Genomic DNA, 72,089 nt, shown 5'->3' on the forward strand with positions numbered 1-72,089 from the left:
AAGCTAAGCTAATTGTCACCGACAGTTAGAATCAGAATTGTATTAATAGGGAATTGATGACCAATTTATTAATCAAATGGTGTTTTGGGATACACGCTATACATATATCTAAATTACGTTGATACATTTAATAGAATTACTCTGTTCTAAATGCTAAGCCTAATGGACTAATAAAAATACTATTAGTTTTTTACAGAAAAAGACAAAATAATGAAAGTAGTTCTAAATGCTATTTCTAATCTTTACATTTTTACACACATAGAATATGTTGTCCCATTTTCAAAATTTAAAACCTGTTTTTTAAAATCTTTGGTGAGTTTCTGAATGTGCTGATAATTCTGTAAATTCATACTATGCAAATTCATGGTTCATTCATCATAATAACTTTTCTAAGTTGTTTTCATTTCATTATCATTCTAAATTTTATTCATGTATTTAATAACCATAAGTTATAGAGAAGTGGAAAGACACATAAATTGCATTTGTCTAATTTAGCTTGATTTACTCATACTGTAAAGGCAGGTTAACTCCAACGACTCATTAATTAAAGTAATGACAACATTTAAAGATTATTTAAAGAAAGAAGATAAAGCTTACCCTGCTTGCTGATCACACTGAAAACTTACTAGTCTTGCATTTTCACTTTAAAATGCAGGCCTTGTTCATATCTGAATTATTACAGTATGCATATTTCTAGATATATTACTTTGACTATTAGGTTTTATACTGTTAGTATTTTATATTGGAATTTGTATTGCTTCCTGGAATTTTAAAAACAATTCTAATAGTGTAACATAGTACTAGGGTGTTGTACTGTGTTAGCCATTTTTAATGTAGAGAAAAGTCAAGCAAAATGACACGTTTTATTGGCTAACTAAAAAGATTACAATGTGCAAGCTTTTGAGGAAACTGAGGCCCCTTCTTACATCTTGCCTGAAGAAGGGGCCTGAGTTGCTTCGAAAGTTTGCATATTGTAATCTTTTTAGTTAGCCAATAAAACGTGTCATTTTGCTTGACTTTTCTCTAATAGTGTAACATGAAATGTATTCTGGACAGAGAATTCAGTCAGTCTTACCCAGTCTGATAGTCAGTTTTGTGTTGTTAATTTGCCAAAACAATGCAATACTTGCTTGCACATCGCTGTATTGTTTAGGAGAAAATGTAATTCTAATTGTGTTTATGCCTATTCCTATTACAGGTAGATACTGTCACATAGTAGAAATGTCCTAATTTAGGAGTATTCTTTGAAAGATTACATTTTTACTAATTAGAACGAAATTGTTGATTTGTTTCCCTAAAAATAGAATGGAAGATGCACACAGTTGCTCATGCAAGGCTGAAAACCATTCAAATAGTAAAATAAATCTGCATTTCCGTACTGGTTGTTGTAATATTTCAATTGTGAGCTTTGTTTACTGATAATCTATAATTCATGGTTTCATGTGTTCTCAATCTGCATGGCCCACAGTCAAAACATAATTGCAACTTTCAAGGATCTGCTTGATGCTGTACTATATATTATTCAAAGTATATTGAGCTCAAGATGGTTACTCCAAAACATGTCCTGTACTTATTTTCAAAGCACTCAAGACCTTAGTTGATAATGTTTTTCTAGTATTGAGTAACATATAAAATTTGAATTAACATATTTCTTCATTATTCACAATTTAAAATAAGCTTCCATGAAGTTTATGCTGCTAGGCAGGATTGCAGAATTAGTCCCTGTAATAAAAAGATCCCAGATGAAAGCTGAAAGGTGGGGAGCAGTGCAGGATAAAGTGGTGATTTTATACAGCTGGGGCTTTCCTTTGAATAAGTGCAGATTAATCTCCCCTCGTTATATTTTTTATTTTTATGCATTTCCCTGTTTGGCTTTCTGCTTGTGATTTGTCCAATCTCTTGTCTAGTTTTCTGCTTATGTTCCCTGAAATACTTGCTAAGCTAATTTACAACTGCAAGTACATTTTCCCTTTCACTCTGTTTTCTTTAAGTAACCCCTAATAAACTGTTCTTATCATTTTTTGGTTGTTTTTATCAAAAATAATCAGGCTCACTTGTGTAATTCATGGTAGCACAGATGCAAACTCCCTCAGTTTTTTGTTGAAAATAACTTACCAGAAATGTGGTAAATGAATGTACTGTATGTGCCTTTAAAATAATGAGCATAACACACATGCGTACATGAAATATAAGAGCATGCAGAGTCCACATTAAATCAAAAGGAATAACCACAACATGTATATCTGACTTAATGGGATACATAGCTCCTTTAAGTGATATGAGTGAAAAATAATTAGATGGAAAAATTTGATTGGAAATTACTGCATATTATTTCAGCATGTTGGTGAAGGGAACAGAGGGGATAAGGAGGCATTGGGCAGATATGGTGTCAAGGAGAGAGATGATAGTGGATTTTGTGAAAAGGATTTTAAGGAGAGGGAGGAACACAGGGCCATACAAGATTGGAGGAAGATGCACACAGGTAGATTATATTCTATGCAGGGGAGTCAGTGTAAAAGGAGATTAGAGATTACAAAGTGATGTCAGGGAAAAGCATAGTTAGGCAGCATAGGATGGTGGTCTGTAGGATGATGTTGTCGATCAAGGAGAGGAGGAGAGTGAGAGTAGAGCCAAGGATCAGATGGTGGAAGGTGAAAAAGGAAGACTGTAAGGTGGACTTCAGGGAGGAAGTAAGGCAGTAAATTGGTGGCAGTGAAGACTTACCAGATAATTGGGCTACTACAGCAGAAGTGGTAAGGGAAACAGTTAGAAGGGTGCTTGGTGTAACATCTGGACAGAGGAAAGGGGACAAGGAATCCTGGTGGTGGAATGTGGAAGTACAGGAGAGTATACAGAGGAAGAGGTTGGCAAGGAAGTGGGATAATCAGAGAGATGAAGAAAGTAGATAGGAGTACAAGGATGTAAGGCATAGGTGAAGAGAGAGATGGTGAAGGCTAAAGAAAAGGTATATGATGAGCTGCATGAGAGGTTGGACACTAAAGAGGTAGAAAAGGACTAGTACCGATTGGCTAGGCAGAGGTACCGAGCTAGCAAAGATAAGCAGCAGATTAGGGTGATAAAGGATAAAGATGGAAACATACTCACAAGTGAGGAGACTGTGTTGAATAGATGGAAAGAGTACTTTGAGAGTTTGATTGGATGATGTGGAGATAGTGAATCAGGAATTGCAATGGATTAGAAAGGAGGAAGTAAGAACAGCTGTGAAGAGGATGAAGAATGGGAAGGCTGTTGGTCCAGTTGACATACCTGGAAGCATAGAAGTGTTCCGGAGAAATGGCAGTGGAGTTTTTAACCAGATTGTTTAATGCAAACTTGAAAAGTGAAAGGATGCCAGAGAAGTGGAGAAGATACAGTATGTACTAGTATTGATTTTTAAGAATAAGGGTGATATGCAGAGCTGTAGTAACTACAGAGGGATAAAATTGATCAGCCACATAATGAAGTTATGAGAAAGAGTAGCAGAAACTAGGTTAAGAAGGGAGGTGATGATTAGCAAGCAGCAGTACGGTTTCATGCCAGGAAAGAGCATTATAAATGTGATATTTGCTTTCAAGGTGTTAATGGAGAAGTATAAAAAAGCAAGAAAGAGTTTCATTGTGTCTTTGTTGACTTTGAGAAAGAATATGATAGGGTGCCTAGAGAGGAGCTGTGGTATTGTATGAAGAAGTTGGGGTTAGCAGAGAAGTGTGTAAGAGTGGTACAGGATATGTACAAGTTAAGTGTGACAGTGTTGAGGTCTGCGGTAAGAGTGATGGATGCATTCAAGGTGGAGGTGGGATTACAGGGATTGGCTCCAAGCCCTTTCTTATTTGCAATGGTGAAGGACTGTAATGTTTTCCGGATGACATTGTGATCTGTAACAACAGTTAGGAGCAGGTTGAGAGACACTGGAGAGGTAGAGATATACCCTAGAGAGGAGAGAAATGAAGGTCTGTAGGACCAAGGCAGAATGTGTGAAAGAAATGGAGGTCAGTGGAATGGTGAGGATGTGAAGGTGGATGTTTAAATACTTGGAATCAACAATACAGAGTAACTGGGGGTGTGAAGAGAAGTGAAGAAGAAAGAGTAGGCAGGGTGAAGTGGGTGGATAAGAGTGACATGAGTGATTTGTGACAGACTGGTACCAGCAAGAGTGAAAGGGAAGGTCTACAAGACAGTAGTGAGACCAGTTTTGTTATTTGGGTGTGAGACAGTGGCACTAACGAAAAGACAGAAGACAGAGCTTGAGGTGACAGATTTAAAGATGTTACGATTTGCACTGTGATAAGGATGGACAGGATTAGAAATCATTACATTACAGGGTCAGCTCAGGTAGGATAGTTTGGAGACAAAGCCAAAGAGGTTAGATTGTGTTAGTTTGGACATGTGCAAAGGAGAGATGGCATGTATTTTGGTAGAAGGATGCTAAGGAGAGAGCTGCTAGGCAAGAGGAAAAGAGGAAGGACTTAGAGGAGGTTTATGGATGTGGTGATCGAGGACATGAATGTGGTGGGTGTGACAGAGCAAGATGCAGAGAACAGAAAAATATAGACACATGATCAATAAAGTTCAAATAAAGATAGTCATAACAGATTAGCATAGTCTCTGTCCTTTTCACACCTCAAAACAGTTGATGAAAGTTTGCATCTGTTTAGCTGATCGCAACCTGCCAACAAATCCACCAAAAAAGAAAAATAATCGTTGAAGCTGAAGTAATTTAAGCTAAGTGTTTCTAATAGTAACTTAGCTTTACTTGGAAATAACTTGCATTGAACTGCATTAATGTTCCCTTTAACTTGCTGCTGTTGATGCACCTGCATCAGTAACTAGTAGCTAAATAATTACTTATGCAAATAATAAAATGTTACCAGCACCCAATTACACTAATTACAATGCCTACCACACAAATACAAAAGAAAAATGCATTTTTAGAAGATTTGGCTTCACATTCTAGAAAATACATTTGCACATTAGCCTCACCTAGCACATCAGCAAATCTGCTAGATGTATAGTATTCATTTATTCATGGGATTAAGGTACCAGGGGACCTTTTAACTGTTTGCATAGATTGCAGAATAATATATTGCACAATGAAAAATAGAATTGCTAAGTGAGAAGGCATTATAGTAGGTAATGCTAGAATGTCAGGAGATTTACATACCTATCAGGGAACAGTTTAATGAACAGTGTGAAGAGGTAGAAGAGCAGGTGCCAAGACTGAGGCCATAGTTTTTTGAAGCTGAAAGACAAGCAGTTGGAAGTATCTAGGTATGGGGATTGCAGAACCATGGTGTTTTGCCAGTGAGGCTCTCCAATGCTTTTATTTTAGCTGACATACATTGAATTGATGCAATTGAAAAAGATATCCTGACATCATCTTCAAAACTACCTTTTCAACTACCTCCCTTATTGTGATCAGGATTAGCCATCGAAAGAGATCTCAGGGCACATTAGGAAAAAAATGATGAAGAGGACTTGCTTCAACTTTTCACAAGAATGGGACTCCCTGTGAAAGAAACTGCAATTCAAACAATGGCTTATAAAGTCTTCCTCAAAAGCTAAAATATATATATATTTGATTGCTTCTCCAGAACCATGATATGTGCACAACTGAAGCTATCAAATGAAGAAAACATTCCTTTAATATATGAGTCAAAAAGAGACGCTAGCAAAAATAGATAAAATTCTTGAAATAGTAAAGGTGATCCACTCTTAGGGACTACAGAAAATGTTCAGTGTCCTGAACTGTTATATCAGAAGGTATGACCTAAGGAAAGCAGAGAAAACCTGAGACTTAGTACTGGCTCTTCTATTATATGTGCTGACAAAATTAGTCTGTGCTTTAGTGCTACATCTGGCCTCATCAGAAGTCCAGTTTCTCATATCTGTGGAGTTACCCTGGAAGTACTACAGGTTATACCTAAATAGCTATGAGTCTGAGAATGCACCATCCAGTGCTGCCTAGATTCAGAGCCATAGTCGCCAATATGTTTTAGGTAATGAAACACATAACTAGGAAAACAAATTTAAATACCTCTTTTATTTCCTTTCCTCTTTCTTCTCCTCCCCACTTCCAGCCCCCTCCATCCCTTTTCCTACTTTAACCCAGACACAGTACGTAGATTTAAAAGACATTTAACTGTGTTTCACAGATTTTAAAACAAGTAAAACTTAAGTCAGGATTTAAATTAAATGCACACTACAACAATAAAATTTACAGGGACAGAACTTGCCATGAGAGACTAATCTAGAGCAATATAAATATAACTTTCAAACACATTTTTATGATTCTGCCCTGTGTTATCATTTTGAGGATACTATTGGCAAATTAAATTCACCTCTGGGCATGTTGAAAATGCTTCCACAAACATAATAAACTAGTACCAAGATAATACACTACTTTCCTAAAATCTAAAATGGGCATATACAAATTCAAGAAAGGGCGCAAAATTGGATAATGAATTTTCATTCATACTGATAAATCAGAAGATGAGTGTACACTTGCTTTATTTTCAAATTAGAACATGCAATTTTTTCATAATTTAAGGCTTTGTGGTCTGAGGTATAAAAATAAGTTTTAGTGAGTTTAACATTTTCTAAATTTTGAATAATATGGATAATAATACGGTTCAGAGGAATGACATTTGGATCTGTTGTATTTGTAATTTGATTAACAAAATGACTGTAGAGCACAAATCTAATCAAAGTGAATGTTTCACAGTATATGTGGTGATAAGGTTTACATTTCAGTGTTATGGAATATATTTACTGTATATAAAATGCAAGCAAAAAGTATTTAATGCAATTAGATGAAAAGCCAGCACTCTCAGAGATTAGAAGAACAAATAATGGTATTTGATGTTTTTTTTTTCAAAAGGGAAACAGAAGGCAAGGTATTTGTGAAAGCAAAAGTTGAGAAAAACAGTAAGTGAATTAGTATTAAAAAGTAAAAATCATTGCTACATAAATTTGTCATAAAAAGTCTACCTATTCTGGAAACCTCAAAGCTATATTTTAATGTTATTAAAACATGAGTTTACTTTTGCAAGTTGTTAATTTAGACCACTAAAGAAGAAACCTCAAAATCTGTCATTCTTCGGGGCATAGTGCGAATTAAGTGTTATTGGAATGTTGATGCTGTTAGTGGATGTGTGTAATATCCTGAAAATGTAAAACAACGGAGAAGGAATAGCAGCCTACTGAAGTAATTGTTAGGTTTCAGCAGAAGGATGGACGTCTAAAGACTTAATGAATGATTGGATGAACACTGCTTAGAACTAGAGAACAGATGTGCTGCTAAAAAAAGAGAAATGCTTGCATTCATATGTAATCAAAGACTACATGTGAAAAGTTACATGACTACTCTTTAAGCAAACACAAATGTTCATGAAGACATATACACTATTGGCAGGATGTTGTAGAAATGGACACTCAAAATGTAATTAACTACCAAAAACAAAATGGCATCATGGTAATTTCAAAATATAGCAATAAAGTATATTGGCCAGTCCAAAAATAAAGCAAAAGTCAAAAAAATGAAACTGAAACTAAATTCTATATTATTCAAAACCCAAAAAAAAAAAAAAGTCTCCAAAAGTGAAATGTATTAAGCTCAATAAAAAAGTAACAAAATACTGCTGTTGTAAGTCACAGCAACAGTAGCAAAAAATGCTGGCTTATGGAAGCTTGCCTCTGCTTTAGCCATTTTTTTCTGCTCATCCCCAACTTTATCCTTCTAAACTTTATTTATTACAGTGAAATGTAAGTACAAATCCTTGGTAAAGCACTCCATTCAATGATATATTCATCATATTTGAGGAAATCTCTGAAAAAACAGTATAAACATTTTGAAAAGTGTATAGCATGGCTGAGACATCTGTGACAATATACTGTTTATATTACTTGAATGAATTCTTTGCAAGAATACTTCCATCTATCAGCCCAGAATGCTATAGATTAATTACTAATATAAAGAGAGATACAATATACATTAAACTGTTGTGGTTTCAGCCTACTTTATACTGCAGTTTGTTTTAAAATCAGACTATAACTAATATTCTAGATTACAGTGACTATAGCTTTTGATAAATCTTCTTGCTCCAGCGCTATTCTGTTCATAGCCTCAGCATGTAACAAAAATGTTCCCTTTTTATGAAGACAAATGCTTTGACATATTGAGAGCCACGAAGAACAAACCTATGTGGAGACTCATTAATTTCCAGATGTACAGTACTGTCAATCAGTCTAAAGCATAATTTTTATTTTAACACAATAGAGAAAAAGTCTTCACATAATAAAAATGATGGCATGACAGCTTAACAGCCTGTTTCATTTTCAACACCTTTGCATCTTTTTGATTCAAAACTCTAGAAGACTGCATGCTCTAAACAAGCTATAAATAAAAAGTGGTATATCATATACAGAGAAGTTCCTGTTATGTGGGGCACTCTGTCAAGTGATCCTATTTTTTTATAATAGCCTATGGTCTCCAGAACAGAACTCATGAACCTTCAGTCCATCCCTCTCCTTTTCCCACCAGAGGTAGAGATAACACATATTACCTCAGCAAGTACTGGAAACAGGATTACAGTTAGTCCTTTATAAGAAAGCTGAGGAAGCTAGCAATGCCAGCAAGGTGTCCATACACACTTATACTGTAGATAATCTAACCTAGACACAGTTTAATTAAGAGACAGGGAACTCTTGAGATTTACAGATAATAGCACACAGGTTTCTTTAGATTGGGCAGTGAGTAAACAAACAATGAAAAGACAAGGCAACAATTTCATCAAAAACAACATGTACAGCAAACAACATAAAATACACCAAGAAAAAAAAAAGTAGACAAGAACTTAAAATTATCAGGAACAAAAACCCTTTAAAGAAAAAAAGTACACAGCCCACACTCTAAAAGTCTGTTAAAAACATAACTGTGGAGGATAAAACCTTTAATGGTGCGAAGTCCAGTTTGTGCTCTCCGTACCAACTGTCCATGGAAACACTCTGTTCACTGGATGATTGTTTCCTAATATAAGTTTAGCTGAATTATCAAATTCCTGTCTCGTGTATCATCTTCGTGGGGTGAGCATTCATTTTTCATTTCTCGGCTTCTTGTGTTGCAGCAACAACCTAGTCATGCCTCATTTCTTGACTGCCAACTACCCTCTTTTGTTGGACCCACAACCGCCATCACTTTGGTGGAACTGTCTCTTCCTCGCAGGAGACAGGTGTCACCATCTGTGTTCGTCGTGTCTTGCCAACCACGAACCTTCATTTGCCTGCGAGGCTCTGTGTGAGTGGTCTTGACAGTGTTCTCAGTGGACTGTCCCTCTTTGTATCATCCACTGTACAGAAGTATATATCTGCTTCAGTCCCAGCCTCGATTAACATGATGATTTATCAAATAATGGTACATACCAATTTGCTTTGATCAGCAGTAGTGTAAACATATTTTCTTTGTTTAAACAGCAGAATCAATGCAATTAAATATCTACGTTCTGTATTAGTCAGAAAATTTACCTTTCAACTTATCACCCCAATCTCAACAATGGGTGCCTATTGCTCCATCTTCTGGCTTTTACATTTAATATTTACATGTTTACATTGCCTAAGAGAAAAAAGAAAACCACCCACTATACAAAAATGTTCCCCTCTGACACCAAAATGTCCCCCTCTGATATGTCTGCTGCAGGCCAACTAGTAAGTAGAGAAGTATACTCATTCCAAATTACTTCTGCTTAAAACACTGCTTAAAAATTCACCAAGACAACAAACTACCTGCATCTTTTTGGTTTCCTGGCAGTACAACCTTTTGCTTTTCTAATTTCTTGGTGTGATTTTTTCACAAGATCAAAAAAAAATCTAAAAAGTGGTTACATTTTAGTGTATTCGTTTGCTAACTTGCCGACTGCCTGGTGTCTGACATTGCAGTTTGCCACAACTGTTGTCCACATTGAAGGTGTTTCAGATAAGTTTATGAACTCTCTCTTAGCACACAATGTAAAATACTTTGTGATACTGTCACACTTTCAGAAGACTAAAAGCTTTTATGACTTTTTGCTTATTGGTCACAAAATACTGCCAAAAATCGTTGATATTAAAGAAGATCGTTATGAACTTGCAGTTCAAAGAACTAAAGAGTCTCACAATTCCCTGAAATGCCCACTGGGGTCGAGGGTGTGGGGGTTATACAATCAAATCCCAGCTAGATATAAGAGGAAACACAAGATCTTTAAAAAATGAAAAGCTTTATTTTCTTGAAAAATGCTGTTGGATAAGAATGAAGCCCTATGGAGCACAGACAGCAAAAGGAGCTGCCTAAAACAATAAAGCAATTCAAAAATAATATCCAAATACACATTCCAAAAATCACATAGCACAAGCAAGAGACATAAGTAAACTCACTGACTCACTAAGGCATACCAGTGAATGTCCAAGAACTGTTGGGAACCCTCACTTTTTTAGGGCTGAGGGGAACCACCGACAAACAGATACATAGACAGTATAAAAGCAATACAAATAATAAACACAAGCCATGTTAACTTAAACAAAAAAATGACAAAATAGACAGAAAACAAGAATTTGAATCCCAGCCAGGGAAAGAATCCTGACTGAAACATAAAAAAGACAAGCTAAATCTTTGCAGTAATGTGAGTGCTATACAATATACTGGTTCTAAATAGTATGCCTAAAGTTTGTGCTGATACAGCAAAATTAATATTGTAGCGAATTTACGTAAAATATGCTAGTAAGTAAATTTTTGTTTATCTATGTTTAGAATTTCTGTTTAATTTAATACTTGAAGATAATCTTTTAATTTATGGTAATTAAATTAAACTACAAAATTGCATATGTGTTGTGACAGATAGGGGGCGCTATCGCTCCCTTGAACCCCTGTCCATGACTTCAGACACCAGGTAAAAGTCCAATCGTTGACTTTATTAAATTTGCAACAGTGCACAAAGCACCCTCTCCTCCACTATACTCATACAAACACAATAATAACTACAATAATACAATCCTCCAACTCCCAGACGCGTTGCCACCCTTCCACCCAGCTCAGCTCTTCGTCTGGGAGCTCTCATAGTCCTTTTATATATCCTAACCCGGAAGTGTTCCAATCCCCAGTCCATGTGACTCTCAATCACTTCCGGGTCAGATAAAAAGTCCTTTTCTTCACCCCGGAAGCGCGTCGCTCTTCCTCTGACACACTTCCGGGTTATAGGGCACAAAGAAGTCTTCAGTCCTCCCTCCAGCTCCCTCTTGCGGCCCCTGTGGTATCCAGCAGGGCCTTGTATAAAAACTACATATGCCATGACTCCCTGCTGGTCTTCGGGGCACCTCCATACTGCAGAGAGGGCTCCATCTGGCGGGTATTGGCCGGGATGAGAAGCCGGCCAAAGATCACAGTGTGAATGAAAGATATTATGAGTGGAAAAGCTGAACATTATATTTTTAAAGTATATCTTACAGTATTAGCTTTCATTTTGGTTGTCTAGAGATTTTATGTTTCGGTAGATTACCTCCTTTTTGCACATCTTCACCTTTTACATTTACATAGATCATTCTTGATTTCTTTCATCACTTTGCTTTTCTGTGTACCTCAAAATAGCAATAATGAAAACAAACACGCTTGGCCTATAATTCATTATGATCCGTCAGGTTGTAATTTTGCCCAGATTATATAATGTACTAGTGAAACTGTATCTGAAGTGCTCTGTTCTTGTCTGATCAACATATTACAAAAAAGACATAGGAGCACTGGAAACTCACGTCTTGACAGCCACGAACCTTCATTTGCAACAGATGCAGCCCAGGACTAAAGGGCATGCCGTAATCTGACCACCTCAGGAAGTAAACCTCTTTATCATGAAGGTTCTTGGGGATTTAATACTAGAAGACATCAATTAAGCTTATTCTGCATAATGTTTTGGATTAAATAGTGGATCACCTACTCAAGGATACCACTGGAAATTAAGAAAAAGTGCATTAAAGATGTAAATCATAAGCTCACCTTCTTGCAAAGAGTTGATGGAATCTGGAGCAAACCACCAAGACGTAGTTTTAAAAAAAGAATCTGAATGCATTCTTAGGACAACCTAGCTATTAGATGACTAAATAAACTTTTGAAGGAGCAGTTGTTTGTCATCCTTCTTATGTTTTCTTTATTCCGTGAATGAAATAGACTATCTACTGCTCAGATTTTTTTTAATATTATCTTGAAAACTGATCATTCTATCAACTCTTCTTTTCAGGTGTCACTATTTTTGCTTTGGGCAAGCCTTCAGGCCAGGTCCTTCTTTTAAATATTTGTCTTCATAGACTTGCCATTTCCTTTCTTCTTTACTCTCTAGGTACCTCTATAATCTCTGAAGTGATGCACTTTACTCCATCTGTTTGAACCATATTTTATAGCTTTATTGCCTTCAATTTAGTCTCCTATATTTCTGGTAATTTCTTCTTAATTGCAGTGCTTTATTTGCTCTCAATAAAACATCAGTATTGTAGGTTTTCCATGCATGTCTAATAGCCTTTTGATGTATTCCTTTCATCTCTCTTCTTTAATGTCTTCTGTGTCCATTAATAACCATAAATGGTGTTATTCTTCAATCAATCAATAAATCAGCCTTCATTTTCAATTTATTGCCATTCATAACATACAGTATTGTATCACACTTTACAGAACAAACAAGACTATATAGTATCAAATAGAAAAACACGGGTAAAATAGAAAAGAGAACAAAAGTATAAGTCAGTCATTTTCCAACCCACTATATCCTAACACAGGGTCACAGGGATCCACTGGAGCCAATCCCAGCCAGCACAGGGTGCAGGGCAGGAACCGGAGTACTCAGAGGAAACCCACGCAGACACGGGGAGAACATGCAAACTCCACACAGGGAATACCCGGGAAATGAACCCAGGTCTCCATCATGTGAGGCAGCAGCACTACCACTGTGCCACCGTACTGTGCCACCGTGCTGCCCAAAAGTATCAGTAGAAACAGGAAAAAAATATTGACAGACTGAATAATATATTATGGTTAAATAAGCATCAGGAATGTAAAGAAACCATAGTACAATAAACTAGAGTAGAGTCCATTGTAGAAATTTAAAGCCAAAGAACACTTTCTGTTAAGAAAGTAGTCTTTAACCTTAGCTCATGGCATCTTTTGAACAGACATAGCTGAGTAGTTCTATAATATTGGAAACTTAGAAATCTAAAACCATATTTTTCTAGGCTTTTTTTTTAGCTTGAACACTGGCATCTAACTAATCTCACAGATGTTAAGGTGTAAGTGATTCAGACAGGTATTCTGAACTGTCAGCATTCTCAACATCAACAGTCATTAATTGTGACATGCTCTCAGACTCTATAAAGTTGTGTACTGTTACACCAGCCTCATAAGATTAGGATAGTATTAATAAGCATTAACTGCACCCATGAATGAGTAATACAATCTAGGCTTTTTATAGATGACTAGCCATGTTACCTATCGAAGTAATAGAATAAATTCAAAAATATTTCATATCTCTTGCACTACATGGTCTTTCCTCAGTATCCTCACTTGCTTCTCCGTCTCTGTCATTTCAAGGCATATTACTCGACCTTTGTCTTCTTTTACATCTTCTATCTTCGAAGGCAACTGTCAGTATTCCTCCTATGCTTTTACTTCTGCTTTTACAAACTGACCTATCACACCAAAGCCAAACTAACCAATCAAATTGCTGAGAGCTACTGGACAAATGCACACAGACCTTAGCATTTTATTATACCTGTAAAGTAGAATAGGTGGAATTACTGCATGGGACTGAATGTTCATTGTGAAGGAGTAAAACATTTTGAGTTGCGAATGAGATCCCAGAATAACCTGTTCTGTATTGCAAACATAACGTCTTTTGATAGTTTGTAATATTGTAGTAATTGCGATATTGAAGCTGCTTTGAGTGTTTCTTCCATGAAGAGCTTCTGTAGATATTGAAAAATAGTGAACTAAGCACAGCATCATCAGTGGCGCAGTAAGTCACAAAAAGTAAAGAAGTGTAAAACTGAAATTGGCAGAAGCCTGTTAAAAGTAAAGAAGAACACTGCATTTTTTATAAAATTTTATTTTACTGTTCTTTTAAATTAATTTGTTTTTTGTTGTTTGCATGCATTTGATTATTTTATTTTTATTTACTGTATTTTTACATTTCTTTTCAGATTGTTGTGGTATTTCATTATACTGCAGAGCACTTTGGTTATTTAAAGGTGCTATAAAAACAATTTACCTTTGACTTTCTGGGAGAGGTAGTCACACATCCTGGTTTTAAACGGCTAAAAATATGGTTGCAGCCAACTGTGAAATTAACAGCAGTGAGATTAAGTATAATACATTTAGAAGGAGAATGGACATAAGCATTTATTAACAGGTCTTTAACAATATGAAAAAAAAACATTTCCATCCTGTGATGCACTGAAAAGATTTAAAGAGTTAATAACAGAAATTGAAAGACTTGGTATGAAACAACAGACTTAAGAGATATGGAAAGAAAAGGGGGCCTGATATTTGTAGAAAAGTGACAGATCCAAGCTGTGGCTTCTTTCATACCAGAACAACCTGTGTAAGCTAACGGGCAACAGAAAACAAGCATAATTAAAAGACAGACAGTATTTAATGCGCAACATCAGCAGGAACTGAATGAAAGTGTAGGGACAGGATCCAGGGAGCAGGTAGAAGTCCTAAATAAAAAGTCCAGAGACATCAGTTTCATTTCCACAACACTAATAAGAGAAGAAAGTGTATTAGTAGAGTTAAAAGGAGACCACTAATTTCATCTGAAAAATTACATGTGATAAAGAGTCATGTTAAAATATTATAGTGTATGGTCAGAGGTTGTTTGTATTTGAATAATTCAGAAGATAGTATTTTGTGTGTAGTAAAGTGCTTCCCATGACAGCCAAGAACTCCCTATAGAAGCAGCAGGCAGTGGTGTAACATGTGATCCCTTCTTAGTTTAGTTGCCATGACAACTCTGATCTTCAGTATAATTATTTTACTAGTGGTGATCACATTTCATTTGCATTGTAGCTGTAGTCTGTTACAAAAATACTTACCAGCCTAATCCTACAGGAACACCTAATATATCCATATGTAATACACTGATCTTCCTTAATCTACTCATGGTACAAATTTATATGGGACACTTACTGTGTTTGACACTGATTTTTTTTTTAATTTTCAGTGAGATACAGATTCTTTCATATGTTAAGGACTCATGCTTTTCCTTCTTTTACCTTTGCAAGAAGAAGACTGGTTTGAAAATGGTGGTTTCCCTTGGCTAGCTTTACACATGGGGCTTAAGTAGGCTAATATTTTTACATATTTTTAGGTTTATGTGAAATTAGGATATTCAGGGAAAATATAACTACATGAGGCATTTATTTGATATATAATTTTTGGATTTTTCCATTTTTGCAGTTAAGTAAATAAAAAATATATATATATTTTTCAATTTAGCAATCTCTATTTCCAATCTATGTACTGTAGTTAAATAAGGACAGAAAAGTTATTTTTGCTTTAATATTTATTATGTGTTATACTGTATTGATCTGGGATATCCAGTGGTTAATGAAGAAGTTCAGTCAGCCTGTCAAACCTAAATTGACCCAGTGTAAATAAGCGTGGTGCTGCATGTTATCGTTGATTCTTGCTATGCCTGGTGTTATCAGATAGGCTTTAGCCTTTTACCAGGTTACCTGTATTGAAATAAGAAGGTTTATGAATGAACTGCGTGATCTTACATTAGTCCATTATCCTTAATTGTATACTAATATTAGCTATAGGATAAAGCCTGTAGCAATTCTATTGTGTATATATACCCACATGTTTAAAAAAGATGTACAAAAACCTTTTAAAAAGGCATATAAACACTATAGGCAATAAAATAAAGAATATTCAATTTATTTTTATAGCAGAGTGCAGGTTCAGGGTACTAATTAAAGTTTAAAAATAAAAAAACTTATATACTTTACAAATTTTATAATGCACACATATAAAAATAGAAAGTGAAACACACAGTTAAAGCAATTTGAAACTGTTTAACTTGAAAGGATCCTAAAAGTTTACTGTATATACATTAATACTATAATTGAGATATGGCCAGTTGAGAACAAAGTAAAGGAAAATACAAATTCCAGTCAGTAGCATCCCTGGAGAAGATGAACCTCTGGCAGGTCCATGGTCAATTATAATGCAAAATCCAAAGGCAGACTCAGACAATAACAAAACTCTCAAGATCTACCACAGATCAAAGAGCTGATCACCCCTTATGGGCATTTTACACAGTCTAATAAAATGATAACATTCTTTTATTCGATATGTTCATCCTTGGATTCCCTAGCTCTTAGTATTGTTTGGTGTCATTCCCATCAACAGAAAAACAGCTTGAAGTTAGTATTGCAATAGCACTAAGTGCCACAGCAGAATACAAAGAGGAAAAACAGCATGGAGAACACCATTCGTTGAAAGTAGCTATGCCTTAATGAAACATGTCAAAAATGTATTGCCTTGCTCAAGAGCATAATAGAGTAGAGTCACTTCTGGCATTTGTAGGATTCAAACCAGCAACCTTCTTCTTGATTGTCGGTGCAGATTCCTAGCCTCAGAGCCACCACTCCGCCCTATAACCCTAATTTCTTAGCTAATATTCAATACAATTTTTAACAGGGAATGTTTGTTCATAAACAATTTTTTAATTAAATGTTTAGGAAATGTTAAACAGAGTGCTACTGTCCTAGCGCTAAAAGATTTATACTAAGGAAACTCAGAAATTAATCACAGTAATTACCAAAAGCCACTATACAGGCAAGGAGTTATTTGTGTGACTGAGAGCAATCAACAATAATATGACATACATACCTGTACATTCAATACTTGTTTGCTTAACTTATAATCCTTACATTTCTGTGTACCATATAAGTTTTTATATAGTTTTTCATTTAAGGTTCATATAAGCTGTTTTAAACACCAAGTAGTCCTTTAAAACACTTGTAATTTTCATTAAATGTACAGTATATTTCACATTCATATCCCTTGTTTAAATCAGCAATTCTTTATTTTATGCATTTTTTCTTCCCTCATGCATCTTTATGCTCCCTTTGTTAAGATTTTGAAAGCATTACCATCACTTTTATGAGCAGATAAAATGGTAGCAGGAAAAATTCCTTTATTCGCCGTGGAAATAGTGTACCAAACACTATAATTTGTTAGAATAATAAAAAAAGAATACTTGTTCATGGAAAATTAATTAAGCAGAGAAGTGGCATATTGTTCAGCCTTACATAAAACATTTTTGTCTTGATATGAATTACCATATGTTTAAAGTATTTTGTGATACTAGCTGCATAGAGACATTAACTTGCTACTTTGTTGTGTTAGCAGGTTCACTACTTATTTATTTATGTATACAGATGCTGGCTCTGTAATGGAATGCACAATAAAATTGGTTGGGCAAAATGATTGTGACAATGAAGAATGAGCCTACTATAGAAAATGTTATAAGAATTCTTTGGAGCTCTATATTTTATGTGTACATATTATGTTATCTGTACAATAGTAAAGATAATATAGTGTAGCTAAAGGAAATATACTGGCATATGTTTTAGACAAATCCATATAATGTTTAGCAGATACTAAAATTAATTAGTTAATGTAACTGGTTAGACACTTTTTGAGTGAACATTTTATAATGTGTGCCTAAATATCCGTTTCACACGTTACTAGTTCCACGTAAGTATTGCTTCTGTTATACTATACATTAATTAGCATGACACCCAGTTATTACTATCAAACACAAATTACAAGATGTCACAATGGTTTACTGACATTTTTTGTAGTTGGACCACAGGTAGGTTACTCGACTTGCATAAAGTCATAAAGTCATAGAGTCACTAGAAGGGGTCAAACATGCAGTCCTTTTAGTTTATAGTCCAGTACATTAGCCACTATAACATACATCCATTCACACTTGTGGCTGATCCTTCTTATCTCAGTGATAAACACTCCAATGTTGTTGTGTTTACACAGTCAGGAGGACTTTAGTCTTCTTGTTCATTGTGGAGCTATGGTCCAAGCCCTACTGCAACTGTGTAGTCAAAGGTAGATCTAGACAAATTAAACAGTTCCTCACATTGTTAAGTATTTTTTAACAATGTTGTAACCAAATACATGTCTGCATAAAAAGAATGTATTGCTGGCTTTTTTTTCATTGAAGAGTTTGAATGCACTAACTAAAACCTAAGTAAGAGAGGAAGGTGACCAAGCAGACGAACTTTTGTAATAGAGCAAAACAAAAATCTTAGTCAGGAACCTGCTATTCTAAACTGAAAATTTAAAACTTAATTTTGAATGGGAAATCCTTTATTAGTAAACTTTGGGTATGGAACTGCAAAACATTGTGTTAAACAACCTAATGAATCATGGAAGTGCTATAACAGGAAATTACCCAGATATACTCACAAATAAGTTGGGTCTTAAAACCTGAAAAAATCACTAATAAAATCAGACGCCAACTTATACGCCCGTTCAAAAATTCAATACTTAAATTTTTTTTTACATCTTCTTGCCTCCTCCAATCACACATCAGTTTCTCAGATACATCAAATTTTGTTGTAGCAGTGCAGTTACCAATTTATTTCGCTACTTCAATGTCATTTAATTTAAAACCAGCTTCATATTTTCTTCTGACCGAACGCTCCATCATAGATAAGGGATGTTCTTACGATAAAGGTGTATGAGGGTTTGAGATACTAAAAAACACAAATCAGTGCAAATGTTTCTTCGGAATAGTTTGAGTAATACCGTGTGGTCACGTAGACACATATTCCTTTGCTGCTTTCTCAATTGTGTAATGCGTTTTTTGTTCAGCGCTCTTTGGAGCTCTTGCTTGTTCTATGCGTACTGCGTTCACAGTCAGTTCACGTGAGCCGCTTGGAGTGCATGCATAGAAAGTTTTCAGTGTGATCTTGCGATGTCCACGTCTTTATTTAATGTTAGCTAAGACCCGGCACTTAAAAGTTTCTCTCGCACATTCGCTGAGTTTGTGCCAAACACAAGTCTATCCCTGACCATCTCATCTTCGTTTGCATAAGCACAGTCCTTCACCCGCGAATATTTAGCGGCAGCGTGTGTATTGGATTGCTGCTGACGGATGGCCTTATATGGGCAGGCACTCAATTACGTGGGAGGCGTGACGATGAGGGACGCAACTCCGCCTTACACGGCGACCAAGCTGCAGGCTATGGCCGTATATATGTACGTAAGTAGGTTCCAGTTATGACCGTTACACGTAGAATTTCGAAATGAAACCTGCCTAACTTTTGTAAGTAAGCTGTAATAAGGGAAGTTGTAGAATTAGTGATGAGTCAGTGAGTGAGTCAGTCAGTCAGCTTTGCCTTTTATTAGTATAGCTAAAAGTGACTCAATTCAAATTTTGGGCTCATATTCAATTTTTTTGTTTGACTGTTCAGATTAATTTTGTGATCCAAATCTGAAATGAGTGTGTACAGATATCTATCCTGAATTTCTCCTAAAAACAAATTTGTGCTGCATATGCTGAGTACTGCACTATTTTACATCATTTTCAGAACTAAGCATATGTGAATTTATCAGTTTGCAATGGTAAGAAAGAGAAATAGAAAGACAAAAAATTATAGCTGTTTCTATGAGTGGAGTTTGCACTGCCAGGTCTGTGCGTAGAAACCTATAGACATGCAAAATAGTGGTTTGATAATTTCAGAATGTTAAGGGGACATTTGGTTACTTACTGAGTATTAAAACCCATCTGCAAGACCTCCTCAGACAAATGCCAGAATGCCATTCCAGTCAGAAAACACAAAGCAGTTTGGTTATATTGGTTGTTGACATTTGCTCTAAATGCTAATATAGTCTGCTAAGTCATTTTCTTTCCATTGTCATGCTGAATCCGTAAAGCCATTCGTTTTGATTTTTAATGCAGAAACATGACAAAGGTCATATAAACATTAAAGTATAAAGGTGTACATTTTCAGACAGTTCCAGTTAAAATGTTCAAATACAGGTCATATTCAAGTCAGATTTTGTTTTCATGTGCTTTTTTGCTGTTCACATTCTCTAAAAAGATTGAATGTATTAAATATGAGGGAAAAAATCGGCACAGAGGTGCAGTGTGAACATAGCCTACTGTGTAATTATTGATTGCTGAATAATCCTTATCAGTTTCAGAAATACTGGAAGCCACTAGTGCCATTTAGAGTTAAGGTGGGATCAATTGTCTATCAGAAGGCACATGAGTACACCTCATTTGAAGAAGTTATTTAAAGTAAGTTTATATGAGAGGCAGGAGTGTTCCTGGATGCATGGATGAGGATTTAGATGTGCATGAAATACACAAACACGTACACCTATAGCTTGACATTTTTTACCTGGGCTTTTAAATCTTAAAGTGAGATGTGAACAAAGTGCTACTTAATATATACTGGAAGAAAGCATAGTAAGCATTTTATCTAGCTGAACTAATTAAATATTTATAAGGCTAGAACATGTAGATAGGTTATACTTGCTCAGCTGACCTTTCAGCCTCCACTGTTCTCATGTGAAGTGTTTATAAGGACTATATTATTTTAAAAAAGAAAAAACAAAACAGAAAACACTACTAGGATGTACTTTCCAGGAAAATTCTGCGGGAGTTTTATAAGGAAACATTCAATGCATTCAAAAGAACTAGAAGTTTTTATTATTAATTTTTTTGTTTTCCTAAGAAACTTTTTGAATACATTTCTTCACTCTAGGGTCACACTAGTGGATCACACGTGGGATTTCCACAGCGTTAAGCAGACATGAAGTTACATACATACAGACATTATTTTTTTAGCCCTTTAGTTACTCTGAGCTATTTCCAATTGTATTAATGTTATGATTTGTTTATACTGTAGTGGCTTTTTTGGGGGTTTGCCAATATTTTGTGGTTCAGTCATCAGGGACACATTGGTCTGTTTTATTCACTTCATCCAAGCTTGCAAATAAAAATTGTAAACGTTTTGTGCAATATTTGTCTTGCTTGTACCTAATTTGATTACAATTTTGCTCTACATTAGCGATTTAGTTACATCCATTGCTTTATCTGTCAATTTTGACCTTGGCCCATTTCTAGTTTACGATTTCATCTCTTGATTTCATCAAAATTCTTTCATGGCTGTTTTTAGCCAGGCATAAGACATACAAGCAGGACACAAGGGTGATCAGGCCCCAGAGCAAGATTGTTGGTGGGGATTTTCTCATGCAACGGTATTTTTGTGTGAAGTGGTGATGGAAGGAAGTAGCCTCCGCAGTTGTCACTAATACTATGGGTACCGTCATGTGTCCCTCTAGCATCCTTGTTGTCAAAATTTTTGTTATATCTTCCTGGTTTTAACAACAAGCTTTTTAAAAGATCCCTTAAGTTTCAGATTGCATCCATTCATTTTCTGCTTCTTTTTCTTACCTTTCACCAACTGTAGTAATTTTCCTTTATTGTGTGAACTTTGGTTTTTTTGTAAGCTCATTTAGTATTGTTTTATCTGATAATAATGTTTAGTATGCAACTAAAGTTACTATTTTTGTGGAATGGACTTATGTAAAGATTCTTTTGCCCAACTAATTTTAATATCATTTTGATTTAAAAAAAAGTTTTTGTGGGTTGCTTTCGTAAAATTTTTAAACATGTATGTATTTTTATTTTTATACTTATGTGAAGCAAGAATTTTTGTGGTTGGCCCCTTTGCTCTCCCCTTGAGACTATTGTACTTAGATATACTGAACTAGTGATTCTTGGGCAACTGAATTTGCAGCAAAACTTAGACAAGTGGGATTTGTGCTATTCACACAAGAAGATGTTTTAGGTATATAAAAACTCTTTTTCTATATTTTCATCTCATCTTCAAACTTGTGGCAGTGCCAACACAAGAGTACAATTCCCATGATGCAAAAGAAGCTCACTGTTTCACTCATTACTACCATCACTACTTACAAGTATGTTTAGAGTAACCATTCTTTCATGGTGAAGTGGTTGCTGCACAGTGCACATGTACTTTACTACTGCTCCTTGAATGTTTCTCCTCCCCAACCCCTATTGACTCTCACTGGGCTATGATCAGCGTTTTCTGCTGTTTCCACAAGCAAAAGGTACCATTTGCATACACAATGATCTGAAGCCAATCTTAATAAATCGCATACAAATACATCTTGTGTAGCCAGGTCACTCTGTAAGTTTGCCAGCCAGCACGTGTGAAGCACTGTGGTTAATGTGTTTATTTTTCCTCTTCTGCTTTAACTGTGCAATATTGTAAATTACTGTACATATATGCTATCACAAAAACCAGACACAAGACTCATAAAAAAGGTTTGGGACAGCCACCTATATAATATTCCCTGGCTGCAAATGGTTAGCACTGATGTGCTCAGAACGGAGTCCAAAACAGAACTGATCAACTATTTGTTAAATAGCGGCTGTAAAGGCCAAAACAGGATATGATGTCAACAGGGGCCGGATCTTTATTTAATTATTGTTAAAACAGAAACTTTTTCATATTTTTGTAATAAATGTTACAAAGTATAGGCATAAACTATAGAGTGTGTGAAGCATGAAGTCCAAACATCAAATAAACATTTTCACAAAAGGTTTAAGAGAGCTACAGCACCTTCTGTGGCTTAGCGGTAAGATTTACTGACTCACAGCGCAGCAGGCTCTACCTTAGAAACCCGAGTTCAATCCCCTGTTGGGGAGAAAGTGTTACTTTTTTTTCTTTTTAACCTCAAATGACATAAAATTTATAAATCAGTATGCGCTGTCAGTTAATGAGATCGTCATATTTTCATGTGGGATGCTCCTTTTAAAATAATTTTTAACAATTGAGACTGCAATTAACATGAACTAGTTTCCTTATAACTGTTATTTTTAAGATCCATAACACACAGACAGACAGAGCACTGCGTAATAGAGAGACAGACAGGCAGAGAAGTCACTAGATATATAAATAAACAGGGAAGGCACATGTACTGAAAGAAAAAAAGGTCAACATGTGCTGCACTGAATAAGTTCACGTGCTCTGACGCCCGCCCCCATCTGACTCCAAGTACTCTGTTGCGCTGAAGCTGTTACATTGTTCTTGAACCTTTTGTGAAAGTGTTTATTTGATCTTTGAAAATCAGGTTTCATATGTTCTATAGTTTATGTCTACATTTTGTAACATTTATTACTAAAATATGAAAAAGTTTCTGTTTTAACAATGTGTTTACACAGATTACTGTAGAAACGGAACACACATAAAATGCATGTGTTCCAAATAACGATCTATTATTTCCACTCTAAAACTCCAGCAGTTCAGTCACTCCCAGATAATCAAACAAGGCATGAGCTGGGAAAACTTAGTGAACGTGCTTGCTGCTCGTCTTAATCAGCACATTCAGAAGACAAAGGATGCTGGCGGAGAGGTGAGAATGGTTTTAAGGTGGGCCCGAACTACGAGTTTTTTCGTAGACTCTGGTAATTCTAGTGTTAAACACAAGCAAACAATATCAGAATGTAAATCAAGTGCAGTAATATATTAGATGAAACAAAATAACAAATACAATAACACAAATCTCCGATGTAATATATACAGTATATCCCTCCACCATACCAGCAAAGTGAAAGGCACTATATATACAATAATAAATCCACCCTTGTCCCTGCACACGAATAACAAACACACAATACAAATAATGACAATGAATGATTACTGAAATGATAATGAACGTGAAAATGAGTCTGAGTAAATAACTGTCCAAATAACTGACAGCTGTTAAAAATGTTTGTGTTTGATTCTCCCGAATGAATACCAGATCAATCCCACTGCAATTCCTCGGTGAAGGTGAAAAATAATGTCCAACCCCGGCCTCACTACAAGTTAGTAATGGTACAGTATGTCAGTTAGTTCTTCATTGGTCTTGTTTTCAGTTTCATGTGGGACTTAACATACTCATACACATTTAGTGGAATTTTAGCAGTTTCAAATCCACTTGATTCAAATTAAAGTCTGTATGTCCTATCCTAGCAGCATTGGGCACAAGGCAGAAATCCAATTTGCACAGCAGGTGGTTCAGGAACAGTTTCTATCTACAGATTCTAATTTTACCAAATAGCCAATCATAATAGCAGTTATAATTGTAATTCTTAGTTTATAAAGAAATCATTGCAAATATACATTTTATATAGATATATACTGAGTTTTGCTATATTGGTCTTATATTAAGTTAATATATATCCAAAACAGATAATTCTTAATTATATTAACTTAAATATTGTAACACAATATTCTATCAAATGCTCTTTATTGTAAATTACAGTAATATATATATATATATATATATATATATATATATATAAAGACCTGTTAAAGTCAAATAAATGCTGCAATTATGCAGGGTTTGCATGCGTGTAATCTGGTAGTTTTCAGCGGCAGTCTCTAAGGTTATGGCTCATATAATTTCTTTTAAACCAGCTCTTATTTTTACAGGACCAAATGAGATGTGACCTCTATTGCTTTTTCTATGGGGAATACAACTAATCCAATTTGGCTATGAGCAAGCAGCTACAAATGGAGAGGTGATCACAGATCATTTAAAGTTAATAACAGGTTGATAAATTGTTCACTGCTTACATAATATTTTCAAAGAAAAAGAAACCTTTGTTTTTCTTTTTGTGTGGATATTAGGGATTGTGGCCTGAAAAGAGAAATTTATTATAAATGTTCAGTTTATGAATAATGATAATTATGATAAATTACTTGTAGAGTAACTCCTACATTTAGTTTCATTAATCAGATTCAAGTTGGTTTCTGGTTTTATTCAGCAAGTATTATGCTGGAAAGAACAGAACAGTCAAAGTAATATTTGTGAGTTCAGAAGTGAAAGGGCCATTCTTTTCTATTATGATAATGAAAAATTTTTAGTTGGAACCGTTCATTTATTTTTGAAGATATGAACTGTTCAAGATTCACAACACAACATTCAATACCAGGTTTTCTGTAACTCGTGGTTATTATACCCACATGGCAAGTGTTCTTTTTTGTCTAATCATTCTGTCTATTGAAAAACGTCTTTCTGTCTAAAACAGACTACACGTAAAGTTTTAACTAGTGGTGAATATATAAACATATTAACTTATGTAAATTACTTGAATGGGTTTCTGGTGTAGTAAATTGTTTTTAATGATAGGGTTTGCATTTAAACCATCAGGGTCTTCCCAAACAAATGTAATCTTACCTTACCTGATTTAGCTCATTTAGACTTTAAATCTTTAAAAAGGAAAAGGGTAATAATTGATCATATTAGTGCAAGTGCAAAATGTTAGGGGCAGAAAATATGCTCCCTTGCCTCCATCTTATACCCTATATTATCATAAATTGTTGCAACACATTGTTGGTGTAAAATAAGTAACTTCGACTTTCTGAAAAACAAAAAAGCAAATTTGTATTTTTATTTTGCCAACAATTTAGAGTTTAAAAACTCTAAAACAAATTGCCCCAAATATCACTAAAGCGATCCATCGACCCTTGATTTCTCAAAGATACAGACCAATTAAGAAACCTGCCCATTAGCCTGCATTCAAAATTTAAAAGGCATATCAGATGAAAGGTCTGAATTTTGAATTCAGGGTTTAAAAATCTCAGAGCCAATACAACAAAAATTGGAATAAGGATAGTCAGATAAAAAGGGATGACTTTTATTAAATAATCAACCATTTTGTGGTTACCAAACAACAAACAACAGAGTGGTCAGAATATTAGTACTTGAGATTCATGTCAAACACTCAGCACAAAAATGGGTGCTGGCCTCACCCTTGGCAGTCTAGCTCTAAACTTACTTTACTGAGTGCACTAAATAGCACCAATCTTAAATGAGAATGGATTTAGCAGATGGGCATTAGTAATATAAGTAACTGAAGAACTGAAGTAAAAACCAGTAAAGTTCTTAATGAACAGCGCCAAGACAGATTACAGACAGAGTTTGCAACCAGAAATCAATTATTAATCTCAAAGAAAATCATGCAAGTGTTATAAGTTATATTCAAAAACTGGAACACCCTGGATGTATGTAGCTCTAGGAATAAAAAAAAGCTCTTAAATTTGTTGCTGTTTACCTTCAGGAACCTAAATCTGCCGCCTGATGGTGACAGCTGAAATTTTGGATAAATACTGTCTGACATGAATGAGTCGGCCGGCCTTCTAGACAGTGACAGAGAGCTGCTGCAAACCAACAATTTTACTCCTAATTTTAACAGATTCAATAAAGAAAAAATGTGGCAATATGATTTTGTTCACTTTTAAACATTTGCGTTTCCTGAGAAAGAAAATATATATCTGCCCCTTCTTTTAAATGTGTTATGTGATTAGATCAAAAGTTAACTTGTTATCAATATTTGTCCCCAGATATTTGTGACCACTATAATTCCATGTCTGCTATCTCCCTTTTAATTAATGTTGATGGGAGTGGGAGAATAGCAGCACCTAAGATGTACAACCATATCCTTTGTCTTAGAGATATTAAGCTGTAAAAACAAATGGTCACACCAATGAACAACTCATTAACAACAAGTCCATGGCTATACTCCTTATGTTGTAGAAGACTGAGAAGACTTGACTGAGTCATCTTCAAAATTCAGGATATGTCTTTCCTTGTGTGACTTTCTCTAGTAATTTGTGTACACAGTAAACAGAACAGGAGACAGACAAGAGTCTTGTGGTGTCCTGATAGTTGTATTAAAGCTAGTAAAAAACAGCCATTAATACTCAATTTTTGTTTGGGTAGTTAAAAGGAAAAGGTCCAAACAGAATTAATCAGTTTTTCAACTAGAATGATGTCACACACTGAACATTTCTGGTTGATATTACATAGCAATGGATTAGCAAACATAAACAGAAATGTCTTAAAATGGGGACAGCGCTGCAAAAGAATGCATTTCATATTTAAAATTGTTAATAATGTTAAATCTAAAAATAAACCTAACTACTAGATGTCTTGGCCTCCAAAACAAACTTAAAATTTTTCAGAGACCAAAGAACTGTTTAGGAAAATTAAAAACAAAAGACAGATCATTAAATAGCTCAAAAAAGAAACAGCAAAAGGCTAAGCAGGACAAAGAAACAATAGGTTTTGTAAAACAAACCAATAAATCTGCAAAGCAACACCATAAAATCCAAAGTCAAAGTACAGTACAAGTTACAAAACCAAGAACCCAAATTAATGAAACACAGTGCTGAAGCTGCCATTTCAACAGCAGCTTTTGTCTTTTATATATCTGGGGTAGTTCCCCAGTTGAATCATCTGGCCTACCTGCCTTCTTGGTATCTCCAGAAAGGAAACAGAGCAGACAGTAAAACATACTACAGATATTCATAACATAAAAATCTGAAAAGAATTTTTAAATTTCACAATATTGCATAAATATAACACAGATAAAACAAAAGCAGAATTCATAACATGAAATGTGAAATATAATAGTTGAAAAACAACAAAAAAATTAAATAAACAAAAAACAGGGAAAATGAAACATCACACTTACATGAAATTGAGACCCTTGTGTATAGGCTGAGCAGATTGTCATGGTTCCAAAATGGGCCACAACTCATTAACCCAGTTAGTGTGTTAGACGCAAATGGGTGGGGTGCCTTATAAAAATGGCCATGAGTTTATTGAGGGGAAGGAAAAGAGACTAGTATAAGGGCTTTTTTGTTTTGTTTTTTGGACTAAACGTTTTGGTTTCTGTTTTAAATTTTGGTGCTTCATGAATTTATGTTTTCTTTGTTATTTCAGCTCCTGCCTGGCTAAAAGATAACTATACATTTGCCACCAAATAAAGCCTATTATTTATTGGTCCATTTTCCAAATCAATATATACCATACCACTTATAACATAATAACACTCTAACCTAATTTAATCCTGATTAAATAGAGACTTTGAGACGTGCTACTTTCTATCTTAGCATTGCAATTTAGCTGTAATGATTGAGACAACTTTAAAAATGTATTAAACCTTTTAAATATTACTAGCTGTGTAAGCCTGTGCTGTAAAATGCCTGGGCTCCTGGAAACTATGGATTCTGACACTTTGATCAATCAATCAATCGCATTGGTTGTGCATTAGCAGCTAAGCGAGGTTCTCTTTCCTCAGTGGTTTCGTTTTGCCGACCTGCTTGCTTCTGTTGTTTATCACCAGCAAATCGAGTTTCTCTCTCTCCTTGGAAAGTCTCATTTTGCCAATGTACTTGCCTTAGCTTGTATATTAGTGGCTAAGCGAGTTTCTTTTCACGGCAGTTTCAGTTTGACAACTGAGTCACTTTCTTTGAGCTTCATGCTGTAGCCTCGCACTTCCGGGTTAGACAGACAAACACTCACACTTCCACGCATAGAAGTTTATATATAAGGTAAGGTTTCTTGGCTTCTACTTTGTTGTTTTGGGGATTTTTCAATGTCAGCGATCATTTCTGTATTTGTGTTTTACTCTTTTGGTGCTCCTGGAATTTAGTATATTTTGTTATATTTGATGTTATCGTGTTGCCATTTTAATTCTCATCATAATGATACAACTCTTGATTGTGAGGGGCATGGTCCTGAAAGTTGCATCTAGTGACGTCAACAATGCAATGCTTTATAAGCCAGCATGACGAATTTCCTAGCATCTAGATCAGTGATAGTAAACCTATGACACTCGTGTCAAAGGTGACACGGCATGTTATTTCAGGTAACATTTAACAAAGACCTGAGTTACCAAAGAAACTGAACAAACAAAAATGCATGAAATATGAGACCCTGCACCACCTTGAGCTTAAAATGTATTTTCACCATCCATATCAGCACATCATATTTCATCACAGCAGCCGCGCAGTTCAGCTGACTTCTTACCGCTGCACCGGAGGCTCGTTTTCATGGCAGAAGTGTGAGTTCTACACCTGCAGTCTCCAAAATGAGCACCCAATCAGCATTTGCATGAAATTATCTTTTACATTCGCTGCTTGTATGAAGTGCTTTGAATTATTTTGTGCCAGGAGCCATTTCAACAACTACGGAAGCTCCAAACTGCACAATGAAAAAAAATTCTGGGATCATTCTTATCTCATATGTATCCCATACATACTACGTTCGTGATATTTTCACGTACATACAGGATATGTGCAAGGTAAGGGTTATCCCATAATATTTTTTCATTGTGCAGTTCAGAGGTTCCGTAAACAACACTGCTGCAGAGGTAAGGAAGTTATTAACCTCAATTAACTTAAGTTATATTACTCATGGCGGCACGGTGGCGCAGTGGTAGTGCCGCTGCCTCGCAGTTAGGAGACCCAGGATTGCTTCTCAGGTCCTCCCTGCATGGAGTTTGCATGTTCTCCCCGTGTCTGCATGGGTTTCCTCTGGGTACTCCAGTTTCCTCCCACAGTCCAAAGACATTCAGGTTAGGTGCATTGGTGATTCTAAATTGTCCCTAGTGTGTGCTTGGTGTGTGTGTGTGCCCTGTGGTGGGCTGCCGCCCTGCCCAGGGTTTGTTTCCTGCCTTGTGCCCTGTGTTGGATTGGATTGGCTCCAGCAGACCCCCGTGACCCTGTAGTTAGGATATAACGGGTTGGATAATTGATGGATGGATATTACTCATTACTCACAAAAAACTTACTAAATTTTAAGTTACAAAGTTACTTATTTTAAAATGCAATGCATTATAAACACTGTGTTACTTTTTCTTCTTTTGTACAGAAAACAGCACATTTCACTGGCCAGCATTTATTACAAAATCCTATGCCCGGAGGTGGGCTTTGCCAATATTTTAGCCACAAACTGCCACTTTGATATATTACACAGCCAAAAACATATGTTCAGCAATGTAGTTATTAATTAAAACGTTTGAAATATGAAAAAATAAATGTGCCTTTTTCAGTCTCCAACTTCAGCGCCTGTGTGCCAAGCACCCTTTATATGAGCCCTCCCTAAGCCCAGCTTTTAAGCAGCTTTTAGTGCTCCTTATTTAAAACCAAAATAATGTGAATACAATTAAAAGCATGTTTTAAGCTATGCCACGTTTGACTTACGGTGCCTTGCCATTTCAAGCAATTACAGTATTATGGAGCACTGGAGATTTAAAAAAAGGTAACGCAAATCTGTTTTTTTTTAAGTAACACGGTAACACAGGTAATAAGTATTGTGTTATGTTAATCATTACTTCTAAAAAGAAATCTGACTATGTAATGTGTGTTACTTTTAACGTGTTAAACCCCAACACTGTTCACTTAAGAATATTTAACATTCAATTTATGAATACATGTTTGCTCAGCAGTTTAGTTTTAATGTATTATCATCTTTCTGTTGATTTTTTTTTTGCCAGTCCTTTTGTGTAGCAAAGACATTTTGGCTTAAGAAAAGTAGGTGGACATTCCTGCAACACAACCCAGTTGTTTTACTGCCATTTTAAGGAGGATTTTTTTCTCTGCCTCTTTCTCTTGGCAGAACATTAACAGATCCAATAAGTTTGGGTGTCTACGGTTCTTTGAGCCATACAAATGTTGTTATTCCATGATAGTCTTTCTACTTCAGCTAAACAGTCAGCCATTAACATCATAAATAAAATGTATTATTATTATTGTTATCATAATGCAGGAAGTACAGGAAAAGATCAATTCTCTACACCTGATTTCCACTTCTCTTTAGAAAAAGTATTTTAAAATACTAGGTTAACTGAACTTTGTTTGCATCTGATGATACACTTACTTAAGATTTTGGCATTTTATTTAGCAGTATATGCTTTGATTTTTAAAGATTGTGATAATTTGAAAAAGTATAATTTGTCTTTTTCCTTTTTTGAAAACTCATGCTTGTGTTTGCATCTGGGCCGTGCCATGCCACCACACAGCCAGTAAAGCTCTATTAATATATTCTAACTATATTTGACAGAGGAAAGCATTTTGGTATAGCATATTGGACTGATTCAGACCTTCTGTTCTCACCCCAAAGGAATATAAAGTAATAGGAAAAAGAAATATTATAATACCAGGGAATTCAAATATGCTTTAATGGATTTTTCCCAGTGCATTCAATAGAATGTGTGTATTTCACAGCATAGATGTTTCATTGATTTATAACTGAATGTACAGTCATAACCATAGTTTCCCTGTTTTACTCTTGTTTAATTTCCAGTCACTGTGTTCAATAGTAAATAATTTTCATTTGTTCCACTTCTCAAAACATAGCCAAATTTTCCCAAACTGCCTTAATCCTGTTGATGATTACCTGACAATTTCCATGCATTACTAGACAGAAGACAGAAACCAGCGGTGGAGAGAGAGCTAGTCTATCACAGGACCAATTTGGAGTCATCAATCAATAACTTCTGGGATGTAAGAGGGAAACTGGAGTCCCTAGAGAAACATCCAAGCTTATACGGGGACAAGTGGAAACTCCCCACAGGCAAAAAATAGGTACAGGGTGAAAAACCAGGACTCTAAAAAGTGCACGCCACTAAGCCTCCTATTTTTATTTCATGAGTGTATGCTAGCAAGATGTTGTAAAACCTCCTATTGACTATGAATTATATTCTCATACACTTAAGACAAGATATAAATCTCAGGGCTTATTTACATTTACTTATTTGTTTGACACCTTTATGATTTATGATACATTGGTTACATTTTTTTTACCAGTTGTAACACTGGCATGTCAAGTGATTTGCTCATGGTCACACAGTGACAGTGGCAGGATCTGAACTCTCAACCTCTGGATTTGAAGTATAAAGCCTTAACCACTAAACCACACTGTACTGTGTAGCGTGTTGAGTAGGTGCTAATTCAGAAGGGAGTATTGTACACCTTAGTAATATTTATGGTTAAAACAGTGAAAAAATATTATAATGTTTGCAAGAATTGTTTATGAACGGTTTTAAATCACAACATTTTTTTTTTTTGTCTGGTGCCCCTTGACTTACCGCAGTGCTTCTCAATTATTTTCTGTCATGCCCCCCCTAGGAAGAAGAAAACATCTTGCGTCCCCCGCGCGACTATAAATAGTATCATTTGTCTATAAAATTGTTATAAGTACACCTCTGCATAACACTGTATCCTTATTAACGTATAAGAGAATAAAAAAAAGAAAGGAATATGGACCAATTTACAACAAAGAATAGCTTTATTAAATGTAACAGAAAAGATTTAAAGTGCATTCTAAATTCAAAAAAAAATTTAAATAAAAATAAAAAAGCATGTTCCCCGAGGTCGGGGGGCGCGCCCCACTATTTGAGAAGCACTGACTTACCGGCACAAGAAATCTCCCATATATAGATACCACTCAGCTTGTCTTTGATGTCAGTTTATACAAGAAATTAAGCTTTTTGGGGTTCCCCATTATTTTTCCCTATTACAACCAGAAAAACTGCTTTTAGCCATATTTATTGCAGGAAGTTACACCCCTTTGATAAAGAGTAAACTAATAGGATTCTCCAGCAAAATTTATCAGAAATATTTGAAGTTTTGTATACTACATTAATCTACTCCAGGAGTTCACCCCCTAATGGGATACAAGAGGTCAAAGTTACTCCCTTTCACAAAACTTTGAAAACATAGGGAAATATAAAATAGGCATGTGCAGTGTCACTTAATGCTGTTTTGAGGCTGCTGTTCACAAATATAATATTTTTGATATTTGATTCTTTACCAGTGGTCCTACCCCTCTAACAGTCACTCCCAGAAGGTTTATTTCAAGGTCAGTGATTATGAATATGAAGTTATTTTTGATTTTCAGATAGATAGATAGATAGAGAGATAGGAAGAAATGTATTTGTTCCAAGGGGGAAATTTAGCTTTTTGCAGAAGCTCTTTAAATAATACATAAATCGACAGATAAATAAATATACACACATGTTTTTGTTTGAACACACACACTGGAACAATTCTAAAGCAAATAAAATGCTTCAAATTAATTGTTTCCTTCTGATTTAAAGGATGCATTCATTTGATGCTACTCAAACATCTAGTTTCACCCAGCCCAGCATTTACAGACACCTGCCTTCCAGTCCTTTCTGTAAAGCGCTTCCAGTATCCTGCACCCTCTGCACTCTGGCAATGAAGTATTTCTAACACTGTAAAATGTTAACATTTTTATAAGGGAACCAAATATTCATTTTCAGACATTTAACAGGTCTACATGGTTTACTTGGGTGGGTTCGAGACCCCTAAGCACATCCTGTATTTCATACTTGTTTCATACATCTGCGGTAACCTTACATTATTTTATTAGCGTCCTAATGTGATATTATTGAAAACAATACACACCTTGAGTTGACCTGATCATTTTGAAGTATTGAGTCTGTAACAGAATGAATACAAAAATACATTATCAGAAATATTAAAATTATTTTTGATTTTATTTTTATGAACTTTTGCAATGGACTTATCCCCATCCAAATTTCCTTCCTACCCTGCACCTGATGCTGCAAGGATAGGCTCTGATCCTTCACAATCTTGAAGTGGATTAAATATTTTTGAAGATGGTATGTTATGTTTTATCAATTCATTATTTTTAAAATTTCTCCTAGGGTTTAATTCAACTAAATAAAACATTCCATTAATTATGCTAATGGAAACTTTCTTCAAAGATTTATATATTTTAATGCATCTCCCCATTAGACACTATAGTAGGAAGACATAATTTAAACGTACTGAAAACATTTCACTTAATTACTGCATTTTAATTTTAATGTGTTTGATAATGCATTGTTCAATACAATAGAGTTTTAATTCAAAGTAAATTGTTTGATTTTTAGTGACTTAATATTTAACGGCATTGAAAAGCCTAAGAGATGTTGCCTGTCTAACCAATATATATGTCATTTTTGCAATTTTTATTGCAGTTATTAATCAACAATGCTGCTTGAGCTTAGTTTGCTACACTTAATGTGCACAAATCATTTGTGGACCTTAAAGTTTGCTTCTAGGGTTAATGCTGTAGATGAAGGAAAAAGCACTTTGTCAGAAGTGAATTTATCCCTGAATATTTGTTTCTGATTATACAAACATTTTAGAATATCTGTACCTTGTATAGCCTCTTTTAAAGAGTATAATATAGTTAAGGGTGTCCTTATGGGTGTAACTCTCTTCTTCTTCTCATTATGTATACTCAGACCTTTCTTTAGAACTCAATTAAGCATTTCAGTTTCACAGTACTAATATTATTTTAGAAATGATCTCTAATGGATTAGAACCCTTTCCAGAGCTGGTCCCCATCTTGTACTCATTGCTGCCCATTTACCCTAAATTAGAGTAAACGCATTGGATGGATGGATGAGTGGATGGATGAATTTAAAAGATATAGGTCCTGCATCCCAAATTGTAATAGCTATTTGGAATGTTTTTTTTTTCATTTTGTGTTATATTATGATTGATTATATGGTTGAAGGCATGACCTGAGTTTCTTACTTAGCCTGGCCACTATCAGTGTTCTGGTTGCATTAACTTCCTATGACTTTAAGGGTCATGTTCAGACTGGGAGGACTCATTTACTTGTTATGTTAGCTAAAATGTATGAGAGGGAAGTAATTGATAATGCACATTTAGAAGGAGCTTAAGCGACATAGACTGCTCAACTTTCTGATGTTTGCTAAGTAGAAGTGGTTATGACCAGGTAACATGAACGTCAGCAGAATAGGCCTCAGAAAGCACAGGCAGTACATCCTTGTTAAGTTATCTCTGCATTAATATGTAGTGCATGAATAAATAGTCAAGAAGCTCTGCATCATTACAATACAGATGTCACTCAAGCAGCTGTAGTAGAAATTTGTTCTAGTATAGGTTGTTGAAAACTTTAAAGAAAGATGCAAATATTTTGGTTGAGTTGCACAGCATAAATCTCAAATTATAATAAAAATTGACTGTGATGAGTGAAGTGGCATAAAGTGGTCTGCTTGATTATTATACTTGTATGATCTCAGCCAACTTTGTGTGAAATGTCACTCCCAGGCATTCCTGTTTCATAAAATGTTTTCTTTACTCAAATTAGCACCATCATGATAAGTCCAATTTTTTTAAATTCACTGCTCACATATGGAATGACAGAGACCATGAAGCACCATGAAGTTATAGAAGAACTGGGCTTTATGGGTGCAGAAATATTAGTGAGCATCGACAAGGTCACAGATTGAATCAAATCAGAACTTTCTCTTTGTGTTCTTGAACCTTGACATTATGTATGAGTAAGTGTGGGAATATGTGTGTGTCTACAATGTTATACACTGGCATTCCCTCCCAGTGCTCGTTCCTGACTTGGTCCCAATGTGGGCTAAATGTTTATATAAAAAACAGATTTATTGCAGAAGTAGCACATAAGGGAGGAATAAATAATTAACTAAAAAAATCAAATGAAAAAAACAGAATAAAACAAACTGCTTCTCTAGGCCAATACTTTAGATCTTAAAAATTTTTACTTCCATGTAAACTGAAGTTTAAAGATGGAGTCAAAAATTCACTAGTAGTGATTCTGATTCTAAGAAGTTCAAAATGTTGAGAAAAGTTGATTTTAGCATAGTGTCTATATGCGTCTCTGTAAATCTACGTACAATAATAACTTATGAAAAAAAGCTTAAAGATGTAATTTCTGGATGAAGTTTGATAGTTTCTCATTGTCATTGACCATGTTGATATGGGGAGATATAACAGTGTAAGTCATCTCCTTGCTCCCTCTTCATTTTTTGGAGCCTCTTGAACCTGACATCGTTGATAGCCATGATGGGATGAGCTGAAAAGATGAGAACAAACACACTAAACAAGGGGATAATGAAAAGTGCAAGTGCTTTTATTAAAAACAATTCACAAAACAAGGTGTCCAAAAAGTACAGTGCTTCAAAACATCAATTACTAAATAATCCATAAAGTGCAAGGTGGAGATTAAAAATGCAAATAAATAAATCCATTAAAACTTTAGGTTAAAAGCCAGAGACAGTCTATAAAAACAGCAAGCCCCAATGCTTCCCTTTAAAAACTGGCATCTCCTCCACATCCTACTTGGACCTTGCAGTGTAAGAACACTTCTGCCGACAGGTTCAGTCAACATTTTTAACAGGGCTCTGTTTTCCACCGCTCTTTCTTCAGCTTCAGCAGGGCAACCTGATGAGCCCCACACGTCTCTCCTGCCCTTGCAGGGAGACACTGACACTCAGGCCGCTCCTACCCCACAAGAAAGTGCTCAGTAGTTTCCTGAGGCTCAGTCCCAACCACCTGCCTCCCTCGATAAGCTCTACCTCTCTTCCATTTCCCGTTCAACCTCCTTCTCTCTCAGTCACTGGCCAGTCTGGTTTTTCTCCAATCTGACCTTTTTTTTTCCTTTGCTTCTTGCACTCTCCCTTCCCTTTTTAAAGCGAGGACATGGCACAGCTGCGGCAATCAGGAATTCCTGGTGCCAATTAGGGTTGTGGGTGATCCTGCACCTGTGCACTAAGTGCAGGGCCGTCCACTCAGAACCCGCTCTCACCATGTTGCCACGCCCTCTACACAGACGATTATTTATTTATTTAAAAGCTACCAAACAGCTTCACCTCACTTTACCACAGGTGAATAGGGGCAAGGCTGGAAGGTGAGTAGCAGAGGAATTTGATGCTTGAGGAAGAGAACTTTTTGACTAGTGGACAAGAATGTAGGCCATCTCATCTGATAGTTTTTCTTTTTTTTTTTTTGATTCTTTGCATTCTTTTGTCCATCTCACCTTTGTGTGTTTTGCTTTTACCGTGATAAAGTGACACATCTTTAATTACTGTAGCAAATATAAGAAAATGAGTAGATGTTTAATCTCATTTTATGTTTTATATGGAGGATTTGTTATATTTTTCCAAAGTGTTCCATTCAGCAGAAATCCTCCATTGGCTGTTATCACTTGAGGCTGACCCCAATTTGTAAAAAGGGCATCTACTATGGGTAGTGATTGATTCTGCTTGCACGGCCTCAGGCCACATTGTGTGGAGGTCATTGGCGATCAACAAATAGAATGCAAGAGCAGCGTAACCAGACACTTTACCATAAAGCTCAACTTGTAGTTGGGCTAAGAGGGAATAAGGTCAATCTGTAGGTTACTCAAGTACATACATTGAATGACTAGACTGTCAACTAGGCTAAGCATTCGGCTTTGTCACTGGAGCGATCATACCCATTATAAGTGCTATTAAAGTTTCATTTTAGTTGGCAGCAAAGGACTGTATATATACTGGTAACACTTTGCTCCTGTACTATACCATACCTTTCATGTTTCTTTCAATTAAAAAGAAAGAATATAGTAGTTCAATTTGACTTTGTTAAGAACATGATATTTAACTTGCAACTCAGACAATTTTAGGATTTTAAGTGTAAGTGAAAAGGTATTTGCTCTTTAATAAGCCCTTATAGGGCTCACAATGTTTCCCGCTTTTGCCTGTTGTTAGTGGTATAGCACCCTTTTCTTAAACCCTGTTAAACACAAATAAGGTATGAGCAAAAAATTCAGATATAATACCAGTCTTTTGAGAAAGCTTTGATTAACTGGTCAGCCAATAGCCTAATTCAATAAATGCTCAGTCTCCTAGTAGTGACTAAATAAATGAGATTATGAATGCAAATTTACAAAAGGAGGTTCTTCCATTGGGCGTTCAAGCTCATTCTCTGTAATAGTGTCAGGAGCATAGAGGTACAAGAAATCTTAAGGAAGACCACCTTAGAAGAGTTAGAAGAGCCAGTTGAGGTGGTTTGGGCTTACAGTTATGATGTCCCCTTTGCCTGGGGAAAATAAAAGGCATGGCTCACCAAGAAGAAGGAATAAAAAACATGTAACAGAACAAGGAAAGTCTAGAGGGATTATAAAGCTGGAAACTGTTACCAAGGTAAGATTGCATAGTCTGTCCAGGGTCCCCCATTCATGGCAGTGCCTTTTCTTACACCACTGCTAACACTTGCTTTTTACCTCTCCTTTGGCGTTAGTGGCTCCCTTTTAGTTCCATGACATTATTTCATGAGCAACCTCTCAGCACTTTTCTGTCTCACAGCTCAAAAATGTAAATTGTATCTCTGTGTACTTAGCTTACTCTGTCCACAGTAATTTTTCTCCAGATATTCCTGATTTCTTCCCTAATTTTAAAGACTTGTGGGTTGCATTAGCTCGCAACTCTAAACTGGACATGTATGAGTAAGTGTGGGGATGTGTGTGAGTCTACAATGTTATAGACTGGCATTCCCTCCCAGTGTTCTTTCCTGACTTGGGCCCAAGGTGGGCTAAATGTTTATATAAAAAACAGATTTATTGCAGAAGTAGCACATAAGGGAGGAATAAGTAATTAAAGAACTAAAAAACCAAATGAAAAAACAGAATAAAACAAATTGCTTCTCTGGGCCAATACTTTAGATCTTAAAAATTTTTACTTCCATGTAAACTGAAGTTTAAAGATGGAGTCAAAAATTCACTAGTAGTGATTCTGATTCTAAGAAGTTCAAAATACTGAGAAAAGTTGATTTGAGCATTGTGTCTATATGTGTCACTGGAAATCTACGTACAATAATAACTTATGAAAAAAATTCCTCCCATGCATCATGTTTTTCTTCTGACAGGATCCAAGCCTTTTGTTTTTGGTTTAGTTTGGTCCCATTCTTATTTCTAGAACTTTCTAAAATGGTTTGACCTATGCCCAACTATAACTACTGTAGAAATTATTTAATTTCACCAGAATTTCTGCAGTCTACTCAATTTATTCATAGGGTCCAGACCTATTGACTAGCAAAATATTTCAACATATTTTTGAGATACAAAATGTATTTAAACATTCAAATATGCACACTACACATGGAGGCACACATAATGCAAAGCACATGCGTTTGTGAACACATGCACTTGCACTAATACATTCAAAGAAATTTATCAATGAAGACAGCTGACAGCTTGTTTACCTTACCATAGCACATGTTGAATGATGAAGAAAAACAAATGAACACACACTTAGATCTGCAAAGGTCATCATGGCAGGAAGCATTACTCCACCATTTAGTTTTGACTAAATATTATTCATTCAATTTCTTGTTCATTTTACTCTACATTTATATGTGTGCACATAGTGAATAAAAGTTTATATAATGGAGTATATATTATTGTACAGTACAATTGATTGTACTTTATTATAAAATCTTCCATTGAGGTATTTCCTGTTGCATCATTAAAGTGATATTTACATAGAATTACCGCATGGATATTTTCATGCCAATATTTTGCTTATATGTTAACTCCAGCTTCTTTTGAAATATTTTAAAAACTCTTACTGATTGTCACACAGAAATGCAAATACAAATTCTCATTCTTAATCTAAAATATTGAAAAATGACTAGCATAGCATATTAATTCAATAAAGGATGAATCCTAATTAAATGTATCTAAGTTGGGAGGAGGGCCACACAGTGGTTGGGTAGTGCTGTTGTTTCTAAGATTCAGAGCTTTAATTTATTCTCAGTTTGCTTGTTGTCTATATGAAGTTATTGCATTCTCCCAATATCTGTGTAGTTTTTCTGTCAGAACTCTGGTTTCCTCTAACATCTTAAAAATTTGAAAGTTTATTGGCCATTAAGAATTGGCCTGGTATGAGTGAATTATGGTATGTGCATGAATGTGTACTGTGGCAGTTCTTGCCTTGTGCCAGTTTCCACTGGGATTCAATTCAGTTTCCCACAACACTGACAGTGACATGATATTAGGCAGGTTCAGTGCATGGGTATCTGGATTGAAATTTACCCAGTAAGTATGTGAGCGTAGGTGTGTGGGAATGTAAGTGTATGAGTGGGCTTTTTGATGCATTTTAAACCAATTTAGGGATGGTTTCTGCCATCACAGAAATGCAACCATGATACTGAATTGACTATTTCATCAGTCCAAACTGTTGTCAGGTATTGTACAGTAATCCCTCACTATATCGCGCTTCGACTTTCGCGGCTTCACTCTATCGCGGATTTTAAATGTAAGCACATCTAAATATATATCATGTATTTTTCGCTGGTTCGCGGACTTCTGTGGACAATGGGTCTTTTAATTTATGGTACACGCTTCCTCAGTTTGTTTGCCCAGTTGATTTCATACGAGGGACGCTATTGGCGGATGGCTTAGAAGCTACCCAATCAGAGCATATATTACATATTAACTAAAACTCCTCAATGCTATAAGATATGCATCCCGCGCGGAGCTTGATTGTTTGCTTGTCTCTGCCTCTATCTCACCCTCTCTGACATTCTCTGCGCCTGACGGAGGGGCTGTGAGCAGAGGTGCTGTTTGCACAGAAGCTGTTTGCCTAGTGGATACGGACGCACCTCTAAGAAATGCTGCTTTATCGCGGTGCTTCCAAAAGCACTCTTATTGATTTTTTGATGGTTTGCTTTAATCTCGCTCTGTCTCTCTCTGACGTTCTCTGCGCCTCATAGAGGAGATGTGAGCAGAGGGGCTGTTTGCACAGAGGCTGTTTGCTTAGAAGATACTGACGCTCCTCTAAAAAATGCCGCGGCAAACTTAAAAGCACACTTATTGATTTTGTGATTGTTTGCTTTTCTTTGCGAGCGCTCTCTCTCTCTCTCTGTGACATTCTCTGCTCCTGAAGAGAAGAAGATATATTTGCATTCTTTTAATTGTGAGAAAGAACTGTCATCTCTGTCTTGTCATGCAGCACAGTTTAAACTTTTGACTAAAGGGTATTATTTCATGTCTAGAGGGCTCTAATAATGTTAACAGTGTGGGAGAGTTTAAAAGGGCTTAAAATATATAAAAATAACTATACAAACATATGGTTTCTACTTCGCGGATTTTCATCTATCGCAGGGGATTCTGGAACGCAACGCCCGCGATCAAGGAGGGATTACTGTATACCATTCTTATTTGTCCATTGGCACCACCTTTAACTAGGAATTGTTCAATAAGCTATTAAAATACATTAAAGTAAATTCACTGATGATGTAATTATTATGAAAAATTTTTCACTATATTTTACTGTTTTGCATATGGGGCAGCACAGTGGTGTTGTGGGTAGAACTACCTCCTCATGGATCCAGGCACCCAGATTTGAATCCTAAATCTTGTTGCTATTACATATTCTCCTCGCCTCTTCATGGGTTTTCATCCAAATACTCTAGTTTACCCCTTGCATCCTAAAACCTTTCCAGTTTATTTCAACTGGTTACTCCACACTTGCCCTGTGGTTGTACGCAGAAGTAGGCCCTACCATCGACTGGCACCCAGTGCAGGACCATCTCCTTCTTTGTACTAGTTCTACCGAGATAGGCTCCAATTCCCCTGAGTTTGATTATGCAAGTTTGTGAATGTTATGTAATGTTCAAATAATGGCCATAGATTTTGCAATAAATAGCTAGACAACAGATTACAGTAAGACACCTGTACAAGTTGCCCGAGTAGTTTTGTAATCCTGTGGCAAAAATATATTAATTGCTATTCAAAATCAGATGTTCACTGCTGCTTCCACTTCTGGAATGTGGGTGCACTGAGCTGGGATTATTTCCATTGCTGTCACTGTGAAATTCTCAAACAGCTGTTTTCAAGACATTCTTATAGTCTGTTCATTTTTCTGTACATCTCTTTAGCACTTACATCTGTAGTACTGAAAATTCTAACCACTGCTATTCTTTTAAAGGGTACTTTTCCAGAGAAGCAAACATTTAACAACTATTTAACTAGAATTCATTAAAAACTTAACACTAAGGCTTGCCTTTGGACAGATGTGCTGACAAATTTCTGAAGTAAGATGTGCCTGAATATGATTTTCTTGGACCACATAATGCTATTATAATTATGTACTTGACTTAGCTATTGAAGACCTCTTCTAAATAAGCAAGAAGACCCTCTGTCCCTCGTAAATAGGAAACATTTTTGAACTGGAAAATATAACAGAGATATACAGATTTTCAACTTCCTGCAATTAAAAATTCATCGTCTTCATTTACCGTATAAAAATAAGGCTGTAGCTTGCCTTGAATTAAATGTGTGAGGCAAGAAGGGTATGTCTAATCATGAATTCAAGCTAATGTTAATTCTTCATCTCAAGAGTCACATTTTATCATAGCAATATTTGTACATGTACTTTAATATTTATATTGGATCACAGTTTCATCAGTTGTTTTGTAAAGATTTTTGTGATGATGTTTATAATGAAAGAGATTTATTTATACAAGAAAGGACTGATTGAGCCAGCCCACACGTTTTAACAATTACATCCACGTTTAGCGTGTGGAGATATCAAGTGTATTGTACATGTATGAACATGACAGAAGCATAAGGCATGTCTCAGAAGGTACTCTATGCTTGTCAAGGCTTTCAAACCATTAATAAAGAATGCACGTCAATGATAAATAATGCATCCTACCTGCGTCAGTAAGAAAAATGAAGTGAAATGTATGACGCACTGGAACATTAAGCAGTTAGAAGCTTTAAGCTTTGAGCAATCTATATTCAATGCAAAAATACCTTTAATACCGATGTTAAATTTGTCTTTCTCCAGCAAACACATTGTCATTCATTTTGCTCTTACATTAAACAGTATTACAAAATATATATTTTTGTAAAATATGTACAGTAAAATACTATATATATAGTGTGTATATACACAAGCTCACATATATACAGCATATGTATATTCATTTAATACTTGTAATGCTCATTTTTTTACTTACATGAGAACATTCATGCATTTGCTGAAAACAAAAATGCTGGCTGTTTAAATAATTTAAGCAGTCACAGAATAGCAAGAAAGCAGCGGAGATGGTTAAAACTGCAGTCTGTGCTGCATCTTTCTGGAACAATTAGGTGCATAGTAATGAATAATTCAGCATCTTCACCACTGCAGGAGCTCCCCACACTGCCTCCACGGTTCGTTCTTCTGTTTTTTTTTTTTTTAAGAGCAATCTGCTTGTACAGCCGGAAACCACCAGTGGTATCTTCTGCTTGTTTAGTATGCAGATGGTTTTTTCTGCAGGTTTTTCTGGAAGACCCCATCTGGGGGCGTATCGACACGCTTACGTAAGCAGGAGACTTATGTTTTGAATAGCTCCCACACAAAATAACACGTCAGCAGGGTTCTCCCACACTCAGTCTTTTTTTGTCTCTTGTTTCTGAGCTGGGATGAGAGAATAGGCTAGCATTCTTAATTCAAACAGAAAGCAGACAGGAAATGACTATAATTGAGCAAACAAGAAATCCAAATATCAAACAAAAAATGATACTGCCAGGTAGGAAGAGAAAGGCTTCGGAGATAAATGGTTTACAATGAGATAATGTGAAGGACAACTTAAAAATCTTGCTCTGTGTGATATTAAACCATCCTTAGTATACTGCCTGCAACATGTGTATTTTCTGCCAAGATGTCATGAAATACACTTGTTATGAATGTGACAGAAAGGTATTTATCCAACAATCTTGGAGTATAAGATGGGAAAAAATAAAAATTGGCTCCCATATATCTTACTGAATGACAGCCTCAGAGTCTTTTAGCTTACTTAAAACCCAAAATGTCACTATGTTCATTTAACATACACTATATATGTCCATATAACCTAAGGCTTGTTCTAGTTTTGAACTGGTTTCTTTTGGGATAGGCAGCGGCTACCCATGGCTCTGAGATGTGGTTCAGAAAAGGAATGGTAATATGTTTATTGTAACAAACATACTAATGAGCAAAGAGTCCCCAAAGACGTAAAGGGCACTACAAGCGTTATAATGAGCATTATAAAGTTTTAAATAAAATGTTTCAGCTCTAAAGCTGAAATGGAAAATATCAATGATGGTTTCATATTGTTGTTTATTAAACAAATTTGAATCAAATAACAGTATTTAAGATTGCATCAGCTATATACAAATTATTAAACTTTTTAGCTCTGAGTGAAATTGCAGAATGTAATAACATGAATGGAATATGTTTGAAGCCTTTTTATAATTTTGTATTTTAGTTATCACTCCTTTTCAGTCCAAAATGCAAAACATTTTTATATGCAATTCCCAATTATAATGATTCATGTCCAGAAAATTAAAATATCTGTTATGCAGTGAGTACAGTATTCCACCAAATGGCTAATTTAAATGTTTTATTAAAGCAGGATTAGTTTTTGAGGAGCTCGATCTGTTTGTGTTTTTACTGCTGCCTTGTGAAATATGTTGTTCTTGACAAATTAGTATGAGAAAAATAAATTGTTCCCATCCCACAACTCTTGACATCCTTCTGCTGATGTCAAATTCCTTGTGCTTCTCCATAAAAGGAAAAGTAGATAAGTAATCTAAACTATTTTTGCCAGCTGGAAAATGTAGAAATTGTATGAATGTGAATTTAAATAACATAAAGCATTTATCAGTGGTTAGATGTGAAAGTTATAATACGCTACAGAAACAGAAGAGCAATCTAAAATAAGGGGATTTTAGCCTAGTGTTATTTGTGTTGCTGAAAATCAGAAATTACTAAATCTTACTTCTCATCCATCCATTTTAGAACCCGCTGAATCCGAATACAGGGGTCTGCTGGAGCCAATCCCAGCCAACAAGGCAGGAACCAATCCTGGGCAGGGTGCCAACCCACCGCAGGACACACACAAACACACCAAGCACACACTAGGGCCAATTGAGAATCGCCAATCCACCTAACCTGCATGTCTTTGGATTGTGGGAGGAAACCCATGCAGACACGGGGAGAACATGCAAACTCCAGGCAGGGAGGACCCGGGAAGCAAACCCGGGTCTCCTAACTGCGAGGCAGCAGCGCTACCACTGCGCCACCGTGCCGCCCTACTTCTCATAAGTTTTTTAAAAATACATCCTCAAATATTCTATCAATATTTTAATTTGAATCAATTAGTATTGTGGAACGAACCTCGGACACAGACAGGAAGACATGGCAAAATCACCACCACACGTTTATTTACAATCAATATTTACAGTCACAAGTGCACAAACCCCCAAAACTCCCCAAAGTCCTGGCCTCACACTGCCTCTTTGCTTCAGGCCACCTCCTTGTCTCCTCCAGAAAACCTTGTCCTTCCTTCACTCCCGACTCTGAAGGGAGGCGGCCCCTTTTACAAGCACCCGGATGTGCTCCAGGTGTGTTCTGGCAACCTTCCATCGACACACCCCAGTGTGGTGGTAGTGCCGGCTGTATCCCCAGAAGCACTCTGGTTGCCCCCTCTCTTCTTCCCCCCAGCACTTCCTGGTGTGGCGGAAGTACTGAGGTCCAGGGCTCTCCAGGCACCAGGGCACCCCCTGGCGGTGACCACGGGCCCCTACAGGGTTGAGCCTCAAAGCTCTGTACCCATGGTCCCCATAGCAACCAGGGTTACTGCCCCCACATGGTCTGAGGTGGGCATAGACCCTCTTCTGGTCCTCCAAGGCGTCCTGGCCGGGTCGTCGCCACAGCATGTAAAATGTAATGCTCAATGAAAATGATTAATGTCAGCACCCCATCTAAAGCAGGTTTGTGCTTTTTACCAAGTGCTACCAGCAAGGATTCTGATAGATATGAAATTGCATGTGATGCCCCGGGTGCCCGCAGCCATGGGCGTCTTCTGTTTCTAAGGACATTTATAGTCATAACTGAGAATGGCCTAAAGCAAATGAGGACAAAACAACAGTTGGGGTGTAAAAGTGTTTTTATTAAAACAAAGACACTGTCCAAAAATAAAGTATGGCGCAGTGTTAAAAAGATAATCCATAAAAACAATGCAATAGTGAGAAAGTTAAAATCCGACAAATAACTAAACCCAATAAATAGAATGTTCTCTCTATCTAATCCCTAATGCATCAGCTTCTCCCTTGCATTCCCTGCTCACCCTTCAAATCCCGAAGCAGGGAAGCGATGACAGCGATTGTGATCAACCTTATTGCTCCCATCCCAGCCACATTTGTCGATACTCACCGGGACGTCCTGAGCCTGGCTCTCTCTTCATGCCCCCTCCTTTAGCATCCACGATCTCTGGAGCTGAAAAGCAGGAGCAATTCGCCTCTGGAGCACCATTCTTCTTACTCCACCATTGGGCATCCCCAGCCTCTTCATCTCCTCACAACCACAGTGGCTCCAGCCCAATTCTGCTCTCTTTTCCTCTTTGTTTTCCTTGATTTTTCTTCTTTGTATTTTTTCTTTATACTCCCCTTTCTCTAACCTACTGAGACTATTTATATCCTTATGAGTTTAGGATCCTCCTCAAGGTTCCACAGAGCGGTAATGAGGGATGGTGTAATGATCACTCTCACACACATGAATGATTAACCAACCAATTCCCAAATTAAATCCTTTGAAGCCGGCTGTTTCAACTGCACACACTACACTCACAAACTTTGAGCCACACTATTTTTTAAAAATGTCCTGCATCCACTTGATCAGAAATGGACTGTTGATATGCTACACCACACTGCAAAGTGAGCTGAAGACAAACTGCTGCAAAAATCTAGATTAAAAATGATAATATAATCTGAAGGTGAGCTATTGCCAAAATCTAGACTCAAAACCATTCAATAACCTTAGGATGAGCAGATGGCAAAATTCAGAGACAAGACTGCCACAAAACCTGAAACAATAACCATTGTGAATCAAAAATCAAAAGATGTTCATCCCTAAGGGTTCAGTGTGAAGTTATTTAACAAAATCTTGGCTTTGCAGGCTATGTGACATTATAAAGCCAAGCATCCATGACATGGTGCTAAGTGCCTTCTGTAAGACAGCCCCAAGGAAAAATTCCTAGGAATATAGTCACAAAATGCTTAGAGTAAATGGTGGCATGATGTATTTAAAATAAATGATAATACCAGAAGTTGTACTGGTTTACAAATTTTATTATAAATACAAAGCATTTACATATTATTATTTCCTTAGAATAAAGGTAAGAGAAAATACAGAAAAAGCAAAGCTATTTTGTGTTTACCTTTATTGTTTCAGCCCATATGATAAGTTATTATGTATGTAGTTTACCCAAAATGAATAAGTGAATCAAGAGACAATAAAGGTCATTATCGTAAAGCACAATCTCAGCAATATAATATTTAATTAGGAGTAAAACTTTAAACACTCTATATGTTTTAGTCTACTATGGTTACACTATTAGAATTAAAGGAGGAAAACATGACATTGAATATTTAGTTTTACTTTTATAAGTCTTATATTTAAAAAAATGTACATTCATTTGGCAAATCGAGCATTGTATAATGCATTCCAAGAAATATCTTTGCTTTGTAATTTTGTGAGCAATGTCATTTGATTATTCACATTTATTCAGTGTGATGTGTGGCACGTGTGTTCAGTGTGTCTATGGCAGGTTGCAGTTTTAAAAAAAATAAATGAAGTACAACCTCCGATCTAGTGCAGGTGTGTGCGAGCAGACTTCACTCCAGGGTTGAGTGGGGTGCTTGGCTGCATACAAGTGCAAATGCAAGCATGTGATAAGCCAAGATTAGTAAGTATTGAAATAAAGAAAATTTAGACACAGCTGTTCAGCTTATGTTAGCTTATGTTATGTTCATTTACCTGTTTTAGTACCCCTTTACAGATTAGCACAACAGCAACACAAAGTTTCACTGGCGGTTTGAGCACCAGGATGCTAAAAGGGCTGCCTGAAGGCCTACTGGGTGCTCTGAGAGCAAGCCATGGGGCTTGAACTAGCCAACGCCAAGGCACATGTCTGAGGTCATTTTTTGAGCTTGCTCACAGTTTCTGGTGGCAGTGTTGTGCTTCCATAACCGCTGCAGGAAAGAGAGTGAAAGTACCGTATTTAAAATCAGAGGAACAGGTCAGAAGGATAAAGAGTTCAGTTTCAGAGTAGCCAGCAAAGGGAATTCACATGTGTGGCAAAGAATGGAAATGAAAGTAAGTGTAAGTACACAGCTCTCACCTAACAGAGGTTGAACAGGTAGCCATCACCAAGACAGACGGGTATGTGGGCGTGAGTGCAGGAACGTTTAAAAAGGGTGGACTGCACTTGGTTTGTTGGAAGTCCACGGGTAACGTAAATCAGGATTGAATGGACGAAAGGACTTATGGTATAAAACCGTGGCCCGAACGCTAGAGGTCATCATTTGACCAAGTCTTCGGGCTTAAATGTAGATCTGTTCTACTGATTTGCTTAACTAAATACTGTAGTAGCCTTTTGTGGGCCTTTGTGTTTATGGTAGATGATTAGGTTTAATAAAAGCAATAGTACTGGCTCATCTCAGTACATGATTATCAACGTTTACAGGTAGAAGAGGCTCCTGGATGTGACAAGGTAGCATACAGCCATCACATCCTTTCATTAAAATGGTAATTTTACTAAATGTTACTCCTACTTTAGGTTTACAAAATCAAAACATTTGATAAATCCATGTTTGTTCATTCTTATAATACTATACAAATGAATAATGGGGTTACAGAGCATGTTAAACAGAACTTTAGTTATTCCTAATCTCCAAAAATGTAGTACAATATCAATTTGTAAATACAATTTGATAATATTAGATAATAATATATCTTAAGTATGTTGTGTGTAGTGTTTATTATTCCTGCTGAAGATACCTACCTACATAAGGACCATAATATGAAAAAACAGATACATTTCTGGGTTGAGGTAATGATTATTTGAAAGTGCTTTGGTCTACTAACTCAATAAATATAATTTATGAATTAATGGGTTAAAATGATAGTTAAAAACTAGTATTTTTGAGTTTAAATAATTGAGTATTCCAACAAGTTGGAATAATTAAAAAGAAAGAAAAAAACAAAACCTGAAAATAATGTACAAATAACAGCAGTATGACATTTAACTAAATTATAGTGGAACGTGAATAAATAGCCCACCCATGGAAGTACTGCAGCAAACATATCCCTATCTCGGCTTACTAACTGCAAGTCTTACTGTCAGTAGACAGTGGCAATGAGTCAGCACTGACTCAACTGAATTCCCTTTTCAGACTTTTTGCATTGAAAGTGTGGGAGAATCAAAACTGGACAGCACAGCAGAGAAGATTCCTTTGGGATTTTTTTTAATGACTGCAGAATGCACAAGAGAGCTATAGGAAGCACTCTAAGGTTAAATTATTAGGATGGAGTTATTTATACAGTACAGAAAACAGGAACTGATTTTTTTTTGGCAATGTATCAATCAAATTGTAAATAACTTACTTCACTTACGAAAGATACAGAAACTATTTAAAGTTTAAATGCTCCATGTGTCGCAAAACTGAAGGTATATAGCAGTTAATTCTAATATGCACAAAAGACAATAAATGTAACCATGTACTTGCAAAAAGAATAAGTCTGTAGTTAAGTGCCTCACAGTGCATTCATACAGCTTCTAGTTGACTGTTTTTATAACATATAAATGGCACAGAAATAATTTCACCTTTTACAAAGGTTATTGGCAGTTTGCCCATTCACATACTACAATATAACTAAAAAGAGAACAGGCTTCAACATGCAGCATGATAGAACATGAGTAGCCCAGAGACATATGCTGTCTCTTCTAAATATTCTTTTCTACTGTATATCTACCTGATTAATGAATGAGCTTTATTCAAGTCATAGATTATGAAATAATTTTGTATCACTGAGAATTTAAACTTTGGCAGTGCTGCTTACTATATTCAGAACAAAAAAGCGCAGTAATCTGTTTATATCCATCCATCCATCCATTATCCAACCCGCTATATCCTAACTACAGGGTCACAGGGGTCTGCTGAAGCCAATCCCAACTAACACTGGGCGCAAGGCAGGAAACAAACCCCAGGCAGGGTGTCAGCCCACCACAGTAATCTGTTTATATGGTTGAGCTAAATCAAATGAGCATTTGTTATAATGCCATCACATCTTTAGAATTTAGTCAATGATCTGGGTGTGGGGATCAACTGCCTTCAGCAACTGATGTATGATTATGTCACTTCATACCTAACAGTTATAATATTCATGTTAAAACCTTACAGTGAATGTATATCCACAACTCTTCTGATTTTTGTTTTGCATAATGAGTTAAATTCTGCTTTGTACCCAATGCTTCCAGAATAGGATTAGACCTCATAACCCTGAAAAGATTAAGTGGCTTTGATAATATTATCCTATGATATTGTGCTTTTTTAATACTTAAAATTGTGTGAGATGACTGGTTGACAGTTTCTGTAATTGTGTGTTAAAGGTTAATTTTGCAGAACATTCAGAAATAAATCATCTCTTCATTTAAATTACATAAAATAATGTTTTGTTTCTTCAAAAGGGCAATCCTGGGTTTATTACAGTTAAGATCTAGGAAATCCAGTGTCCTTTCATCATGAAGTATCAACTGCACAGTTTGCCCATGGCTTTTCTACTACTCCTAGAATGTATCTGTGTGTGTCTTTTGCAACATCTGGAGTTTATTCCTCAGTTCTCCCTCTGTCTATACAAACCATGTGCTTACTGCCTTGAAGTGAAGGCATGAGCAATAGGTAACATTCCCACAATCCTTGATCGTCTGGCCAATCTTGATAAACTGTTTGCAATATGTTTTCTGTGTTTGTGCACTAAACAGAACGGATCTCGGCAGACTTCCTTAGGCTAGTATGTGTGAGTTGGAGTGATGTAATTTGTGGAATTCTTTTTTCCCTTCTGTTGGAAATGTTCTGTATGAATTATACATCATGCTATGCAGTTTTCAGCCATATATTATTATGGTTATTTTTCTTGTGCTTTGAAAGTCCATAGCCACAATCTATATGTTTTAGGGGCTTTATAGATCAAGGATTCTGAATAGTTCATTAGTTTTGTAATTTAATGCTTCTTTTTGAAATGGATTATTTATTTTTTCTTCTACACAGAGCTATCTTGGATTCTTACAAGCGCTGCTATTGTGTATCATTCACTTCTCCCATATCGATGTGAACATCCCAGCATTCTGCACAAGATGTGGTGCTGTTGACACCTTAACTGGTGACAGGTTTAAAGTTCTTCCAAAACTATGCCATGGCATCTGTCTCTGATTCCAAAACTGTCTCTGTGCAGTTTTACTTGATAATTATATTTTTTAAGTCTCCCTGCATTTGACTTTGTAGTCTCATTTCTTGGATTCTGATTCTTAGACATTCAATTTCAAACCTCACTTCTTGTATTTAGGCTTTCAGGATGTTTTTAGTAAAGCTTTATCACAGGAACTTCCAACTTACCATAAATATTATTGTACTATTGATTTACTTCCTGATGTTACCTTACTTTAGGAAACAGTGTATGCAAAACCTGAACATGAGACAATGGAACAATACATTCAGGAAAATCTCAAAAATGGTTTTCTTGTTCCATATAGTAGTCCTATTGGGGCTGGTGTTTTCTTCATTGAGAAAAAGGATGGGGTCTCTGACCTTGCATAGATTATTATTTTAGTATAGTATAATTATATACTATAATTATATAGTATAGTATATTATAGTATAATTTTAGTTCTGAAGTAATTAATGTGCTATGTAATTACAATATTTAACATGACAAAAATTAAACTTATTACATTTATTTACACTGAAGTGAAAACGGGATGCTTTTTTTTTTTTTTGTATTATTATTAAAAAATTACCCCTCTACAGCAGTGTTTCAACTCTTTTTCTGTGGTGGCACACTTTCTGCAACCAAAAACAACCTAAGGCACAGCACTGTTTTACTAACCACAAACTCATTATACTGTATATCAATCACATACTCAGCTGTCTGACAACTGAACAAGCCAGTAAAAAAGCAGCACCAAGATCAGCATTCAGAGACACACAGCACTTAGTAAGCACTTTCATGGCATCTTCTAGCTGCTTCGTCCCTTTGCCTGCCACTCTCTCAGAGGCAACTTGTACAATATGCCCATTATCCACTGGCCCAGTGAGACTTGGTGGCAATAACATAACCAGGCAGATCGATTCTAGCAGCCATGAACACATCCAAAATGTTCTAAGTGGTGTGTCTGCAACATGCTTTTATGCCAACTTCTTCACGTATTCCTGTCCTCCTCAAATATGTCTCAGCCTCATGTGGAGTTTGTCACTCTCAGGTTCAAACCCAAGTGTTCTACACTATTATTTCCACAGCACACCTGGGTTGGTCTCACGGCACAACACTGTATTGTGGCATACAGGTTGAAAAACACTGCTCTACAACTTTCACGACCTTTTCCTCCGTCCCATTTCCCGACTCGATCGGACTCTTTATTGTTGTAACTTTATAAAATAAGGTGATATGGTAGTGATTATTTTATTTAACATGAAGGCTATCCATAATCCGTAATTTTATTTTAATTTTATGTTTCTTTTTCCATCTATTTATACGACAAAAAGAATGAAATTTAATCAAACCAGAATCAATTTTCTGACCATTAATTAATGGTGGATTAGGAGGTGGTGAAAACTGTTGAGGGGTAAATTATATAATACTACAAAAAAACAAAAATATAAAGTGTTTCTACTTCAGTGTAAATAAATGTAAATTAAGTTGCAATAAAGTTACATTCAGTCTCATCTTTAAATATATAATACTCTACCGTGGCTGATCATTTGTCTGTCCAGGATTTTAAATCACCTATAGCTAGCAAACTGTTGTGACTATTGACCTGAAATATGGTACACATATTCTACATGACGTCTACTATCTACTTTCAGGGTGATGATTGACCTTCAAGGTTAGCGTACAGGGAAAGAGTATGAAAACTAGGAAAGCTCAAGTCATGTGTATTTGTGCAGTGCGGTCGTTACTGGTGTAAAATATTTTAATTAAATAGCACATTAATTACTTCAGAACCTCAATTAGGCGTGATCTTCAGATTTTGTGAGATATTTTGGCTGTGTGGCTAATAGTACAAAGGTGAAAAGATCAAAATTATGTGAATTAAACACAGTCAAAGTGAAAAGTGTTCTATCGATTGAAGTGGCTACAGTTACAAAGGACAAAGAATTGTGGGAAATCGAGGTGCAAAGCCCCTCCCATTGACTCGCACCATATGCATGTTGAGAATTTGAAAATGAAAATGCAAAGTGGAAAATGAAAATTCAATTCAGCAGGTCGTACCAGTGCTTATTTGCTTTTTACCATTCCATTTTTGCGCTTCATTTCTGTTCAGGCTGAAATGAAATTGCAAATTCTGTTATTTCATTTTATTTTAATTTTTGCAGCATTCTTGCACATAGACTTTAAAAATGAAATTGCAAAACAGAGATTAATAATAATAATAATAATAATAATTCATTACATTTATATAGAGATTACATTTTCATTTTATAATTTTAATTTTCATTTCTTTTTTGCAGAAAATACCTCCCATATTTTTCAAGGTGGAGAGACCAAAACCAGAAACATACATTTGTCAAACAATAATTTAAATTTTCCAGTCATTTTTAATTGTAAAAAACAAAATTATGAAAAATTAAAAAACTCTCCATTCATCCATTCCGCTATATCCTAACTACAGGGTCACAAGGAGCTAATCCCAGCCAACACAGGGCGCATGGCAGGAAACAAACCCTGGGCAGGGTGCCAGCCCATTGCAGGGTACACACACCAAGCACAATTTAGGATCGCCAATGCACCTAACCTGCATGTCTTTGGACTGTGGGAGGAAACCAGAGCACCCGGAGGAAACCCACGCAGACATGGGGAGAACATGCAAACTCCACGCAGGGAGGACCCAGGAACTGAACCCAGGTCTCCTTACTGTGAGGCAGCAGCACTACCACTGCACCACCGGGCCACCCATTATTTTGGACTAAACAAGCTAAACTAATGAACCAATACTCTTCTAAATGAATAACTGCAAAATTATACATTTAAAAGCAAAGACCAAAACTGGTAGATCCAAACACTGAATTGACAGAAGACTGCAAACCAGGGCTTAAAACTAACCAGTGCACACCAGTATGGAGTACTGGCAGTATTGTAATTTTCTTAAATGATGTGAATCAGCAGCAAGTGATTGTGTACCAGCACCTCCTACTCTGACATTCAAGGGGCTGGATTTAATGTTTAATTATCATCCTGACAGAAACTCCAAGGGAACCCCTGCCCCCCACTCTATGATAAATTGTACAGAATTCATCACAATCATACCTTCTAATCTTTACAGCACCTAACAAGATATACACATGGCCCAGCAGGCAAGAGATGCCACAAAGGGTAATAGATCAGCAGAAAACAAAAAAAAAAAACACAAACTACAGAATTAAGAAAGCAAAGGCGAGGGAGTGAAGAAAGATTACAAATATAAACTAAAATTAAAATTTGGACATAAGAAAACCAAAAATCTATACAGCGTTTTGGCCACAAAATCCTTCTAAATCTCAGACAATATTATCAAATGCAAAGAAATAATACATTTGCAAAATACTGCAATTTTAAAAATTTTGAATGGTTGGAAACAGCTTTTCTGGCCCATACCAATTAGCATACAGAGTAAAGAAGAGGGTGGAGAATGCCACAGCGACAATTCTGAACCTGCTGCAGAGCACTTGGAAAGATCAAAAATCAATGCAAGATTGCTATTTGATTTTTTGGTTGCCTTTAATATAACCCAGCCTCATGTTTTAGCTGACAAATTGATTAATAAATTCTGTTTGAACCCTTTTTGATGTGATGGATTCTGTACTTTGTAACTGACAGAACTCAAAGAGTGAGTTTTGATGGCTGTTTTTCTGATTGCCTGACTTCATCTAGTGAATCACCTCAAGGCTGCTGTTCATCTATTCTTTTGTTTACTTTGTATACAATTGACTGCAGGAGTTTATATCAGGACTAGCATAGATGCATAGCTCGAAATTTGTGGTGACTCTGCCATAGTGAGTCTGTTAAAACATAAAGAGGCCAATCAAAGATTTCTTGTTGATGTGAATGTTCCTTTTTATAACCAAATACCTCTAAGACCAAGGATATGGTTGTAGATTTTAGAAGCTCACCTCCTCCCACAATAATATCTCAACAATAATAAACAAACAGAAGAACTACAAATATCTAAGGACATTCATTGATAATAGGCTAATCATCAACCTCAAAACAGAACAAATTTGTGAAAAGGGGCAGAAATGGCTATTCTCTCTAAGGCAATTACTTTGTTTTAAAGAGGAAAAATCCATAATCACACTTTTTATACTAAATATTTTATCAAATCTGTTGTCACATTTGTTGGTTTGGAAACCTTACTATTAAGGACATTCTCTGTCTAAACAACGATTTCAAAATTAGTTTAAAAGTAAATTTACTGATTTGCATTCGTGCAGAGCCAGTTTTCTAAGTTTTATTTGTTGCCATCAAGCTGCAGATGTAGGTTCCATGTAGGTCATGAACAACAGATTTAATAATTCTTTTATTCCACAGGTTACACATATTTGTGATTTCTAGATGCTCAAGTGATCTTGCTGAATTCTAAATAATTATTAGGTAGTGCTAAAGTTAATTATTCTCAGTTGTGGAAATCTTGTGGGTCTGTGTAGCTATTATAATAGTGACTGTAATATGTAGTCTCTCGATTCAATTTCCAGTATATGTGTAACAGTATCCTGTGTTTTGTACTTTCTTGCTGCAAACAAATTCCCTCTGGGATAATAAAGTCTACACTTAACCTTACCATTTAAAGAACCATTGGTAATAGTGTCTATCCTAAATGACCTAACCTAACCTAATTTTCTGAAATACAGAGGGAAAGAAATTAAACTCTGAAAAAGAACAATGGTGAGATTCCTCAAAGTAAGGCTGTGCAGGCTTGTAAAATGCATTTTTAAGGGAATAAAATGCAATGCAATGTTTCTTATAGGATTGTGCAAAAGAGTACTTCATAAAAAATAAGAACTCAATGTCATGTGGGCTATGTGATAATGAGGCAGGATGCAGTAGGTAGCAAATGAATTGCCATGGGAGTATATAACCGTAGAATCCTAAACAAAAAAGTTAAGTAATATTAGATGTATTTCATATTCAGATTACTCAACAAAAAAGTAATTTAATATCAGATATCCTTTATATTCATTTTTGGTACTCATTAGAGATACAATGTAATTATAAGCTCACTTGTCAAAAAAATAATTCTATGCCCATGTAAGAGTATATATACTGACCTACAAATACCAGTGTCTTATGCTAAGGGGTTTGTATAGGGACAAGGAATATTGGTTTGTTCGGTTTCCTCTGTGTAAAATGACATGTGAATTATTTGCAAAAGGAGATAATTAAATTTGGGTGAGCACAAGTCATTTCCGAATGAACTCTCAGAAGGAAACTGCATGCCATGGATATCCAGAACAAAATACCACAGAAGAGGCTCTTGCTAACAGATTCCTCAAAGCTTCTTGGTTGCAGTGGACACAGAACGTCAAACACTGGACTGTCAATGCCTAGAAATGTGTTATATGAGTCGCGTTTCTGATTGCATTCGAATGATACTAAGTGATGGGTACATCATAAACCACATGAAGCCTTCCATGAGGATTGAGTGCAAGGTGCCATTCAAGTGGGACTTGGACTGTCTGATATTCTGGTGGTGTTTCATTTACAAAGAAATGGGTCTATTGGTTGAGGTGATGACACAGTTGAACCACAAAGGGCTACAATGGGATTCTGGACAACTACATGTTACCTTTTGTGCTTCTTCTCCAGAGAGAATACAGAATGACTACCCAAGTCTTCCAAGATAACAATTGTTGCATGAACAGGGATGGAACTGTTTGTGAATGGCACAAAGAACATTCTGAAACATTGTTGTATCTGTGGGAATATTTGGCGGTAACAAGTGAAGCACCATTGAAGCCACCCAACCAATATGGTGGAAGTGGAAGATTTGGTTCTGAATGGATGAAAACTGATGTCACCTACATCCACAAACTGGTGGAACCCATGGTGGGTTTGATCTCACAGAGCACTATTATATAAGTCCTAGCCAGTGTTAAGCAGATTTTTGTCCAGTGGGCTTAATAAATTACATGTTAACAAACTTCATGGCCCCAGTCACTATTCCAATTGTACATTTCTTTTCCTTCACTGCATTCTTATTGTATGCCAATTGTTACACAGAAATTTGTATTTGCCTGCCATAGAAGTAAACCAATGGAAATGCATGATAAAAATCTTGCATGCTTCAAAATAAAAAATAGAGCTTATCTAAGATTTTATACGCGTGAAATGAAAGTCAGGGGAGGAAATGATGCAAAAAACATAAGGTATGCTTCACAGAATATAATCAGTGATATATGTCACAAAGCATTAATGAATGAAAAACATAAGATTTGGCAAATGATTGGTTGATACCTAATTAGTAATATTTACCCTTTTAAACAGTGGATAAATTTAAGTATAAAATGTATTCTTTGCTAAACAGCAGTATACTATTCCATGATACAGAGGGTGTGCAGAAAATAGTGAATGGCTCTTTAATCCATAATTTAATGTTCACACATCTCTGTATCTTGTCTTTAAAATTATTTTATCCTTTATTAAGCGCTTTGCTAAATATCATGTATTATTACTTTTTATTTTTAGCTTTACAATTATGAATCAGTGGCTTTTAAATGTGTCTATAGAAGAAAATTTGTTTATTAATGTGCTTTACTTTTCTCTCTATAAGATAAGCATCCTAATGAGATACCTTGAATGCTCACAGACTGTGGTTGCTAGGTGGTTGCCATGGGAGTCTTTTACGACATTCAGACACGCAGCCAATGGTAAACCAAGCTGCAGGTTTTTCATGTCTTCTAATCTGGTCTGTTCTGAAAAGATGGAATGCAGAGAGAAATTTCTCAGTTCATATAAAGAAATCTCACTTATCAGAGTACATTCTATACTTTCTATGCACAGCAAATTTAACAGCAGTTCAATTTTATTTAATTTATTAATTAGATAATTCCATGAATAACAGAAACATCCATCCATCCATTATCCAACCCGCTATATCCTAACTACAGGGTCATGGGGGTCTGCTGGAGCCAATCCCAGCCAACACAGGGTACAAGGCAGGAAACAAACCCTGGGCAGGGCGCCAGCCCACCGCAGTTACTATTTTCAAATATTATTAATTGTGATAAATTTAGCTGTTTCATTTTTTTATGCATTCGTCTGCCATTTGCATAGAGAAAAACCTGAAATCAAATTCCAACTCTTTAAAATGACTACGTTCTACAGGTTCACGTTTTATTCATTATGTGACTGCAAAATGAAAAAAATGGACTTTCCTGAAAAATAAAAGGAAAGTCTGAAATAGAGTTTTAGATGTTCTGTGTATTTGAACCAACAGTATGACGTTAACTTCCATTTATCCCTCAAATTTCAAATCTACCTGGTCCACTTCATGGTCATTGTGGGAAAGAGCCTGTTGTGGTAAAATTGGGCACAAGAAAACCAATATTGGACAGGGTTCTTGTATATTGCTGGGTATATTTAAGCATATAGCCACATTAAATCATATGGGGATACGGATATAGTCTTTTATAAACCCAGAAATAAAAAGAGTCAAGCATCTACAATACTGCAGCAAACAGTGTTTAAGAGCATCATCTGTTTGAAGAATTAATAGTTTACAAAGTATTCCTACAGCTACAAGAATTAGATGACAAGTTGTAGTAGTGGTTGGTGCTACTCACTTCCAACTATGTGAATAAAGGCTTGAGTCCTTTATTGGATACTGTGCTGCATTGCATTGTTTCCCCCCTTGTTTTTATGAATGTTCTTTAAGCAATCTGTTTTACATTCATTTCAAAGATGTAAATATTAGTTTAATTAGCCCAGGTATGTGGTCATACATCCTTGCAATGGGCGGCCATTCTGTCTAGGTTCTAGATACAGCTCTTTTTACTCCTGGTACTCAGGTTATGGTCTGACACAGCAGCTGAATAAGCAGTTAAGAAAACTGATCAATTAATAATAATTATGACATTATTAAAAAAGTAAAATGCCAAGCACAGTATATGAAATGTGTTGATTTGAACAATTAACTGAAAAATTCTTCCCAATGAAATTTGTTTTATATGTTGAATTTTACCGTTTAGTCTTGGTATTTTTCTAAAATATTTTTAAGGCAAAATTTTTAGCAGTCACAAAACAAAAGGATTAAATCTGAGATTTTTTTCTAATAATTTATAGTTATCTAATAAGTTTTTTCTTAATTTGTACTTTAACAGCTAAATAGTTGTTTGCAGAATAAGTGGAAACAAATTGCATAATTTTATTTACAGAACATATTCTGAAGAGCTGAATGTAGAATAATCAACATTTTATCTTGTAGTCGTTTGCGTGGTTTCAGTTGTAGAATAATCAACAATGCTTTTTTTTTATATAATTTTATTGTAATCATTCCATATAAATAGATCAATTTTTACAAAAAATAGGATTGAAAATTAATTGGACCCCACCCCTGTACAATGCTTTTTTTAAAACAAAGATAGTCCTTATGATTTGAAATTTAACAGGATCCAAGCACCAAATCCCCACATCTTTTTATAATGATGAAAAACCACAGCCTTATTTTGTCATTAGGAGTTTCTCTACCTTGTGAGCAAACATAAATACTATCTCTAATTTCCCTGTTTCCCACTAGTAATTTTGCATCTATCAAATTATAGAAATTTGCCTTTTACAATAGTATTACTTGAATATTTATATGAAAGTCTATGAACTGATCTTTGGGGAAAATGACAAAGGGTGCATTTCCTGAAAACAATTGATCTTAGCGAATAACAAATGAAATACCAAAAAACAGATAAAGAATTAGTGATTGTTACAAGTGTTTCCCAAAGCTTTTTGTTATTCAGCTTTTAATGAATGAGTTTAGGGTACTTCTTAATTGAATTCCTCACCTGCGACCACATCAGAAAAGCAGACTGTTTAGTTGTCAAATATATTTATATTGTCACACTTGACATGTGCAAATGTAAAAACAAAAAAATGATAGAAAAATCAATAAACATGAAAACAAACAAAATTAAGAAATTAAAATTTCAATTAATAGGTAAAATTTATATAACCTATTAGTCGAAAATGTATTAAAGGGCTCAAAACATGATTGGATTCCTTACAAAAAAGAACAATGACAAGCAGCGATTGGAAAAACAATACATTCCAACAGAGGATTTAAAACAACTTACTGTATGTAGGTGACAAGAAAATCAGGAAGTATTGTTTTCCAATTGTCATTGAAGGGTCCAAAAAGTACTGCAGGGACAAGAATCTCATCTTCCACATGTACAAAGCATGCTCTACAACAGAGTGTTTGCTTTGGTGTGTTGTGTTACAGCTCCCATCAGTCATGGTTTGGAGGTTCATTTCTGGAGTTGGCATGTATTTGTGAAAAGCTTATCCACTGTCTCTCAGTAACTAGCCACCGTCAACTCAACATGCCTTAACTTATATCCAGTTAAGCTGGAGAAAAAAAACAAAATCTAGTTGGGATCCAAGGAAAAAGATCACCCAGCTCTAACTGGGTGTTCTACCTAACATAAATGTTTAGACTCCTTAACACCATGCTGCCCCCTGGGATCTTCCACACTGCCTCATCCACCTCTAAAAACAGAACTTTTATACATGCAAGCCACTTTCCTGCAAAGACTAGTGTGCATGTAGAAAAAGAACTGAAAATCTCATACTGACCTTTAAGTATTTTGACACTCTTGATATCCTTCTGCTGTGAAACATTCTGACCTGTCATTGTTTACACATGTCTTAAACAACTATTATCATACACTGATCATTTCTGTATTATCTATATCTATTATTTATTTATTTATTAATTTATTATATTGCATATCTCTTGACTATATTTATGTATCTAGATTGCAAATACCATACATTGCATCAATGTTCATATTGCTTACTGCAAGTCAATATTGCTGCTACTTCATTGTCTTGTCTTAGCACAATGTCTTGTCTTGTTTGTGTTTTAATTTTAAATTTTAATTGTAATTCTCTTTTTAATTTATTATTTGCAGTTCATGTTGTTACACTGTGAACCCTGAGCTTCACAATTTCGTCCATCTGTATACTTGTATATGGTTGAGATGGGAAGTTGCGGTATCTGCATTTATTCCAACATCACAGGCTACTGCATGGTGCTAGATCAGATGGGGGTGGTACAGAGCACGACTACAGAACCAGAAAAGAATACACAGAAATGTAGAGATTAACAATGATTGCAAAGTTATTGAAGAATATGATACCTAGGACAACAATGTCAACCTTTTTCTTTAGCCAAACCAAGGAGCTGGACATAGAATTAAGGAAGCAGGAAGCAGAGAATATTCCATTCTTCATTGGCAGGGTCAGTTATTATACATTTTTTTGGATTGATCACTACTGACAATCTGAAATTGGCACAACATATCTTAGCTATTGCTCAGAGGCTTTACAGATGTCTGAAGAAATCCCAGGTATCTCCCACCTGTGCAGTTTCATCTCTAGACACACAGAACAACTGTCCTGAATTGTTGTATTAGAAGTTAGTATGGCACCTGTTCGGCTCAGTGCTGCAAAGCACTCCAAAGTGGATAGTTGTAGTAGTACAGAATATTACTGGCATGTAGCTCTTCTCTATTCAGGGCATAATGTAGAACACACCCTCAGAAAGGCAAACTGTATTATTGAAGACCTTACCCACTCTCAAAGTCATTTCTCTACTGCAGTCTTTCTGACAAATGATAAAGCACCATTAGCACTCAAACTGGTATGCTGAGGAACAGTTTTTCTAGAAAGGACATAAGGCCACACAACATTTTTCATACTGACAATGGCATGAATGTTTCTCATACATATATTGTCTGATATCATATTTAATATTACTGTCATTGCTCTGTGGGAGACATACAAGAATCTCACTGTCCTGTCACATGACAATAATTTTTAAGTCTAACAAAATAAAAGAAAAAGAGGATGCGCTTTTGTGGTTATAGATAATGGTCAGAGATTGGTTTAATTATTTTAAGAACAAAGCTACCTAGCCAAAGGTAAAGAGGTTGTAAACAGTATGACCAAACATGGAAGTGCCACAAGCTAAAAACTAACCCAAATCGACCAGCCATTCCTTCTGTTTTGCTGGTAAGCAGTCTATCTCTGGGCAATAAAATGGATTATGTAAAACTTTGACTAGACTATACAATGGGAAACAAAGGATTGCTGCATTTTAATCTTCACTGAAACATGGCTACATGATGGAATTCCAGACTTTGCTCTGCAACTTGCTGTACAGCTCCTTATTTCATGCTGGCAGAGACAGTAGGAGATGCAGTAAGAAATGTAGTGGTTGTCTAAGTCTACACATCAATACTGAAAGGTGCATAAATGAGACTGTAGTTTCTAATCACTGCTCTGAATAACTAGAATTTATCACAGTGAAATATCTGCTAAGGGAGTTTGGTTCTTTTGTGCTATTTACAGTGTACTTACTGCCTAGTGCTAATGCTAATCAAGCACTAGCAGTGCTGTACAATACTGTAAGCAGTCACCCAACTGCCCAGACTGAGAGTTTCTTTATCATCACTGGCGAAATCAACCATGCAAATCCTTTAGGTAGATTATATCAACATGTAGCCTTTGCATCATGGTTGAGAACTGTTTAAGTCATGTTTACGCCAAAGTCAAGAACACTTATAAGGTGAAGCCCCATTCCCACCTCCACAACTCTGACCACATTTCTGTAAAAGTGATTCCAGCTTACAAATATCTGTTTAAACATACTAAACCTGTACAGAGAGAGATTAGACCATGGATGGAGGATTCCATCTCAGTATTAAAAGACTGTTTTGAGTGCACTGATTGGAATGTATTTAAGGAGTATGCCACATATAAGGACTGCATTGACTTGAAGGAGTCTGTGATGGTTTATATTAGCAAATGTTGAGAGGATACTACTGTCTAAAAGAGTGTCTTCTAAAGAGCAAATCTGAAACGCTGGCTGACGACAGATGTCCAGCAGTTTCTGAAACCCTGAGATGCACCCTTTAGAACTGGAGACAAAGTTACCCTAGAACTGCATAAACCAATGTAACATAATAAGTTTCTTATGCTGAGAAAATCTAGCAGGAGCATCCAGGCCTTCATCCACTATAAAAAGTAGTATATTTCTGTATCAGAGATATCTTACTTTTTAATATTCTAAATGATTTCTTTGCTTGGTTTGATACACATAATAATGTGCCTGCAAGAAAATCCACCCCTCCCCAAAACAAACAAGTAATAAACTTGTTCCTCAGCTGGTGTGAAGGAACTCTAACCAGAGAGAATCCACCTGACAATATGCCAGAACAAATGATCAAGGAATATGAAGATTACCTGGGTGATGTCCTCACAGATACCTTTAACACTTCCCTGAGCCAATCAGTTGTCTCAGCATGCTTCAAGGCCAACTTAATCATTACACTTCCAAAAAAATAGCCTGTGGCACTCACACCAGTCATTATGAAATGTTTTGAAAGATTATTCATGAACCACATGTTTGGCCAGCCTCCCATCTCTTTGGACCCTTTGTGTACCACCCTAACTGGTCCACTGTTGACACAGTATCTACTGCTCTCCAACTTTCACTAAACCACCTGGATTAGAAAGATAATTAAGTGACGATGCTGTTCATCAATGTTAGCTCAGCCTTCAAAACCATCATTCCACAAAATCTAGCTGTGAAATGGAGATAGCTGGTCGTTTACACTTCCCTTTACAATTGGATCCTTGCTTTCCTGGTTGAAAAGTCTCAGTCAGTGTGTATTGGCACCAACACCTCCAATAGCACCATAGAGCTGTATTCTTTACACTGCTCTCTCACCACTGTTCCGTGAAAGTCAGCAATAACCACATTATCATATTTGATGACAACACAATTGTGGTGGATCTCATTAACAATAATGATGAAGCAGCATACATGGAGGTGGTGGCAAGTCTCGCTGTCTACGGTAAGAGCAAGAATTTCTCTCTTACTGTTGAGAAAACAAATCAAATGATCATGGACTTCAGGGAGTTATGCGCTGACCCCACTCCAGTCTACATCAACATGTCTATTGTTGAGAGGGTCAAAGGCATCCACATTGTATATGATGTTACTAGGTCCCTAAATACCACTATATCACTATAGACAATAAGGTGTGGCAGTGACTACATTTTCTTCAGAATCTAAAGAGAACTAGTCTTCCCCTGTCCATCCTCACTGCTTTCTACAGGGCCACTATTGAATGTGTCCTGTCTAACTGTATTACTGCATGGCTCAGAAACTTCAATTTTTCTGAACAAAATACTTACCAGTGGATAGTGAAGGCAGCTGAGATGGCGATCAGAGTGGCTCTGCCTTCCCAGTAGGCCATCATACACATATGCTGCATTTATTGTGCTTTCTGCATTGTGAAGGGCTATTCTCATACATTAAATGGACTTTTTGCTCTTTGCTTTTACCATCTTGCAAATAGCATTGACACATCTTCTTGCATTCTACCAGACTGTAATAGCTTTATACCGCAAGCTTTTAGAATTCTTAATAGATACAAACATCTAGCTCCAGTTAGCTGAGCTAAATTACTTGTGATTTTATATACATATATTCTTTTGTGTTGCCTTAGTTTGATTTTCATGTCTTTTTTCTTACATTACACTCAATTTGCCTTCATCACACATTATTCTCATTCATTTTTGCAATTTATATGTCAATGTATGTTACATTGTGGTTACAGGAAAACACTGTTAAACCTCAATATGTACGTCTTCACAGTGGAAGAATGCCAACAGAGGTTCATTTGACTTAATTACGTTTTTATGCTACTTTGAAATCAACTTAACAATGTTTATCCCAAAAATTGATATGTTCACATTCAAAGCAATACCATTTAAAAGGTTTTCTTTCTATCCATTGTGCTGTCAAATTAATATAAAGTAACATACTTTTAGGCAGATACCCTTTTTTAAAAAAAATGTGAATCTCATTTGTGTGATTTAGGATTTCAGTAGCTGATGTTGTGTAATAATGTTTCTGTGACTCTGCCTGTTGTATTGTCCTCTTCTCTTTTTCTGTTTTTCTTCTAACCTGAGAAAATAGGAAGTTCCTAACCTAAAACCCTGGTAATCAAAACATTGTATTTGGGAAAGCAATGGAATATTAGCCACTAATTAGAGCTGAATTAATCCTGAAACATGTTTACAATATTAAATGAATAAACATGCGTTATTTTATACAAACAATTCATCTAGGTCAAAAAAAAATCAATATGGCTTTTTCCACTATATAAAGTACATGCAAACAGAAAGCTTTCCTTTGCATTTGCTTTGAGTGTGGGTGTAATCACACACATTTATTGTGCTAGGAAATAATTCATGCAAGAATAGAAATATATCAACTTCAATGGAAACCCATTGTAATCATTTCACGTCCACCCCTCAATGCTTTAATGACTTTTTTACAGAATGCAGGACCTACTCTACAAAAGTACACAAGCTGTCTTGCTTGTCAGAATATTATTTCATTGTATTTGTTTGTTTTCATATTATTGGGAACATCCAGCTATCCTGTAGTGTTTATAATGGCACAACACTGCCATGTTTTAAAAATACAAGAAAAAATAACATGCAGCATATAGTCACAGAGTACTTCTTTAATTTATGGGAGTCTTTACAATATCAAGTAGACTCTACAGTGTATCAAATTAGGACATGGGTAATAACGTAAAAGGATACTTCCTATATTAAAGCTAGAACATCAGGCAGCAGAATCAAATAACCATATAAGTAACCAAGAACCAACCTTTTTAAGTTCTATAGAAAAGAATAGATAGACAGATAGATAGATAGATAGATAGATAGATAGATAGATAGATAGATAGATAGAACTTTATTTGTCCCCAGGTGAAACTTCAGGTGATTCTCCTGTGGAAATCCTTATGATAGCTAACAAAATGGACCTTCTGTTGAGAAACTGAGGAAAGCCTGTAGCTACAGTGAGAGTGCAATAAGGAGCAGAAGATGATGATGTTGTTCAAATTTAAATGTATTGTCACAAAAGTAAATAATATTGTACATTTTTGCACCTCAATTTTTAGTGTTTGAGCAAATATTTCCATCCTAATTTGTATTAAGATGTGCATACAAATCATTCTGGTATTAGAAGAAAGCTTTTTACTCCCTCTTCATTGCCTACCATATCACTGACAAATCTATAGGATGTTACCCATGACTCACAAAGGAAGAAATAAAGAGAGTTTATGTTTTTTACTTCTTGTTAAATGACCCTGTCTTAATTGTATTGGTAACTGACTGATATTGTTAGGATTGTTTATGTTAATCAAATTGAAATTCCTCTGTTTTTCCTCATGTGCGACAAAATGTGTGGGGGTTATGTGATGCTGCATGCGTTAAGTATTATAGCACTATTAAAAATAATAAATTGAGTTGGATTAAACTTTTAGTTTCAGCTACAAGTCAAAAGTACTGTTAATATTATTATAAGGAGAAGCAAAATAACAGTTGATAACTAATGTTTTAATAAGCATTTAATTTTCTGTTATACCTGCTGGTAGGGTGGACTTCAGAACAAAGAAATGGGTGTGTTAGTACCTTTTACTAATGCTGCTGTGTTGAGAGTAATGAGGTATACCATGGTGTTATGCCTATAACAAGTGACTCATACCTTCCATAAAGTTTTGTTGCACAGTGATGATTGAGGATGGCATGGTGACACAGTGGCATCGCTGCTGCCTTGGAACAAGGAGCTGGGGTTCACAAGATGAGCACTCCATGTGTGGAGTTTGCAGGTTTCCTTTCTCTCAGTGTGGGGTTTCTCCAGGTGCAGTGGCATTGCAAAATTAGCCTTTGGTGTGTGTATGTATATGTCAGATGGGGACATTTTTGTACACTGGGTCATTCCATTTCTCTCTCTTAGAAAAAGAAAACTTTAAATATTACATTTAAAACCCAGCAGATGAACAGGCAATAGGCACCCATTGTTTGGACTGAGGCAAGAAGTTAAAAGGCAAAGTTCCTGGGTTATCCTGTTACTGATTATTGTGATGGCTGTCTACAGGTTATCAGTATTTGCTGTCTTACAAAAGAGTCACCGCTTTGGAGTTTTGGCTGGTTGAGTATACAAACAATACGAAGTTGTGATAACAGACCTGCTCCTTCCTTGGTGGATGTTTGTATTTACGTGACCTGGAAATTAACATGTCTGAGAATATTGGTTTCTAATCAGCTGTGTACTCATTGATAGTTTGTAACAACACATTTTGTAAACTTGTGTTTTCATTTTTTGTTAAACCGAGGAAATTTAGATGTGCCATTGTTTAATCCGATTGTCCAGAACTTATAATGGCAGGGACTGAAGGAGATTTAAACTTCTGAGCAGGATAAGGCAAAGGGAGGGACAGTCCACTGAGAACGCTGTCAACAAAAACAACATATATTAATATAGCACGTTTTCATACAAAAAATGTAGCTGAAAGTACTTTACATAATGAAGAATAGAAAAATAAAAGGCACAGTAAGAAAATAAAATAAGTCAACATTAATTAACATACAATAAGAGTAAGGTCCGATGGCCAGGGAGGATAGAAAAAACAAAAAACACTCCAGACGGCTGGAGAAAAAAATAAAATCTGCAGGGATTCTAGACCATGAGACCGCCCAGTCCCCTCTGGACATTCTACCTCACATAAATGAAACAGTCCTCTTTGTATTTAGGGTTCTCATGGAAGGACTTGATGATGATGGTCATGTAGACTTCTAGCTTTTAGTCCATCAATGTTGGAGCATCATGATGCTTTGAGTAGATGGTGGTGGCGCAGGAAAAAGAAACAAGAGAGAGTTCGGGTCAGTACGGATTTTAGAGCCACTATGAATAGTTATTGTGTTGAATTGAACATATAGAGTATCAGGATTAAATTAAAGTGAGGTTATGAGGAGGCCATGTTAAAGTAATGTGTTTTCAGCATTGGTTTAAAGTGCTCTACTGTATTTGCCTGGCGAATTCCTTTTGGCAGGCTATTCCAGATTTTAGATGCATAGCAGCAGAAGGCCGCCTCACCACTTCTTTTAAGTTTTACTGTTGGAATTCTAAAGAGACACTCATTTGAGAACCTAAGGTTACGATTTGGAATATAGGGTATCAGACATTCCGATATATAAGATGGAGAGAGATTAAATAAGGCTTTATAAACCATAAGCAGAATTTTAAAGTCAATTCTGAATGACACAGGTAACCAGTGTAGTGACATCAAAACTGGAGAAATGTGTTCGGATTTTCTTTTCCCAGTTAGGATTCTAGCAGCTGCATTCTGCACTCGTTGCAAGTGATTTATGTCTTTTTTTTTGAGTAGTCCTGAGAGGAGTGCGTTACAGTAATCTAGTCTACTGAAAACATTCATTTCTCAGCATCTTTCAATGATATAAGAGGTCTAACTTTTGCTATGTTTCTTAACTGAAAAAATGCTGTCTTAGTGGTCTGATGAATATGCGATTTAAAATTCAGATTACAGTCAACAGTTACCCCTAAGTTTTTTACTTCCGTCTTAAGTTTTAATCCTAGTGCATCAAGTTTATTTCTGATAACTTAATTGAATCCATTATTGACAATCACTAAAATTTCAGTTTTCTCTTTATTTAGCTTGAGAAAATTACTATTCATCCATTCAGAAATACACGTAAGACATTGTGTTAGTGTATCGAAAGAGTCGGAGTCATCAGGTGCTATTGATAAGTACAGCTGTGTGACATCAGCATACAGTAGCTGTGGTAGCTCACGTTGTGCCCTGAGATAATCTGACATAACGGAAGCATATGTCAAGACACTTACAACAGAGCACAGGGGCTCACAGGCAGACAAGGGTACGTGGCTGGCACGACGTGAGACACAAGGACGGCAACACTTACCCCGAGGGAGGAAGAGACAACTCCACGAGAAGACTTCAGTTGTGGGTCCAGCGAGAGAGGGACGCCACATGAAAGGACCGAGAAAAGCACGCAGACGAGAAATGAGGCGTGTCTAGATCACAGCAACACAAGGATCCCAGAGTGGAAAAAAAGGAACGATGAAGAGATGCTGACAGGGATTCCATGATTTTGATAAAACTTTTGTTGGGAAACGAGTGTCCGGTGAACAGACTGCATCGGTGGACAGTTGGACGGTTAATTGTTGGGGTAACAGTGCGCAAACTGGACTCTGCACCCCTAAAGGTTGTATCCTCCAGTTCTTGTTTTTGACGGACTTTTACAGTGTGGACTTTGTGTTTTTCTTTAAAAAAAAGGAAATTAATTCCTGGTATTTTTAGATTTTTTTATGTTCATTTATCTTTTAAATGTACTTTATATTGTCTTGTGTAATAGAAGTTAGTGTTGCTTTTCCTGAAGTTACTGTTGTGTCTTTCTTTGTGTGTCTACTCACCGCCCAATTTAAACAAACCTCTGTGCGATTATCAGTAAATTTCAAGAGTTCCCAGTCTCTTAATAAAAAAAGGTGGCGTAGTCGGATATTTTAACGGTGTCTAGGTTAGATTACCTGTAAGTGTGACCAGACACCTGTCACATATGTGTCTGTGTATGTGTGTTCTCATCCTGCAATGGTCTGACACCCTGTTCAGGGATTGTTCCTGTCTTGCATCCACTGCTTGCTGGGACAGGCTCCATCTTGCCCATGATACTGCTCTGGATTAATGGACTTGGAAGATGGTGGAACAGATGGATGGATAATGGTGTAAAACTGCAGTACACTTCAGCAGGAAACAAAGTAACATGTCAACAGGTCAGATTTGTCCAAACTATCATTTAAATAGAATTTTGAACAGAATATCCCTAACATTTTTTTCAAAGTCAAGAATCAAAGACTTTCTCATAGAGAACATGTTTTGACCCACCTGTTTGCTTTTTTTTTTTTTTGGTTCTTCCTAAAATTTTGGTCGCACGGCTAAGCTGAGAAGGTGCTTTATAGCTTTGGTTTTGTTAAAAACAAATGTTCTCATATTTTTGTTTTTAAATACAATGAAAAATATTACTAACTACATAAAGCAGTGGTTATCAGGTTCACCTCTGAGGGACCCTTGTGGCTGTGATAATTTCACTATCTGTGTGCCATTATTACTTTTAAGGAATCTCATTGCTTAGGGAGTTCTTCTTTAATATAAAGTTTCTGCTAAAACTTTAAATGCTTAAGTTTCCTTTGCCATTTTTTAATTGACCCTTTTCAATGGAGTTTGCCCTTTAATTGTATTCAAATGCTGACAGCACTGAATGCTAAAGGTGAACAGTTACTTCAGTGCCATAGTCCCTGGTCTGCTCATACATAAGACATGCTTATTAATGAGCATGTAAGTGAAAATGGTGGTGAGGTGAGGTTATTGATCTTCCTTGTGTTTCAGAGCTGTTTGCACCTGCATCTGTTCTGCTCATTGCTTTTCATCAGTATTTGGAAATGCTGTATGCTGTATTATACAAGTTCTTGAAATATTAAGGGTTGGGAATAAACTGATTCATACAATGGCCTAGTTAGGTCTAGTTATTAGGTTTAAATTGGTTGCCTCCAGAAATTCCTTGCATAGAAGAATTGAAATTATGATCATCACTGCCTGCTAAAATGAAGGTATTGGAATAACAATTTACATAAATATTAAAGACAGCTACAGTGCAAAGTTAATACTGAAATCAAATTGATAGATGGATAGTCTAACTGTGAAGTGAGTAATAGCCCTGATAAAATACATTTTAACTTGGCTTTTTCTTTTTTTTGCATACTTTACAACTGATCTAATATGCTGTAAATAAACAGTAATTTAAAATCTATGTAATGTGGAATAAGCCTGCAAAAAGAAACGATAATCACAAATGATGAATGCTTGTGTTTTTCACTGCAACAGTGCACAAAGATGATCGTTTAGGCTGAAGTCTTATTATTATAAACATACTCCAGCAAATAATATTCACAGATTGCAATTTTTACCAGTCCATGTCGGCCTAATTGATGGCTCCCACTCTACCATCTGTGGCTTTTTTTCTCTTAAAGACATCATTTATGTCATTTTCATATAAAGGATATTTTTCTTTTGTATCTGACAAGAACATTTCTCTTCTATATCCTATAATGTTTTCTATTTCAATCCATTTAGGACTTGAAGTATGGCCTTATCTCTGATTTAAAAAGATGTGCATATGTTAAAGCCTGGACTTAGTAATACAATTCAACTGGTTCAGTCATACTGCTGCCCATTCCGGGCAGGCTTCTATCTTTCTCTGTATGTCACTGTAATCCGCCCCTCTATGGCCCTAAATTTGATAGATGGGGTTAAAAAACGGATGGATATGTGGTTCAATTACTCCTGCGGGCATCATCTATTCATACATCAATTTGTAAATACAAGACGTTTGATATATAGATGGCTAATAAGAGACAGCAGCTGAACTGTTATTTCCATTAAAAATGAAGTCACTGAAATGAAAAAAAAAACAGGGACTTATTTAAATACATAAAGATCAAAAGATGTCTAAGCCAATCATTATTTGATATACTGTCTTTTATAAAAACTACAAGTGGCTATGGTAGAAATAGATTTGAATCATCCTTGTCTGTGTTGATTTTTCTTCAGGAAGTTTCCTCCCACATCTTAAAGATATACTTTTAAATTAGTGGGAGACTTTAAATTTGCCCTGCTTGAGTTGTTTCAGCTATGGACTAACATCCCATCCAAGATCAGTTCCTGTCTTGTGTCTGATTTTTCCAGAATAGACTCTGGTCCTCGGCAAAAATATAAATGGACTAACAGTTTTGAGAATGTATGGATATGTGAAATGATATAAGAAAATACTATCAAGAAACCTGCTAAATTGGATTAAATTTTCACTTGTTCTTTTTGTTAGGAAAAATAAGAACAAAACAACTGCAATATTATAATTTACAGCTTCTGTAAGAGAGCAGCAAGTCATTTTTGATGAAGGTACCCTGCTTTGAGATGCAGCCAGTGATGATCTTCATCCCACTCCACACTTCTTTCATGCTGTTATTCTGCAACTTTTGCTCCAGTTTTCTCCTGTACTGCTCTTTCGCCGCCAAGTTCCTTCTGCACACGCTTGAGCTCATGCTAAACACCGCATTTAAAAGCCCTTTTCTTCTGGTTCAAAAAGCCC

The sequence above is a fragment of the Polypterus senegalus genome, chromosome 8, assembly GCF_016835505.1.
Source record: "Polypterus senegalus isolate Bchr_013 chromosome 8, ASM1683550v1, whole genome shotgun sequence".
NCBI classification, from domain to species: Eukaryota; Metazoa; Chordata; class Cladistia; order Polypteriformes; family Polypteridae; genus Polypterus; species Polypterus senegalus.